The 60,948-nt window shown below is 33.9% G+C and overlaps 2 protein-coding genes across 6 annotated transcripts; both read right to left on the bottom strand.

The window, feature by feature from the left end:
• Positions 1-14,718: 14,718 nt before the first annotated feature.
• On the bottom strand, positions 14,719-19,779 carry LOC128232786 (sulfotransferase 1C4-like). The gene is made up of 5 exons (XM_052946519.1): positions 19,630-19,779; positions 17,444-17,570; positions 16,204-16,307; positions 15,387-15,390; positions 14,719-14,831 (listed from the first exon to the last, which is right to left on the bottom strand). The coding sequence occupies exons 1-5, from the start codon at positions 19,777-19,779 to the stop codon at positions 14,719-14,721; spliced, it is 498 nt and encodes a 165-aa protein (XP_052802479.1).
• A 9,969-nt stretch (positions 19,780-29,748) lies between these two features.
• On the bottom strand, positions 29,749-60,387 carry LOC128231824 (kinesin-like protein KIF17). 5 transcript variants are annotated; one of them, XM_052945039.1, is made up of 20 exons: positions 60,272-60,387; positions 58,885-59,131; positions 56,330-56,445; positions 54,982-55,151; positions 54,228-54,461; positions 53,180-53,557; positions 52,579-52,670; positions 52,169-52,328; positions 46,728-46,760; positions 42,148-42,305; positions 41,647-41,761; positions 41,310-41,341; positions 40,509-40,683; positions 39,406-39,593; positions 38,480-38,588; positions 37,511-37,617; positions 37,013-37,274; positions 36,480-36,568; positions 34,136-34,223; positions 29,749-33,236 (listed from the first exon to the last, which is right to left on the bottom strand). In XM_052945039.1, the coding sequence occupies exons 2-20, from the start codon at positions 59,122-59,124 to the stop codon at positions 32,980-32,982; spliced, it is 3,003 nt and encodes a 1,000-aa protein (XP_052800999.1). In that variant the 5' UTR covers positions 59,125-59,131; positions 60,272-60,387; the 3' UTR covers positions 29,749-32,979. The 5 variants fall into 5 exon arrangements, with proteins under 5 accessions (XP_052800999.1, XP_052801000.1, XP_052800997.1 ...); XM_052945040.1 differs by lacking the exon at positions 46,728-46,760 and adding an exon at positions 48,406-48,417; XM_052945037.1 differs by lacking the exon at positions 46,728-46,760 and adding an exon at positions 50,652-50,771.
• Positions 60,388-60,948: the final 561 nt, after the last annotated feature.

Raw genomic sequence — 60,948 nt, forward strand, 5'->3', positions numbered from 1 at the left:
CGATCCCCCTGACACGCCTCAGGTGTTCGGTAACGAAACTGCCCACAAAACGTTGATCCCTCCTCGAAACGTTGGTCCCTCCGAATCCGGTGAAGCTACTCGTTGGCAATGACATTCCTCACTGGGGGCTCAATTGTAACTTTTGGCTCTACCATCGTTAGAATAACGACAAATGTAGATAAAGTTTCGTTCGATATTTTATTTTGTCATTTACACATCAAAACATGTCCAACCTGTGTAACCACTGGAATGGCAGTAACAGTGAAACGTCCTGCAATTACATAAATAACATTGTCTAACAATACTGGAGACATTACTAAATAACTTATCATTATAAGAATGATAAAGAATGACATGAAGGTTAAAAAGGTTATGGAATGAAATATACATTAAATGTCATTTTAACAATGAGTTCAGGGTGAGTGACTGTTCTTTTTACAATAGCCTATATTCTATACAATAGCATATATTATACATCAAACAACATTGTTTTCATACTTACAAAGTATCTGGTACTTTAGACACGTTACCCCTAGCTATAATAATGAGCGATCAGGGATACTTTTTTATTATTTTGACATTTCATGTGTATCCTGTAACGCTACAACTCTCTACCATTTAACACTGGGCGAAAGAATATATAGTAATATTATGCATCGATGTTGAATAATAATGATATAATTGTTCGAAATGTACCTGACAGTGATCTTAACTGGGTTGGATTTGTCGTTAGAGTCGTTATTTTCACATAAATATACTCTGGGTCACGAAATGAGCGCATTCGGAACTCCTCGGCCATTTTATCGAAAACAACCTCGGATGTATGCCGGTACATCTGTTGAAGTAGTTCGTAAAATTTTGAATTATATCATTAGTTAAATGTAATGTTTTAGAGTTGTATTTATTGATCTAAGTTTAAATTTATTCTCATTGAATTGTATTATAGCAAACATAATGAAGAATCCCAAGAGTTAAGTCACAAAGTTTAACTGCTAAATAAAATTACTACGCGATCTACTTGCAGCGGACTTAAACGTACCACTTTTTGAGGGTGTAAACCATCCAAATACATCCGAGGTTGTTTTCGATAAAATGGCCGAGGAGTTCCGAATGGAAATGAGCGTAGCAGTCCACCATTTTTTATACATGTTGATTTTTATCGAATAAATTTGTACCCATCCGTCAATGATTGTTAACCCTGTGCGCAGTCACAGTTATCCTAGCTTTTCTATGTATTGTGCAGAGCAACGCAACAGTGTTCAAAAATGGTGATACCTAATCATCATCATCATCATCATCATCATCATCATCATCATCATCATCATCATCATCATCATCACGAACATCATCATCATCATCATCATCATCATCATCATCATCATCATCATCATTCTGCAGTAGCATCAACAATATAACCATGTACATGAAAATTTCTCATGCTATATGAACTCTTTCTTTTTAACGTGTCCTAATATATACTTCAACTTATAACAATAACTTGAAAGATGTTTTAATAGTTATAAGATAACTCTCAATGAAAAACGTACATACAAAAAAATAATGGTTATCACATAAATGCATAGTTCAAATGTACGCAAGACTTCATACAAACAAATACACTTAAAACAAACAATCAACCTGCGACAAACAAATAGTGCAAGGTGGCAATCAGCTAGTGTCACTGTTTAATTTTGATTACTGTTTAACAATTATAAAGCTTCGATAAAGGCTTGTTGAAACTGAACAATTTAAATATTAAAGTTTTGAATATGGGATCAAATAGGCAATTATATTTAAAACAAAACATGAACATACAAATTTACGTCGACTAGAATTGATAAACTATTTGATTAACGTATAACCATAAGTTGAAGATAACTTTAATGTAGCTGCTCATGTTCATGCAGTTGCTTGCCGCATCCTAACGTCTCTTGATAGGTCTAGTCTTTTTGACAAAGATGCCATCTTCGATTCAAATTTTACTTTTGAAATGGTTTTGGTGTCAAGCTTGGGAAAGGCCTTGTGGCATCTGATGTCTAATTGTCTGGTAAGTTGTTCTTTCCGAATGAGTTTAACCAATACATCCATGTCATCCTCTCGTTTTGTCTCTCGTCTAGTCTTTATGTAATGTTCTTGGAGTCATAAAGGCCGGAGCCCGGAAAGTAAAAATTTCCGGATAGTACAGTTGGGCGTAGGTTTTTTATGTTATACGTACAAAGTAAATAGTATTATCGTCTGAAACGTAAGTTGAGATTTTACACTTCGTTTGAGCTTTAAATAATAGGATAATCAAGTAAACGTCTATTTTTCATATTTTAAGAATGAAACAAATCAACTTCTTCTGTCTCAGTGAAAATTATAAAGAATTTGACTATTTACCGTAAAAACGGTTTTCGCCATTATCGCTATTACTTCTTTAGGATGATTTCGTATATTTATTAATAATGTTATGGTTTTAGTATTAAATGTCTAAATTTAGCTAGTAAATAATTAATTAACACGAACTAAGTTGTATTCTTAATAGTTTTCTACTTTTTCGTAAGTTTGATAAACTTGACACCCCTACTCTGTAACGTTAATTATATATAATGGTTTCGCCCATCGTGCTTGTTAAAATGGACCATTCCATTTTAGTCACGTGACGTTAGGGTATATAAGAAGCGAAATGCATAGAAATAGTTAGTTCGTGTCTCGACGCCGATGTAAGAACATCAAGTTAATAATATATAGGGAAGCTTTGAAGTATCTTTTTGTACTGTTTAGGGCGGGTTCTGAACTATTGGAGGCTAGGAGAATTAAAGTGAAGCATTGCGCTACAGCTTCTAGTTTCCAGGTTCGGACATCCGTGGGGTTTCTTTTTGGCCTCTTAGTAAGCCTGGATCATTGCGATACAGACGGAACAGGGTCAATGGTTTGATTCCCCATAAAAGCTATACATTTAGGACTGTGGGTTTCGCTGATATATTGTGATTGGTTTATAAGCGTTTTGTATGCTGGTCCTGTTTGAAGTTATAGCATAGTTGTTGTATTGTTTCTGTTTGTTCGTTCTTGCTTTTGAAATAATTGAACGTTGATTCTTGAACCATACCAATTATTTCTAATCATTCGGTTTTGTAAGCAATCATTGTCAATCACGTGTATATAATATTAATTTCATACTTAATTTTTGGGACAATGCAGTCCGAGAATAGGTTTATAGTTTAATTTAAGGTAGCATGTCCGAGCTAGCTAGGGAAGAAACGTTACAAAATTTGGCGCCCAACGTGGGGCAATATAGATTCATAGCAATCTAGCTTACCCTGAATACTAAAGAAGCATGGACAGCCCAAACCAGAACGAGGTTTCGAGGCTGATCGACGAAAATGCTGTCTTGAAACAAGAAATTACAAGCCTTAAGTTGGAGCAGGAAATTTCGTCGTTGCAAAAGGAGCTCGATAAAATTGCAGCACCGAGCATGACGTCTACGCCCAAACCTCAGCTTAAACCACGCATATGGTTTGATATAAAGAGTGGACGATCGGATGATGCTCAAACTGGCTATAGCAATTTTTCGTCTCCAATAGCGGATGAGACCCTGGACAGGAGCATGGACAGACATGTTATCCAGCGTATAAAACGGCCGGTTACAAAACCTAAAAGTAGTACAGGCCAGAATAAGTGCCATGTGAAGCCTGCTACATATGATGGCACGGGAGCATGGACGGACTACAAGGCACATTTTGAGGCATGCGCTCAGCTAAACGGATGGTCTGAAGAACAAAAAGGTCTGTACCTTTCGGTATCATTGAGGGGCCATGCCCAAGGTGTCTTTGGTAACCTGAGCTCAAACACAACTGACTACAAGGAGTTAGCCAGAGCATTAGAAGACCGATTTTCACCTGCTAACCAGACTGAACTATATAGGGTTCAAATTCGGGATAGGCGACAGAAGGCAATGGAGTCCATGGGAGAGCTAGGTCAGGATATTAGACGCCTTACGAACCTTGCGTACCCTAGTGCACCTATAGATGTAAGAGAAACCTTAGCAAAAGAGCAATTTATGGATGCGTTGGTTAATTCAGACATGAGATTAAAAATCAAGCAGTCAAGACCAACCAACCTGAATGATGCTGTGAGGCATGCAATGGAACTAGAAGCTTTTTATCGGGCTGAGAAAAGACAGCATGAGCAGATAAGGACGGCATCCACTGAGACTGAAACACAGGCTAAGGCTATTGAAAATCTGACAAAGTCTGTCTCAAGGCTTGAGACATTGGTTCGGGACATGCAGAGGCAAAACAACCTAAGGGACACCAAGCCGCCTTTTAACTCAAATTATGTACCAGAATCCGGTCGGATACAAACGCAATCTTTTTCCAATAAGACCAGAGAAAATGTAGATAAACCAAGGACCCTGAAAAGAACATGTTATCAATGCGGGTCGGACAGACACTTGAGGAATAACTGTCCACAGCTTAATGAGAGGTCGAGACAAAGTCCAAAGTCAAACGCAGAAGAAAACAGACCTAAGCATACCGTTAAGACAACAAGGAGACTGTCTGCAGGACTGTATGCTTCTGCTCAGATAGGCGAAACAAAAGTAAGCTGTTTAGTTGACACGGGAGCTACCTTATCCCTGATATCCAAACGACTTTGGCAGAGTATCCATACCAAGCATACGATAACAAACTTCGATAAACCAATCGTTTAGGCTACTGGTAACAACTTGGAAGTTGTAGGAAAAACAGAGCTGACGATAGAGTTTGGAGAAATTCAGTGCACGATATTTGTGGTAATAGCAGAATTAGAAGTTGACGTAGTATTGGGTATAGACTTTATGCAAGCTAATGGAGTAATAATTGATACCCAAAACAACACAATGCTCATTCATGGAGATAGGATACAGTTACAATGCAATGGTAATATAGGATGTTATCGGATTGTTTTAGCCGAGCAGGTGGTTATCCCAGCTGGTTCAGAGATTATGACCACAGGAAGATGTGTAGAACCAGGAGTCAAACGTCTTGGACTGGGCGTAGTGGAGCCTACAATGAAGTCTTTGGAGATTGGCAAAGGAATAGCTGCACGCACATTGGTGAAGGCTAATGATATTATTCCAATAAGGCTGGCAAACTTTTCAAAGGAAGCACAAACCTTGTATCCAAACACCAACATAGCTATTAGGACGCAGGTTGACAAGGTTGAAGAACCAAGAATGAAACAATCCGATACCACCTGTCTTCCTGAACACCTGCATGACGTATATAACCGAGCATCGGATGGTATGACAAGAAATGAGAAAAGTGAAGTGCGGAAGCTGCTGACTAAGTTTGCGCAGATATTTTCCGAAAACGATACCGACCTTGGCAGAACTGGCATTATAAAGCATCAGATACCTACGGGAAATGCATCAGCAATTCGACAGCCGATTCGACGTATCCCAGTACATTTGCAAACCGAGGCTGAAACCCAAATTGACAAAATGCTAGATGAAGGCATCATCAAGCCTTCAACTAGTCCATGGGCAAGCGGAATCGTTCTCGTAAAGAAGAAGGATGGAAGTCGTCGTTTTTGTGTTGATTATCGTCGTCTGAATGACGTTACCATTAAAGATGCCTATCCATTACCCAGAGTGGACGAATCATTGGACCAGTTAGCTGGATCAAAATGATTTTCTTGCTTAGATCTTAGTTCGGGATACTGGCAAGTTGAGATGGACGAGAATGATAGGCAAAAGACAGCGTTCATTACCAGAAAAGGTTTATTTGAGTTTACAGTTATGCCATTCGGTTTATGTAACGCTCCAGCCACCTTTGAACGGCTCATGGAAGCCGTTTTGGTTGGTTTGCATTGGACCATATGCCTGATATACCTAGATGACGTTATAGTGGTTGGAAAAACATTTCGAAACATGATGAAAAACTTGGAATGCGTTTTTCAACGGTTCGAAGATGCAGGTTTGAAATTAAAACCTAGCAAATGCCAGCTCTTCAGAAAAGAGATAGAATTCCGCGGTCATATAATCAGCGAGCATGGCGTAAAAACTGATCCAAAGAAGATAGATTGCATAAGGCAATGGCCAACACCCTGCAATGTGACAGAGGTACGCTCTTTCTTAGGGCTATGTGGCTATTATCGACGCTTCATCGCAAACTACTCGCACATTGCCAAGCCACTTCACAGGTTGACAGAAAAAGAAAGAAAGTTTGAATGGGTATCTGATTGCCAAGACGCCTTTGCAAAATTAAAGCATAGTTTAGTTACAGCTCCCTTGCTCGTTCATCCAGACTTCAGTAAGCAATTTGTGTTAGATACAGACGCCAGTGACTTTGCTATAGGCGCAGTATTATCGCAGAAGACTGATGGTAAGGAAAAAGTATTTGCTTATGCTAGTAGGACACTCACTAAGGCTGAACGCCAGTACTGTGTCACAAGAAAAGAGCTATTGGCTTTGGTGTTCTTCACAATGTATTTCAAACACTATCTGTATGGCAAACCATTTAATGTGCGAACAGATCATGGGTCACTTAAGTGGTTAATGAAGTTCAAAAACCCAGAAGGGCAAGTGGCTCGATGGATTGAAGCTTTATCCTCATATCAAATGACAATAGAACACAGACAAGGGCGATCTCATGGAAATGCAGACGGACTTAGCAGGATACCATGTAGACAGTGTGGTATGAGTGATAAAGAAACAGAGAGCGTAAACTGTGTTAAAACAACTAGTAATGACACAGATGATCTGGAGTCATTACAAACCGAAGACAAGGACATAGCCAGGGTAATAACATGGATCCACGACGACAAACAGCCAACCTTTTCTGAAATTGCTGATGAGAGTTATACATTAAAAAGTTTGTGGAGTCAATTTGAACGTCTAGAACTACAAAAAGGAGTTCTGGTACGAAGGTTTGAACACTTTGCGATCAGACAAACAACTTACCAAGTGTTGATACCGACTAACCGACTAAACAGAGAAGGAAAGTCCTTATTCATGCCCATGATATCAAAGCAGCTGGTCATTTAGGTTTTAAGAAAACCCTCAAAAAGATCAGAAAAACCTATTTCTGGCCAGGCCTCCAGAAGGATGTCCGGATCTATGTGAATGGATGTGTAACGTGCATGAAACGAAAAGGACCTAACAAAGCCAAGCAAGCACCAATGCAAATTGTACGGAGTGGTTATCCCATGGAAAGGATTGCGATTGACATTTTAGGTGAGCTGCCTGAGACTGAAAGCGGTAATCGGTATATCCTTGTGATATCTGATTATTTCACAAAGTGGGTTGAATGTTTACCTATGAGAAACATGGAAGCAAGAACAGTTGCAAATATATTAGTCGAAGAAGTCATTACTAGGTTTGGCATACCAAGAAAGATTCATTCGGACCAAGGTAGCCAATTTGAAAGTAAACTTTTCCAAGAAATGTGTAAACTGTTGAACATAGAGAAATCTAGGACGACACCATACCATCCTCAATCTGACGGTATGGTCGAACGATTTAATAGAACACTTACAACTATGCTAAGTGCGTATGTCCAAGACAATCACAGAAACTGGGATAAGCAAATACCCTATGTTCTCATGGCGTACAGAAGTGCTGAGCATGAAACTACAGGAATGACACCAAACATGCTCATGTTGGGGCGGGAGGTTTCAACCCCGTTGGATCTACTGTATGAGTTACCTTCAGGTATTCGTGAAATTCCTGACCATGAATGGGTTTGGGAGCTTAAAGAGAAGATGGAATCAGCTCATGCATTTGTCAGACAAAGCACAGGGAAAGCGATGTTAAGGCAGAAACAGATACATGACAAGAGAACTTCATATGAGCATTTTAGTCCAGGTGACAAGGTGTACGTGTATTTCCCTGTCAAGAAGTCAGGCACGTCATCAAAACTAACATCTTTTTGGCGTGGACCATACACTGTAGTAGCTAAGTTCTCAGACGTTCTTTACAAAATAGACTGTGGAAGAAACAGAACTGAGCAAGTTGTACACTGTGACAGGATGAGAAGGTGTAAAACTCAGTTGTTAATAGGCGAAGAAAGCCAGTGTGAATCAGAGGATAATGATAGTGAAACTCTTTCAAATGATCAGGATAATACACAGTTTAAGACTACTGGTTGTGAGAATGATGATACTCCTGAGATTGATGATTTGCGAGAAACACTGACTGGGGGTAGAAAACGTAAGCCACCTGTATGGTCAAAAGATTATCTTTTCTATTTTCAGGTTGAAATGGCAAACACTAAGCAGACCCCTCGGAAAGACCAATGTCGCCCAATATGTCCGAAGTGTATGAAGGAGGTTCCTTCTGGACAGGTGTTCCATGAGCACATAAAGAAGTGTGTCCCAGAACCGAACGTTATTTGTAGAGTATGTGCAAAACTCTTCAAGAAGCGGGCGTATCTCCAGAACATTTGAAAAAATGTGCATGGGATAAGGGAGAACTCGAAGACAAAACAATCAGCTGAAATTTGCACAACACAAAGTAAGGCAGGGGAAGCGCCGAAAGAGCAATCGGAACTAGCTAAAGGTACAGTTATGGAAGAGGAAGTGTGGGATGTGGATCCGGAGGTGGATCTGGAACTCTCTGATAGTGAGCAGGAGGTTGACGAACAGGAGAGTGATTGTGAGAGTGACGACAATGAACTTTATGTTAATGATGCTGATGGTGGCGTGAAACCAGGTTCTAGTAAGGATGAAAGCCTAAAGGGTTGTGAAATGGAGAAAGTATTAGAAGGTAGGACTGTCCGAAAGCCTACCACACCAATGCTCCCTGGGCCAAGAAAACGGGGGTTCAAAGTGAAAAGCCAAATACCATACCAGAGAAAACAAGGGTGTTTGAGAAGGAGAAAGAACAGCCTCCTCGGGATGATGCGAGTTTTCTAACGACGTCTGGTCGGAACAGACACGTCAATCTTCATTTCTGCCGAGTAGAAGAAGGGATGAAGCTAAAGCAGAAACTAAGCGTTTCGGAAGATGATGACACTATTTACGAAACGTCAATGGTCAGGCAGAAATCTAAGAAGATGAAGCTTGATATAAACTTGGGAGATGTTCTAGATGAAGGCACTATTCGTCCGGAAGACATCACCTTCAAAGTGTCCGAGAATGGTGAAGTTGACTTGGAAATTGACATTCAGTGAAGTTGTATGTTTTTAAAGCGATCACTAGAACGTGCAGGGATAGGGTTTAAAATCATGACTTGATAAAAGTTTAATATACCAAGAAGGTGTTTGTCTGTACATACTTGATATTTATTTTTTGTTTTATTTTTGTGGAAAAGGTATTCCATGCGTATGAGGAATGTTTGGCATTTTTTTATATAACTTTTGAAGCCTTAATTTTACGGGAAAATGTACCTATCTGTGTGTTAACTTAATTTTGAATAGATATTGTTTTGAAAATATTTGGTCTCATGTTCTAGTGACTTAATTCTTTTACTCATGCGGGACGCATGTACCCGGAGGCGTGGGTAATGTAATGTTCTTGGAGTCATAAAGGCCGGAGCCCGGAAAGTAAACATTTCCGGATAGTACAGTTGGGCGTAGGTTTTTATGTTATACGTACAAAGTTGAGATTTTACACTTCGTTTGAGCTTTGAATAATAGGATAATCAAGTAAACGTCTATTTTTCATATTTTAAGAATGAAACAAATCAACTTCTTCTGTCTCAGTGAAAGTTATAAAGAATTTGACTATTTACCGTAAAAACGGTTTTCGCCATTATCGCTATTACTTCTTAAGGATGATTTCGTATATTTATTAATAATGTTATGGTTTTAGTATCTAAATTTAGCTAGTAAATAATTAATTAACACGAACTAAGTTGTATTCTTAATAGTTTTCTACTTTTTCGTAAGTTTGATAAACTTGACACCCCTACTCTGTAACGTTAGTTATATATAATGGTTTCGCCCATCGTGCTTGTTAAAATGGACCATTCCATTTTGGTCACGTGATGTTAGGGTATATAAGAAGCGAAATGCATAGAACTAGTTAGTTCGTGTCTCGACGCCGATGTAAGAACATCAAGTTAATAATATATAGGGAAGCTTTGAAGTATCTTTTTGTACTGTTTAGGGCGGGTTCTGAACTATTGGAGGCTAGGAGAATAAAAGTGAAGCATTGCGCTACAGCTTCTAGTTTCCAGGTTCGGACATCCGTGGGGTTTCTTTTTGGCCTCTTAGTAAGCCTGGATCATTGCGATACAGACGGAACAGGGTCAATGGTTTGATTCCCCATAAAAGCTATACATTTAGGACTGTGGGTTTCGCTGATATATTGTGATTGGTTTATAAGCGTTTTGTATGCTGGTCCTGTTTGAAGTTATAGCATAGTTGTTGTATTGTTTCTGTTTGTTCGTTCTTGCTTTTGGAATAATTGAACGTTGATTCTTGAACCATACCAATTATTTCTAATCATTCGGTTTTGTAAGCAATCATTGTCAATCACGTGTATATAATATTAATTTCATACTTAATTTTTGGGACAATGCAGTCCGAGAATAGGTTTATAGTTTAATTTAAGGTAGCGTGTCCGAGCTAGCTAGGGAAGAAACGTTACATTTATATGTATCTTTGGGTCGTCCACAGACAGCGACGCGTACATTTTTTGCAGCTCCTTGGCAACACCCCCGGCAAGCTTGCCGTGGCGTGAAAGTGTGTCGCTGGTCGCTTTTGACCCTAGTCCACGAATGCTCTCTGAATATAGTCGGTATGCATTTTAAGTATTTTCGGGTGGATTTTAGAGATTTATCATCGTTTTATTGTATAGAAGTGCGACTGATTCTCTTAATAAGCTCTTAAATATATTTTAATTTACAAACTTACCCTTGAATTCTCTGTTCAAGAATTCATTCACTAGGTCCGCCTCGTCATTGCAGGCACTCATGACATGCGACATGAAGAAGGAGGATATTCCACAAAGGATAAATTGCAAAGACAACAATTGCATCATTTGTGAATGCGACCTGTGTCGTTGCTGTTCTGTTTGTTTTAGCAGATGCTCTTGCTCGGGCAAACTTGACGTAATTGCCAAAATGTGTATCTAAAAGAGTTCGGTTTGACAATTATTTCTGGTGTCACACATGTTAAACCATGACATTTCAATCATAATTCTGTAATCACAGTCTAAAAATTACATCATAAATGAATCCCGTGTATCATTAAATATATTAAAAGTATATCATTGATCATCATTTGGGATCTCTTTATTTGATATATATAACAATACAATGACGGAAATGCGCAAACCTCTCTTGTTGTCAAGTTATTATATCTGTACATGTTTTGTACTGTCTCTATGTAGCATTCAATGAATGACTGTGTTGTTGTTGCTGTTGTTGTTTTATGTGCACAGTTTTACGTTTTATCTTTTACCTATATTACGCATACATAAATTTATAAACAATCCGTGTATGTGTCAATTACTTTAGGAAATATATCACTACCTTGTAGTAGTAAACAAATAACACACAAAATCACTGTCTAGACTTCCGGCAAGTCACCGCCAGATTTATCCATATATCGTTACAAAAAATACCTTAAAACTAAAGAAAAGTTATTTTTAAATAATTTCTTGATATGTATTGACTTGATACGTAGTATGTAGCTACAATAATGAGCGATCGGCCATTTAGGTGGACTAACGTAGTATGTAGTTCTAAAGCAATGTTTGGGCTCTAAATGCGCGGTATCACGATGGAACGTGAACTGTGCTCACTCTCTGAAATGTGACTACTTCTCCCTTTATAAGCTTTATTGATACATTCAAATACATATTTCATCAAAAATGTAATGCATAGGCATATCAGCTATGTTCTCCCAACTTGACCCATCAAACACGTTAGCGTTCAGCGCATTGAAATGGTTGCATTTTTAATAGTGTTATTTAACCGAGCCTATTAACGACCAAAATATTCGAAATCCTCTACCCCGTTTCATACATGTACACAACCTGTCAGATTTGTCCTAGATTTACAGATTAATGGATACAATCGATGCATGTAAGTGCATTATGGTATCTGAACATGTTTTTTCGGCATAATGCCATAAATAAATATGTGTTAGATAGTAGGCAATGATATTTTCGTAGAAATTTGAATTTATAACAAAGATAATTTAAAAATTGTGGCCGCGAGGATCCTCTGCGCAAGGCCCGTTTGCTACTTTTTGCTGGGATGGTGGACGTCACCAGTCTGCTATACTCTAAAAATCGTCAAAAGACTGGTTGACGGCCATTTAGGTGGACTAACGTTACCCCAATCAAACTCTGGCTTTCGCTCTCAAACCGGGACTGGAGGACCTGGTGAAATATGAGCTGTAACAAACCATGCAGTTGTTAAAGTGACTTGTAGAGATGAAATCGTGAGGTTTATTATAAATTAATGTTAAATTACGTTCTAACAGCCCGCAAAAATATCAAAGACAAAACCCGGTCCGACATCACCAACAAAGACGAAAATACACAAATAGACAAAGCCTACGCTCTACTTACATTTGTCTAATAGAATATGGATATCTAATGAAGCTGTTATGACACTAAATTAATATGCCATTCTATTACACGTGTCGATATCTCCCGATACGATCTACTACAAAACTGCCAGTATCTCTGGCTTCCTTTCGTAGAGAAAACTTACTTAACCCAAAGAAAATATACATAAAGGTTACACTACACTATTGATTTTATCACCCTGTCACACGAACATGCCCTGTTTATGCTCAGAAGGCACATACATAAAACAAATAGCAAAGGGATTTAGCCAGATTTAAACAGGACAATGTGCTGCAGAGGAGGGACATGGTGCTTAGAAAGAAAAAGGCACATTATAACATTGTAGCGGACCGTCAAAGCTTGAAGATAATGAATTTGACATAACAAATGACTGAGGAATTGGGTTTTATAAAAGTAATAATTTATTTCAATCGCCAAATATGTATATTTCTATGCTTTTATAATAGCATTTGGTGTATTGAAATTAAAGAAAAGAAATATTAGTTTTGAACGTACAGTGTCGGCAACAGGATGCCCTTGCTGGAATGCATGTTGGCAGAATGGTCATTCCAAAATGGGTATGGTGCAGCAACCTTCCATGGCTCTTTAGGTTAAACCCTATCTTGTTATTAAACCGGTGGGTCATGTTTAATTGATCACAGAAAAAGGACGAATACACATCATTTATCTGTTTTACATTTTAAAAATAACGAAATGGCAGCTGCAGTGAAGATTCAAATATTCTGTCGGTGCAAAACATACAACCAAAGCGACTAGGCTTATTGACATTTGTTCCGATAAGTGTCAACGTTTGATAATCTTAGGATAACTCAGATCATTTCGTTGTATTCGTGTTATAAACCTTTTTCCCTGGTACAGATGTATTTTACATTCCGGCCTTTATTTCACAACTTCAGCCGTCTCCTTCTTTGGCAATGTTAACGTGATGTTTGAGTTTTAAGCTGTTGACCAGGGACATTAAAATGTGATTCTTAAATCAATCAGTATTGCCTAATGTAACTTAGGGACACAAATCTTGACATACTACCGTAAAGTTCCACATTGAAGTTATCCATACTCAATAATATGTTTCATATATAGCTCTGTCTGTTTTGTTGTATTTTACTTGATACTCGGGTATGAATGATTTACCATGTAACTTCATTTTGCGTGTTCATGTGAGCGCTACATAAACAACGATATAAATATACCTCGGAAATTATATACAATTAAAAAAAAAAACAATTACTAATATCTAAAACATAAAACATGTCCCCTCGAATTTCAAAATGCTGGTAGGGCCTTCGCGATCCCGCCTTCTGAAAGTGTTTAAGAAAAATAAAACGATATTTGTTTCCTAGAATGTTGCTTTTTTTCAATGAGTACAGTACTTCAAATAGTAATATACTTACGTAGTTAATAAAAATCGATGCGCCGATGCAACACTAAATATCGCGTCTTTTTCGATACAGTCTTATCAAAAAGATCCACTGATATCAATATCAAATCTCCCGTCATTCAGAAGCGAATTTTGAATAAAAAATACTTTTCTTTCTTTTACATAGTGCTACATATATATGTAAAATAAAGATGCGAAAATGAAACAAACAAGGTTAGTATTTTATTGGGCAATTAAAAAGGCGTGGTGTGGGATGGCGTTTGCCCTAGTTGGATTCCAAACCGTTAAAACATTGCAAAGAATGGTAGAAAGTTTAACATTTAAGTTCACCAGAGTGCAATGATTAGATTACACCGGGTTCATGTTTAAACCTTTTACTACTGAGCTTGTTTCTGTAGTTTTTCTCATAAATATACACTCATTTTTCATCATTTTAAATAAACACTCGTCTTCTACACATCTAATATCAAAATTAAGATACCAATATATACATATACGATTTTATCTTTGAATTCCCAAGCGGCGACCATTATCAATAAACAAAGAACAAGGGCTGTTGATCTTTGCCTTTACACAAAGGACACTGTCAGGTACGTTCATGTGTTGTTGGTCATTGGCTCTTATCTGTAACAACGAATGGTTAATTTATTTAAAGATATTATGTTAAGTAAAACAAAACCAGTTTTTTTGCATAATATGTTGAAATATGAATAAAACAATTCTGCAAAACTAAACAAATCCAATTGCATAGGGTGTTGTTATTATTGTATTCGAACTTTACCAAGTCACAATTTGGGCAAATGATGAAATGAGAAGGAATTTCTACCTTTAATTATCTACGCATAAGTAAATGAAAACATGTCCAGGTCTTTAGCCTGTTCAGCCCACCACGCATCAAACATCTCATTCTGGGCGACCGTGAACCAGTTTTTCCAGTCTCCAATCTCTCCTGAATTGTGACACGTTACAGTGCTGTTTTGTTCAATGCGTAAACGTCATTTTGATGAAAAGCTGGATAAAGTTTTAATTACAATTTTTTATAGCTCGAAATGTGAAAAATAACCGAAGGCTGACATGAAGTGTTTCTTAATTGCGTTTCGGTACGGGTGTCCATTTTGAGAGGGCTTGAGAAAGTAATATCAATTGGGATCAGACCAGAACCTCTTGGTGGACACATATACATAACAATCCCACCCCCTTAATCCCCTGATGAAGTCCGGTTTACAATGTGGCTACATATTTTATGTATAGGTAATCTTCCGTTTTGATTTTATCTCGTAGAGGATACGGTTCATTTCTAGCTACTGGGCCTGTCTCTGTTGTTTTCAATGTAGTATTTATAGTTTGTTGATATATACTAGTATTGTGCTACAAGTGCATATTTGAAGACAGACAAAAAATCAATTCGACTTTTGCAGTAAAAAGCCTTAAAGAATACGACGAAATAAAGAGTTTTGTCTTTGATTTACGAATACTTATATCTAATATCTAACAAACCGAATACTGTTCTGCACGACAAACAAAACATGAGTCTCTTAATAGATTATGATATTAGCTTCTGCGGAAGTTGTGTTGAACAATAGAGTATATGTTTGGGTGGTCGAAATGGAATTAAAATGAAAACCAAGAAAAATGATGGTAAGTATGCCTTGCAGTGAATGTTTGTACAAAACGAAAGTAAAATATGTGTTCAGTAAAGAGGAACTATGACATTCCCTACTACCTAAAAACGTCTACCTTTACTGTAAATCCCGTTTAGTAAATCTTTTTAAATTTCTCTTGTTCCATTGGAGTAAAGAGGATCCCTTTTGTCTGTTTCATTCGCTTGAAGTCACACTTCTTGACAACATCAGCTATATAATCGTCACTGACATCTTCTTCAAGAAACTGGCAAACCATCTTGACTTCTCTCAATCAGTCCTGAGATAGAAAAATAAAATAATTCATATGAGATATCAAATAAAAATCACACATTTCATATACAATTTCATTACTCAATTGAAATGGTTTTCTACACCCCGTATATCCCATATCGGGTCACCTATTAACCACGTAACGTATATATCACGTCGACATCCTGTTAACATGTTACAAATAGACGCCATTTTTTGTACGATTTAAATTTGGTGACCCAATATGGAAAAATATAAGGTCACCGCGTGACCAGTCCTCGACCAATGGCGTTGCGTCATTAATGCTGGAGTCATGATATACGCGGCTATGGTGCACAAAATCATAATGAAAATAAATAAACGTCTGCACTGGATAAAAGATGATCGATTTCAATGCATAATATTCGAAGAATGGAAATATTGCAATACCGTTTTCATGTTTTCATAATACACAATATGGACTGGACAGTCGGGGTTTTCTTTTATAAACTGTTGCCACTCGAGAAGATATTTGGGATACGATCCCCAGTCCGCTGAAACAAAAGAAAAGTATGATAAATATAATATTTAGTTTTAAATCTATTTATTTTTTATAACAAATGTTTGTTGGATAGTCCTTTATAAAAAAATAACAATTTATAACATATACAATTTTGCGTATAAACACTGAACAGAGGTTCCAAACATTTTTAAGAGACGACCAGCTTTTTCCGAAAGTATTTTCTGTCATTTTCGTTATATGAATTATGAAGAGTATTTTTATTATGTATTTTAAAATTGAAAATAGTCTGCATTTATTAAAAACACACATACTGAACTGTATTTTAAACGATTGTATTCGGTTTATGTTTGAACCGTAACGCAAACAACTACATTTGAAATCGTGAAAAAGTTGTTACACTTAGAATCATTAAAGTCTTATAGTTGTATTCATATAAATATTCCAGACTGCCATTAATCTTGAGGTTTTTTAAAGGCTAGCACAAAAAATGTATAAGTAATGAGCTGTCCATACAAAAAGTTGGCAGAAAATACCAAAGGCCTCATTTGTTTTAGAAATAGATATGAAATAATGCGATTGCATTAATTTGGTTCGATTACGGATCAAACAACTTGATGCCTTTACTATGTGTTTTTGTGAAAACGTACGTGTCAGTGGGCGCCAAAATATACATATAGGCATCATTGATGACACGTGACCGACAATTATGTTGACTTTCTATGGCTTTCGATAAAATGTGTTTTGGGGAAGAAAACGATAAACTGTACTGTATGTTGAAGAAAGACATTGACCTTATATCGTTGTCTACAATTTTCTTTTTCCAAAAACAAAAATTAAAGATAACGATATAAATTAAAATGGGAATTTTGCTATTGTTTTCTTATTATTTTGTTTCTAAATCGTTTTATCGAGAATATTAAGTTTATTTTACTGACAAAAGTTTCAGGGCCCGTATTCACATAGTCCTGAGTCTGGGTATGCCCAGGTCAGGCGAATGTCTGAGGACGGTGTATGCTAAATTCACTGTTACATATTCAAATCATCTAAAACCTGATATACCGATGACCAATTAGTATAAATTATTTAGTAATATATATTACCCTTAAATTTGAAATAATAAATAAAACGTTAAATATATATTAAACTGTTAATAATGCTCGAAATTACTTTCGCCTCTCATAAACATCTGCAGATAGTTCTCGAACTTTCCGTTATATTCGTACCTGAGCAGATTGATAGTATGGTTGTAGAAAGAAACTGCAAAAATGCACTTAAGCTGTTTTCGTTTGGCGTCCTGCAAAAGACAGAATACTCAAGCAGCGTCAAGAAAAACCTTGTACAGTATGTACAGTAAGCGTTTATTTCTGCTCAACTTAAATTGCTTACGCATTGTTCAAGGAGTATTCGCAAATGTTTGTGTGTTTACAGTGAATGAACCCAGTAAGGTTGAAGAGCTACAAGGAATTTGCTTGTGGCCCTAAGGCATGTATACACCATGAATACACGAATTAATGCGACCAACGCATTTATTTATACTGTAAATACTTCTTTACTAATATAATAAATCATTCTAATCTTCTGTAACTGTGTATTAATTTTTAGCAACATATAAATGTCTTAACAAAATTGTATCGTCTTATGTCATTTGTTTAATGACGCAAAGCTCATACAATCAGGGCACGATTTTGATAAACAACGACTTATCAAAAAGCCTTGTGTTCTATAAAATAGTATATCTATCCAAATGCACAAAATGTAGGTCAACACACGTGCTACTGAACGAATTATTTTTAAACACTTGTACATGTATATGCATCAAAACAACCTTATTTACAAGCACCAGTCGAGATTTATTCCTGGTCACTCGATGGTTTACCTGCTAATAGATATATATTATAAAATTTGTAAATACTTTAATACAAATAATCAACCAGTATTGTATTTCGTGATATTTTGACAGATTTTGGCACCGTTGCCCCAAACTCCAAAAATACGGAATTTCAGGAAATGTGCTAAGTGGGTCATATCATTTTCTTCTCAATAGTTCTAAACGGGTGTTTGTTGGTACTTCTTCTTTTAATTTTAAGCAAATCACATCTGGAGCCCAACAAGGTTTCGTTTTAGGTCCACTGCTTTTCCTACGTTTTTACGTTAACGATATTGCTGAAACCCTAGCATCTTCAACTAGGCTTTTTGCAGATGATAGCTCGCTTGCAGTTTCATCAAGAAGCACAAATTACATAGAGAATAACATTGAATTAGATTTATAGAAAATCTCGGAATGGTCTAAGCAATGGCTGGTACAATTCAACCCTTCAACAACAGAGTCTATTTTCTTCTCACTTAAAACCAGCAACAACCATCATTTTTGTTTGATAATACTCCCATAGTACTGTGCGCCCATCATAAACATTTAGGCGTTACACTGAGTGCTGATGGCACTTGGCATCACCATATAGACACTATTATTAGTTCTGCTAGAAAAAAAAATATTGGTTCTTTGCATGAATTCTTAGAAATATAAATTGCATCGTTAAAATACTTATGTGAAAAACTACAGAAACAAGCTCAGTAGCAACAAGTTTAAACATTTACCCGGTTTAATGGCATTGGGAAAACGCCAAAGACATAGAACACAAAAACAAAAAATCACAAACAAGAAACATGAAAGAACAGCACAAAACTCCACAAACAGCACAGTGCATACATATTATTTATAAAAAATCTATGTTTATCAAGGATTGTTAGGTACCGCCTTGGAACGGTCAGTAAATATAACCTTTAATCAAATATATGTATCCTACCTAAGACCAACTCTTGAATACGACTCAATAGTCTGGGATAATTGTTTAATTTATGAAAAGGAAACATTAGTAAAACTCCATATCATTTGTTTAAGCATTCTGAACAATATCTATATTTGTAAAAAAATGTTGTTTCTTTATGTTACATTTTAAGAGTAACATAATTTACACCAATCCATGCGGTTTAAATTATAAGAAAAATCTTCACAGAACTTAAGAAAGATTAATTACCAACTTTCTATCGCATAAACGATTATTAAAGATGGAAGAAATAATAAATAGTAAACAAATCTCATTTTGAGTCGTTTTTTGCTTAAGCTTTGGGAAAACCATAACCTTTAGAATTGCTCCTGGGGGTAGCAGGGTCAATTGGGAGCTTAAGGTCTAGTAGTTATAGAACGACTACGTCAATTCTCCTTCTTACCGTTCAGGTATAAGAGAATATGTAAATGAAAACAAAGAAAGCAATCTAAAACATGGTACAAGTGCATTTATACTCTTCTCGGAATAGGATATAATGTGACAAACTATTGAGTGATACATAAATACCTTTGGCATTAATCGTATTGCTAGATGCGTGTTGATGATTCTTGGAGAAGGAATTGCATCCATGCTTGCTTCGGAGTTACCTTCCGGCATACAAGGAACCTTCACTTCCGCTGTGACGTCATCACGCCTATGTATAATAACGTTCAACATCTCCCATAGCCAATTTGTTAATAAACAAATTATTCAAAACATAGATAGTATAATGAAAGATGCCTAATATTCATATGCCGTAGTACTTTTGGTCATCCCACTTGTATGCAGAAATTCAGAAAATACATATGCCGGCAAACTTGACGTGTGAATTCAGTATGCACTGTAAACATGGTTTGTATATTTCAACATTAAAGGCCTTTTAAGTATTATCAAGAATAGTATTACGTGTCATCTAAATGATCAACAAGAACAGCTAACAATATCTAATGGGTAAACAAGAAGGTGCAAATGCAGTGTTAACGCGTATGAATGAATACGTATGTCAATAATATAAAACTAGTGTGGAAACAAAACACCTGTTTTGGTGTAAAAGTTTAGGAAAACGTCATTATCTCGTAGATTGATGTCTTGCAAATGACTGTAAATTAGGTTCTGTTCTTCAAACGTATTCCCAAATGTTGGCAGACGATAGTTTGTGATGTCATCAACGTCATATAACACCGTATCACCGCCTGGAACATCCTCTTGACGTCGTCGTTCAGTGAAGCTATATATGGCTGTTTTTTGTGTTCATCACGCCTGAGAATGTTTGGAGTCACACAATTTGTTATGCGCAGATCATACCCTTTTGCGTCTACCGATCTAAATCAAAGCATTGATAGTGCTGAACGGCTTGAGCGATTATTCTTTCTATTTCATATTCAAAATAACATGAATGATGCCACCACAACTACCACCACCACCACCACCACCACCACCACTACTTATAATACCAAATACAGTTTAACACACGCACACGCACACGCACACGCACACGCACACACACACACACATTTATTCCCTGTCAATAACATCTTAACAAATCAATCATTGTATAATATTTCAGACAAACGGCTTAAAGTGTTTTTATTTGTTTCATGACATTATCAATACAAATTGATTCGGTGTTACAAATTATGTAATATTGCAAACTTACAGAAGAGAAATGCAAAAAGCATAGCAAAATTCAACCATACATGTGTACTAATGTGTTAAAATATTATGGCTATCAACTTTAATTTCAAGCGAATGTTGACACAATTGTTATGAAGAAAATATTGTTTCTATTCCGAACACAGCTTGAACAAAGTGATATTCACAATTTATATATAGATTTAGACCATTTATCCGTAGCAATGTCATTTGAAAATAAGAATCTTTTAAATATTATAAATAATGAATAATTTTTAACTTTAAAAATGCATAGCAATGAAATATGAAAATGATAAATATGTATATGAAAAACTAAGATATTGTGTCTTCAAACTTACCAAGAAGTTGGACTAAAAACGATTAGATAGGATATATGATTTTCCATCTAACAAACACGCTACTGAGAATATTTCAACATTTTTCCTAATTTCACTGCTAGAGCAGGGCAGAAGGGAGAAAACCGGATTGAAATAACTATATATTGTCTTTTACCCCGTGTAGTATCTTATTTATAAAATTATAAGGCAATATAGTTACCATTGAGTTCAAAATGAAAACTGCCAGGAGTTTTTCCCGTTGACGGTTCATATACTTGTTTGATAAATATGTTTACTGTTAATATACACAAATTATTATGTATTCCTACTTCTGAATAAACATGAACATTATTGTAAATGAAACATGAATCCAGGTTTGATAAACAAACTGATTTCTTATAGAGATCTGGTCCTTTTTAGTATGATTTTTAAATCCACATTGACTCAATTAAATGTTGTGGTCTATTACAAAAAACCTGGAGTAAAAGCTGAAGCCTAACAATGACGGTAAACAGAATGGTTTTTGATGGGATTTTTTGGTTGAAATATAGAATTGATCTTAACATTTAAATACAGAGTAAATTTTGAAATTCAACATAAAGTAGCTTAACAAACTGAAACAAACGGCCAGTAATCGATTAGCGAATACAATCAAGAGCTAAAAACAATGCATCACAATCTATGCATTGGCATCACAGCATATACATTAGCTACATAGTGTTCACAAAAGAGAACCTAATTATTAATGTATTAAGCATAGCCAAGCATGTTCTGAAGCATGCAAAGATGCAATCTATTGTCAACAAAAAGCTACTAATAGTCAAGTCAATACGCGACAACATTTTACCAAATTATACATTTTTTTATTCTTATTTAAATCACACAAATTTCTTCTTTTTTCCTGAAATTACTGAAACATTATATCGCTTAGCTGAACGATATCAGGTTGACCATTTGCCATTTTTTATGTTAAAAACTAAGCCGATAAGGTGGATTACTCTTATTTGAAAAAGATTTATAAAATAGATGACAGGTCGGTTTTGTGGATTCTGTTTTATAGACATCATTGAAAAGAATTTACGTGTTTTATTTTATTTCAATGCACAAGGAATTAATGGCTCTTCAATGGTTTACCGCTTTTGATTTGACGGAAATGTCTATTTTTGCTTTTTATGAAAATACCACATGGGTTTGTGCTAATACTTGTACCATCCTGCATCAAACTAAAGGAGTTTTTTAAACTCATTTTGCCAAACTGTAACTCAAATGGGCTTAAGACCACAGTCATTTGCCCCCGTTGTTAACACAATAAAAAGAGTGCTTGTGTTCAAGTATCAATATTTTACCAGCGTTGAATAGAAGAGAAGAAATCGGTGCTCTATTTGCATAGAACTGAACATAATTCGACACTTTAAAGTTTCCAATGTCTATATCAAGTGTCTGTTTAAGTATTTCAATTGGCTGTCTGAAGCCATTTTTCTTCCTGTTGTGAGTGTCATGTATTTATGCTCGATTTTGTTCAACTTTATGTTTTCTTATGGTAAGATTTTGTGTCTTGGACAGCCAGTTGCTTGTTTATCTATTGGGCCTGTTTTAAAGTGATCAACCAGGTTAGTGTCTATATGAAACATATAATTAAATGTGATCTTAGGTCTGCTTTACAGGTTTTTTTGAACAGGTGACTTACTTCTAACTGTTATAATTATTAGTTTATACTGAAATCTGGTTGTAATTTGGTCAGTTGATAATGCACAACCATAGAATATTGGTGTTGAAGGATATAGTTTATAATATAATATTACATAATATCAGTGAATTATATATAATGTGGTGACATTTTAAAACAGAATTGTTTTCACTTTCAAATAAATGATTTAAAAAAAGTTGCATAGACTGGTAAATAATAAATAAAGCATCACTTAGAGTAGAAAAATGGAATATAGGGATTACAATAAAAACAACATCTTAAATTGATCGATGAAAAAGCACAGCGTAACGCCAACAGGCAAATGGCAGCCGCATACGGTAAGGTTTTCTCTCGCCCGGTCCAAAAAGGTAGAAGACTGTCAATACCAGGTTCTCTGACACCAAGTGGTATAACGTACATGTTTTCAGATGGCGATACTTGATTTATCTCAAGTAATGATTTATTGTTCACTTTTCTGACTCATGTTATCACAGAAGTGAGTGTATTCATATACAAGTAGTTTGTTCTCTGAGACCGAAAATGCACTAAATACTGATAGGGTGCAGGTGGAAACTTACCATTTCAGGGCAGGCGGAACCCAACATCAGGTTTATTATTCATTTAATCATTGTGTTACAACCCAACCTAATCCACTCTGCTCATTATGTTAGCGTATTGACCATATATTTTACAAGAAATGTATAGACTATAACTCGGTTTTGCTTTAAACTACGTTACTATTCAAATCATTATTATTTTTCTTTCCATATTGAATGCATTATATTACCATAAAAATACTATTTAAAAAGCTATTCTTAAAGGTAATTAGCTGAATGGAGCCGTCTTTTTCAAAAAGGCCTAAAGAGACTTGCTTATGGTTTTTAAAATTCAATATTTATGACAAATTTAAGTGTGGCTAAACATTAGGAATGTAATGGCGGGTGAACGGCTGGAACCCTTCAACAAACGTTATAATATGTTCAGGTATTACCTTTGAAGTCCAAAATTTTGAAAAGCGTTAATAATGCGATTCAACAAAAGGCTTAAATGTTAAATTTTCCCTCGGCTTAGATGAGTCTTTGTGGACGAGCGGTTTCGGTGTTGTTTTTTCTTGACTGCACCGGTTCACTCCCCACTACAACCAGATGATTTATACTTATATTGTTTTATTTTTGGCAATTTTGATATAAAAGCGATCAATAATTATAATTTAAGTGTTTTCTTCAAGTCCGATTAAGAAGCCACCCGATAAATTTACAGTGGTCACTGGTTCTATTCTGGGACAAATTGGATGTTAATCCTATAGGATCAGTCGATCTCTTTCGGTTATCCTAATCCATACTTCGTCAACGGTGATGAGTTTTAAACGGCTGTTTTGATGAAAATCTAATGTTGAAATGTGGTCGAGGTCAAATTTCAATGGTGTCAAAATTTCATTGTTATATGTGTTATGGCATACCAGAAACGTATGCAAATATTAATTACAATTATTCCAAAATAAATATATTATTGTTCTACTCCAACACTCACTGCCTACATGTGTAAACTAAGACAGAGCCGAGATAAAGTGTACAGTGCACGCAGTCGGCAGTAAATGTGACACACTGACTTAAGATAGGGTGAATGACATGTTAAAGGGAGACACTGTAGGTTATTGCAAAAAATGTTCTTTTTTAATGCATTGTTATGTTTAACTCATTTGACTTAAATGATCAAAACAAATAAATCGTGGGAATTTTGAATATATAACAATTATTAACCTTTTTAAATGGGATTTCAAGCAATATCTATGTTGCCACGATTTCTTAAGTTAAAAACGCGCTGACATATCACTAAAACTGTTTTATATGTACACACACCATACTGTTTATTTGTATTGATCATTAAAGTCAAAGGAGTCAAACACGCTATTGCACTGAAATCATTTTGTTAGCCTTGTATATATTGCCCTTTGACATCCACACAATTACACATGAGAGGTGAACTATGAGTAGACTTTTATTATCCTGTCACTTGCATACATATCGATCCAATAACAAGGTGCCGTGTAAATTTTAGTTTATTAGGATAGTAGACCACGTGATGTTTATCTACAGTCAGGTGGTCATGTGACCGCGAAAACGAACTTCTTTTCTATATCCTGCAATGTCAGAGGAACAGCACAAATACTCAATACTTTCAGTATCTTATCAATGGACCACCAACAGCCGACCTCAACAATCACTCGCCCATAACGTCCCATCATTATGTAAAATAATGACACTGGCAAAACAATCGACCTGAAAATCTACATGTGATGTGAAAATCTTACCCCACCCGCTATAAATGCTGGAAACTGTGAAACAGCATTCAACGATACTCGTCGATAGTTTATTCCATTTCTGTGGTGAATGACAAAATCTCACTTACAACAGAAATGTATGATCTCTTTGCCGGTGCAGTTCTGAACATCCAACACTATGTATATTTGTCGATTGTTTGTAAACACTCGTGATCTTGAATCTTGACCTGTGTACTGTACTCTGTGACTTGTGGAATAATTGTTACATCATCAGATAAAGTTTGGAGACTGATCCATGCTTATGCACGTTTAAAAGCTTTTTATGTTTTGAATTGATATTTACGTATTAAAATGCGATGACTGAATATAAACGTATTGAAAAAAGTTGAACAGTTTTGAGAACTATTTTGGGGGCGATTTAAACATGGATACCGGGTGTGATGACGTCAACAGGGAAAAAAAACAGTTGCCCCCCCCCTTACTTTTAAAGATACTTAATAATTTTAAGGTTTTTATAGTGTTTAATTAACAAAGTAACAGGATAAATAGAATACTAGGTTAGTGCCGTGGATGGAGGAAGTTTATCTGGCAAGGCGGAGGAATTTATCGGGTGAGCCGCAGCCGAGCCAGATAAACTTTCTCCTTCACGGCACTAACCTAGTATTCTCTATATATCCACACAATTACACACGAGGAGTGAATCATGAGTAGATTTTAAACATCCACACAGTTATACGTGAGGAATGAAACATTAAAATTGAAACTGTCTTTTATTTAATTTGAACAAAGCTATGTTATAATGTTGGGAATAAATGAATATAATTGAATTAAAAAGTACTTCAAATACTTCCTTTAGTTTATTAACAACAATGGTAGGTGCATATAGAAATAAACAAAAACGTTAGCTACATTTCATCAAGGGTTGGTGTGTGGTGTAAGGTCTGCGCATATTTGTTTAACTCAACAATCGTTCCAACTATACCACATAACAAGGCCTTTTATTTAATAGCTAAATAACCTGGCATCAAGATGTTATCAATATAAATATGAACCATTCCACCAAAATGAAATCAATCAAAAATTTAAATAAAACTAATTTTGTGAAATTCAGCACAAAACAACATTATTGAAGCTGAAAAACTATCAGCTTACGGAATGAAACGAACGCATACAGCATGCACTTCCTGTAATACCAATCCAGTAAAGTGTGCCCATTCACGGTTAAAATCGCCGTGTGTATCTAGAATACCAGGTATGATTTTTGTGCTGCATCATCCCCATCTAAGTGTCAGGTCTGGTTTGAAGTTGTGTTTTTTATTTAATTTATACATAAAATACAGACACAAAATGTAGCTTGATGGAAGTACATTTAAACTCAATAGTTATGGTAAGATACTTTAAAACGATAACACATTTATAAACTGAACATTCCAAAGAATGTTATCCGGACATTATATTCTTTAGACATATCGCAGTATTTTAAACTGCACTCAAAACGACCATACGTCAACATGAATCTCGAGGTCATGTTTTTCATTGATCATTGTTTGCAATGATAAATCGCTGGTGGGTTAATGAACACGAATTATATTTACTTTTAAAGTGACACTCTTATTCAAAATCAATACATAAACATGTTTAACAAACATAAATTTTGACTGAAAACCCTTAAAGTACTTACTGAATAATGCATTTATGGAAAATACTAACTACTGATAACAAGATTGTAACCATGTATTTAATAGCAGAAAATGCAAAAATATTAAATGATTGGTGAATGCTAAAAGATTTACTGTGGTCTTCTATAGACGAATAAGGAAGAAATACTGTGTTTAATGCTCATTTCTTTCAAATTTAACTCGATATTCTTAATAAGAACCATTTTTTTTACATGTATTCATCCTATTTGGAATATTAAAAAAAATATTATTAATTGTGATAAATCTTATTTGGGAGTAAGAGTGCATCTTTAATGTGTGTAAGCATGTTAAAGAACAATCCATTACATACTGAGTTTGAGTGTACTCTCGTTAGGGTATATTTTCAATCGTTCTCCTTGAAATCTATGTAGCTCTTTCTACAACCTAAGCGCTGATTAGCATACCTAAATTATTCATTTATGCTAAATCTTGTCGGTGCCATAGTTTTTATTGTCAGTGTTGACAAGCCTTGCCTTGTTTCTGCTCAGTAGGTACGTACTACATAAACAAATATCATAGGGTTTTAGACAGGTTTTAAAAGGACAGTGTGCCGCAGAAGAGGGGCATGGTGCTTTGGGAGAAAATGACACATTATAACATTGTAGCGAGCCGTGAAAAACTTATACATAATGATTTTGACAGGGAAAATGTCTGAATCTTGTATTTCATAAAGTTGATATTGGGTTTCAACTGACAAATGTGGTTTTATTGTAAGAATTATAATCAAAGCAATACAATTTTTAAATTGAATGTTCTAAGACAGAATGGTGCCTATGCTGGTCTGCATGGTGGCAGAAGGGGCATTCCAAAATGGAAAAGGTGCAACAACCTTCAATTACTCTTAGCTTAAACCCTATCACGTTCTTAAAACCCTTAAGTCATGTTGATTGATCCCAAGAAAAGAGAGCACAAAAAACTTAATGGCGGCTGCAATGAAAGATTGATAAATTCTAGCAGAGCAAAACATACATCCAATTTGACTCGGCTTGTTCATATTCGTTTTGATAAATGTTAAATTTTGACAATTTTGGGATATTTCATTTTGTTGTATTCGTTTTGAAAAGCGTTATTCCCTGGCGTATATGTATTTGACAGTACGGGCTTCATCTCACAACTTCAGCCATCTCCTTATTTGGCGATGTTAAAGTCGTGATCGTATTTTTAGCTATTTACCAACGACATTAAAAAGTGGTTTTTAATCAATCAGTATTGCTAAATGTAACTAAGGGCACATATCTTGCTAAATCACAGTATACTTCCACATTGTGGTTATTCATACTAGTGAATGATATGTTTCATATATAGCCCTGTCTGTTTAATTGTATTTTTTGATGCTTGAATCAGAATGATTTACCATGTAACCTTATTTCGCATGATGTAAGCATTTAACCATCAAACGTAACACATATAACTGGATAATATAAACAAAACCAATGAAAAATGTTGGTAACTCATACATATGATCACTACCATAGTACAATATAATACCGACACAGTTTGTGTGAAAAAAATCATCCACAGTGTCGAAACATTTTTAATGTATATCCGACCCATTTTGCAAGGAAGAAGCATATCACCACATATCAATTAACTTTATATATATATATATTAAAATATCATTAACATAAAACAAAATGCTCCACAGAGTTACGGATGCCGTATTACACCTGTTGAAAGTGCCTAAGAAAAAATGATATATTTGTTTCGTAAACTGCCGCATCTTTTTCAGTTTGTACAGTACTTTATATAGTACAACCTCTTGTAGTCAATGAAAAACGATCCGACAATGTGTCACAAACAATAAATATCTTATTTGTTTTCCAACAGAGACTTATCACAAAGACACACCGAAGTAAATTTGAAATTTTACGTCTTTTCATATCGATTTAAAAACGAATTACAATAGTTTCCGTATACAAAGTACTACAAAAGTAAACGAACAAGATGCGAAAATATAACAAATAGAGTTCCATTTTTTGGCAATTGAAAAGGCCAGTTGTTGGATCGCGAAGACCCTAATAGGATTCCAAACCGTGCATAGAACGGTAGAAAATTCGACATTCATGTCCATTAGTGTGCCATGAACAGATAAACACTTGTCTTTCTTTAGTTACAATGAACATAATATTTCTCTTCTACACAACAAATATCAAAATTAGCAAATTATACACATATTCGATTCCCTCTTGGAATTCCCAAGTGGCGTCCATTTTCAATAAAAACAGAACAAGTGTTAATGATGGTCTCTGCCTTTACAACACAATGGACACAGTGAGTACTGTTCATATGCTGTTGGTTCATTGGCTCTCACCTGTAATAACGCATGGTTATTATATTCAAGGATAGTCTGTTTAGTAAAACAAAACAAGTTTGTTGCATAACCTGTATTTATATGAATACAAAGTATGATAACAAAGGCTTCTTGCAAAAGCAAACAAAACAAATGCATAGTGAATTTGTGTTTATTGTATTCGAACATTACTTACCAAGTCACAAGTTGGGAAAATGATGAAGTGAGAAGAAACAATCTACCTTTAATTATCTACTCATACGTAAATGAAAACATGTCAAGGTCTTTAGCCTGCTCAGCCCACCACTCATCAAATATCTTTCTGGGCGACCGTGAACCAGTTCTTCCAGTCTCCAATCTCTCCTGAATTGTGACACGTTAGAGTGCTAGATTTTTGAATGTGTGTCCGGGATTTTGATAAAAACCTGGATAAGGTTTAAATTTATTGAGCCGGAGACACGGACGGACGGACGGTGCGATATTTATAATTCATTATTTGAATTTATTCTTTTGTTTTATATTGTGTTAGGCATATTTTGAAAGGGTTAGTGAAATAAACATAAATGTTAATTTCATACCAATATTTAGTACTTTTGATAATTACCGATTTGATGATCGATTATGCAGGCGGGATGGGAAGCTAGACCAACATACATTACATGGGTAAATAACTGGGACTATAAGAATTTCTTCCAAGATTTGTCAACAAAACACAAAGGTGGAGAAAACAAACGATTTTATTTCCTTTTATCAACAACACATGGATACTTAATACATGCATATAAATACTCAAATATTTCACACAAAAATACATGTATAATACTGATGGACGGATTGAAAAATGGACAGAATAGAGGAGTCAACGTCTTGGAGGGTTTTCTATTGTACAAAAGCGGAAACAAATTATATGCTTCATTATGTAGCTACATTTGGATTAATATTTTCCTTTTTTTGTTAAATCCAAATCAATACATAATAATAGAACTCATATTTATTTTGTGCTGAGTTCTGACTGATTTATATATTGTGAATAGAAATACAATTTAATCTATGATGATTTCATAGATAACATTAACATACCATCTACAATTTACCACTTCCAACAGATAAAATCATCTGGTTATATCATACTTAAACATTTTCGCTGTTATTAAATGTATATGACACCAACAAATTCAAACTTTACTTAAAATTATTCATGTTTGACACCAAATGCCTACATCGCACAATAAGTTTATACATTTTGCATACAAACATTTTTCACAAATAATTAAATAAATGTTGAAATTAAATGTTTTATGTGGTAAATATAATAAAACAACAGTCAAACAAAAATTAGTGCTCGAAATTTTATTTCATCCCATGGAATAGCAGTATTTTATTCTATTCATTTTGGTCAAGCAGAAGTCAGCCATTATTGACTTTAATCAGATGAATGGGAAGACTTCAAACAGAGGCTTGGACAAGAGACAAAACACAATTTCGAACATTAAGCATTGGCAAAGGTTTTTGGTATGAATTTACCAAAGTAAAATGGTTATGAGCCACAGTCGCAGTTAACCATTAAAGTACACACTAATAACCTTCAACCATTACATAATGGCTTCATTCATTCACCAAACATCTGCCTTTAGAAGACAAGTTTTAACCAACATAGTAAAACTGCACAAAGAAAATGTATTTTTCATTAAATTTGCACACAAAATTTGAAAATAAAGCACTTGAAGCTGACAATACCAAATTATTCATATGAAAAAAATATTGATGAAAAATAAATATATGAATTTTTTTATGAAAATGAAACAAATATAAAGATACATGTTTCACTATATTTGTACATTAGTGAATCCATTTTGACAAACCTAACAAAAATACAATTAGACAAAAAACGATTGTTCCCATGCTATTCAGATGTTGAATATTGCAACCAGTTGACATGAATGCATATGATAATAAATTAGTTCCATATTGTTTGAAGATTCATTCTGATAGTTTCAAGAATTAAATTCCCTTTAATTCAAATGAAAAAAACTACTCCATCAGTATTTGATCTACAATGCATAGAAGACATACAATAAAAATATATATATATATAAAGTGAAACAAATATTATGCTTTATTCTTTGTTTAAGGTAATCCACACATACAGGCTATATTAGCAAATTGTTTTTCAAACAATATTATTTAAGGACTGGTTTTGTTTTATTCTATGTAAGCATTCCCACTTGGCTCGATATTTGCATTTCGACCGGTCCCTGGGATATCGAACCAACAAGTTTCGACTGTATAAATACTTTTCCCCGTATATCCCATATCTGGTCACCTACTTATCCAATAACTTATAACATACATGTACATTATTAAAAGATAGTTGTAACAATATCACAGTTTAAAAGTGTTCTCCTGATGTAAAAATATTCTCATAACAATGCATCATTTGTTTAATTTTTTTCACAGGATTTAAAAATATATATATATATTATAAATATAAAACCAACCTATGACTGTATATCACAGTATTAACTCAATAGTATTTAACAAGTAAAAAGAAATATAGATCATATATTTAAAGAACACACCAAATAAATGTAATTTAGATCATGCACTTCATCATTTGGAACAGCTGGGCCTTTTTCCATCGAAAATAACCTCGGATGTATATGGACTGTTTACAATGTCAGAAATCTTTACATTAAACTACGCTGCAAGAAGATCGGGTAGTAATTCCAATTTAGGAGTTAAACTTATTGACTTTACTCTTGTGAATCAAAATTATTAATGCAGTAATACACTTACTGGCAATCAATTTAAACTTAGTAATACAAAAAACACGATAAAACAGTACTATTGATTAATACTATTATTCAAGTATACATAATGGAAAATGGCAGAGGAATTCCCAATGGCACTTCATACCTTTAAGTTTCAACATCAATACTTCACATAATACTTGGTTGCAACCAAATGTACGCTTATTTTCTCACTTACCAAGGACATACAGTTGACATATTTAATGTAATTTCATGCGTCATGCTTTTTAGTTCCCAATTATACTTTTAATTACAATAAAATATTTAGTGACAGTCTTTTACTCTTTGTCTCCTGCTAAAAACAAGATAAACCAAATACAATGATAACTAATGGTATAAAATAACCTTTATTTGAGCTTTAACTTCAGTAAGTGATCAAAAATATATTTTGTCCAATAAAATGGTAATTTTTTCAAATCTGCCTTACATTTATTTTGGTAATTCACCAGTCACCTGTTATTGATTTTTTTTACATGGTACATTAATTGATTAAAACACTGGCTAGGCCGGTAAATAATTGCAAACACATTTAATCAGTCAATGATTAACAATACAAGAAAATAAAATAAATCATTAATTAAAAACAATACTGCAGATTGTTCAAATTTTGCGAGGGTTTAAATTTCATTTAAATTTCATCAAACATCATCTTGTAAAATTAAAAGATGTAGTCAAATATTCAATTAGCTGTTTAATTCAAATGACTAAGTAATGAATTTGCAAATCTTAATCCTCAAACAAAATTTGCCCCCCCCCCCCCAAAAAAACAACAACATGTTACCTCACAAAATTTAAGCTATTTACAGTTTTTGAGACAGATTGGCAGATACAAGCATACATGTTCACACTTTCAAACACTTGAAAAATCCACCTTTTCTTCAATCCAATGTCATGCACATGTTAAAATCATACCAGGCAAAATCTAAGTAAAGATTGTGCAAAAAAGATTGTGCAAAAAAGATTGTGCAGGAGAGTTTCTGACAAATACACATCGCAGAAAAAAACACCTGGGAATGAACAATTGCAGAAAGTCATTGTCACGTTTTTTACCCGTTTCTGAATCTATAAATAGAAACAGAAACAAACATGTTCCTACACCTACATAACACCTAATAACAAGATAAACTTCCGGGTCCGTCGTTAATAGTCATAATTGTTACTTCTTTTCTTCTTTTTCTCCTTCTTCATTTCTTTTGGACCGAGCGCTTGAAGCCTCATTGGTTTCCGGAGTAACCCCCCCTCGTCATTCATGATTTGTCCATGAACCTTGGCCGCCTTAAGCCCATTACTGACGGGTTCTTCACTCCCAGAAAGGCTGTTACGGGCTCCGTAACCATTTGTCACACCAGGTATGGGTTGTGACGCGATGTTGTAGCTCTTCTTAACTTCAGTTATATCTGATAAAATCAAAACACTCAGATAAGTTACTTTTGAAAGTTGTTTTTTTCTGCCTTTGACCTTTAATTATACAGTCGAAACCTGTTGGCTCGATTTCCTTATTATCTAAATTTGGGTGTTAAGGACCGATTTTGTTTTGCACTTGGCTCGATATTCCCGAGGCTCGAACTATTCTGGAATATTGAGCTAACAGGTTTCGACTGTATATACTTCTTTACTTTTAAACATGAAATATTTAAGTTTAAACAACCTTCTCAAATCTTATTAGAAATACAGCTGATCACACGTTTATCCATTAAGCTTCCAGAGCAGTAATGATTTAAAAGTTCATTTTTTAATAATTGGAAAATCATTAAATCAATCAATGAATTAGTAAGCAATAAATGAATGGCAGTCTCTGAGACCTCCTCCAGTAGGGTGTAATTTGGTTTAGCAAAATTTCTTACTTTAATCTGATTTTGATATATAAAATATACATTTTTATGTGATACTCAGACAGATAACTTCCAAAGTAGTAAATATTTCTCAAATTATAGAAGAACAAAACTATTGAGATTAGCTTAAGCTTGTTAAAACAGACTTTAAATCCTTTTGACAATCGAGAAATTGGCCCAGTTAACAAACAAATATCTTTTGGTATTATCAGAGGAACTGATGAAATAAGACAAGAGTTTGTAAAAGGCAAACATTTTTTTGTAAAGCATGAAATTAATAGCAGAAGAAAAAAAAATGCCAGATTTTCCAAAAAAAAAATAAAATCTAAAAATAGCAAAGATAAGGCACGTTATGTTAAAACAATTTTTAAGTGTCATAACACTTGAATGACTTCTATATAAGTTTTAAAACAATCGGACCATTGTCTTCCTAACATTTGCGTGCATAATTTACATGTACGTACCAACTTTCTGCAGTGGTTCAGACACCAATTGATTGGGTCGTCTTGTCTGAAAATACTGATTGGTCCTGTCCTGGCTCCGCATGATTTTCTGAAATGTGGTCAAAAAGTGGTTATTGCAGATGTAGAGATCTATTTGACCAAGCTCAAATAGATCTTGAAAGTAATATGTAGGGACATCATCTTGTAGAAGACGGTCAGGTATGGAATGTAACGTCATTTATACAACTACCGTAACTATATATAAAAATTAAATTTGACTGTTTCATATAATGAAAACATTTTCTTTCTTATTTTTCTGTTTGAAATTATAGCCCAATCTTGCTTTTGAAATGCACAACGCTGGGACACAATTTCAGCAATGTTGTTTTAGCATATAATTTAGCTGCTTTTTCTGGAAAACTACAGTCAACTTTTATTTTATTTCATTTTTAGGCATATAACAAAAATAAAGAAGTGTTTGTTTCAGTGTATAAGAACAATATATAGATAACCTCATGAAAACCAAATTTTAAGTAAATATTTCACTCGTGACTACGCTACTTGTCAAATATAGCTTTTGTTACTGGTACTCACTCGGTGACATAATTATATTGTAATCTTTCACTGAAACAAACAATTGCCCTCTATGCACATCTAAATTTTGAAGGAATTGCAGAGTTGATATTAAGAAAAACAAAAACCAGACACTTGGCTGAACCGGAAAGGAATTGAAGAAAAGTTCCAATTTTAGGTGAGACATGAACCATTCAAATACATTTATCACGCCTCCAACATGAATGACGCAACACCATTGGTCCAGGACTGGTCATCTGGTTACCCCATATATTTCCATATTGGGTCACCAATTTTTATAATTTTGGTACCAAAATGGCGTCTATTTCCCGATTCCATTTAATAAATAAATCATTTCCCCAAAATTGATGTTAATACATTAGGTTGTCAACGTGCTATATTCATGGCGTTAAGTAGGTGGCCCCATATGGGATATACTGGGCATAGGAAACCATATTCATGTTCGAGCTTTGCTCTCACCCGATATGGTTTCCTTTGCCCTGTAAATCCCATATTGGTTCACCTCCTTACCCAGTAACTTATCATATGTTATTTGTGAACTGATCACTTTATAATTTTTTATAATTATGTACCTGTTTGTATTGTCTCTGGCATCAGGTATACCAAATTTCTTTGGAATAGTTCTAACAGATTTTTAGTTTATTGGCCAAGATTAAAGTTTTTGAACAACAACGCCAGCAACAAAACCATGACTATGACAATACCTCAACTTCTGTTTTTGAATAACAGATGAACTGAAAATTGATGAACACTTTAATTTTTTTACATTGAAATTAGGCTGAGTAACAAATTAAAGACAATTGGGTAAAAACCATTGCTTTTTGTATTTCTGTATATAATTAATAAAGGTGTAGCCCTATGATACAAATGTATGCCATTTCTTGATGGGCTGAACATTTTTAATAAAACACAGTATATACTATAAGCACATTTACTTATGCATTATATAAATTAAAAGATACAAAATAATGTGCAATAATAATAATGTGTACTTCTATATGATATAAACACTTATAACATTGAATATCAATATTCAATATAGTAATGTATAAAAATTGTATATATGAAGTGATCTTATTCAGAAAATTAACAGTATAATGTATTTGTGATAACTGTTAAAGAGAACAAAGTTCTAGAAAATATAACAAATGAACACAAGAAAAATTGTTGCCATAGTAACACAAATATCATATACCACATCCAAAAGGGATTGTTCAGGACTGCCCTAGTAAACAAGACAAACTTTTTACACAAAGGTCAAGGTATAATTTATTTAAGGTCACACGATAAACAAGTTACAATAGCTCTGAAAAGCTTTTAATTGTGAAAAATATATAAATAGTTCTAAAACAAAATATACATATTAATATATAAGATTAACAAGAATTCTGCTAATCAAATTGTTGCCTGTCAAGAGCACCCATCATTTTCACAATTTCAAGGGTGATAAATTTAGAGTGACAATGGTGATCTTTCTGGTAAACAAACTAGTGCAGAACTTTAAGATATTATACCAATAAGCATGGCTGCCAAGTTTTTTAAGAGCAGAAATAAAAGTGTAATACTGTGGACATGGACGACGACAGGTAAGACAATGGCATCAAACAAAGTAGTCCCTATGTGTGTGCTTAGTAATGCTACGTAATGACACAAAAACAATTTACCGTTCCTAGGTGGTTACTAAGCTCTTAGCGGAAATTGGAACCAGGGCTATTATAGGCATACATTATTCAACTCAAACTTTGAAGACAGTCAAGGGGAGGCTACTTACATCTCTATATCTGTCGTCAAAGTCGTCATGTTCTCCGTTCATTGTTCGTGGGCTGCGACCGGCTCCTAACCCTCCTGGTAGAGTTGTTCCTAGAAAGGTAAATGAGCATACATGTAGGGTCTAAAAATTAACAGTTTAACTACCATAAATGAGTTTCGCATCTTCGTTACCCATGTCTATATTTACACGCAACAAGACTGTAATGCAACACAGTTCTATTAGCTTTAGTTAATACACTTTATTGTAAGTTCAGTCATAAAGAAAGCTGATATGAATCAATCACTCCTGAATTCCTTTTCAAGGAAGAAAATAAGTATTTGTGTCATTCTTGAGAGGTAAATAGAGCGTTTCCCTGGTGACAATCTAACACACAACCTCCTGGGTGGAAGGTGGACACCTGAACTATTAGACCACTCACACCCTGGTGGGGCTCGAACCCACACGCTCTTGGGCCAGAGGTGGACACAATAAAAAGGCTTACTTTATTTGACCAATTTAAGATAAGACATTGGTATATTGTAAAAATGCCCTACCAGTAACAGGGAGTGCTGTTTTCTCGATCTTCATCTGAGGAAGAATCCATTTTAATTCATCCTCATCCCATTTGCTAAGCATTCGCACTCTGTCCAGATTAGAGTAGTTACAATCTCGCCGCAATGTTGGATGGATTCGATCGATTATTTCTTGAAGGTATTTCATCTCTTTTTCCTGTTTTCGTATAGTGTCTAGATAATCGATCCGGTCAAACTCAAATTCTGATTGGACATCCAGAATGTCACGCTCCAATGAAGCCACCTGAAAACAAATATAAAATTTGCCTTTTTTCACACAAAACATGAAATAATGTGGGCATTTTCATAAATAACTGTAGCACATTAACCTTATTGATTTGTGCGACTGTTTTCAAGTTACAGCAAACATTAAACATCCCACACAACGCCATTCACATTCACACAAAGGCAAATATTTCCAGAAGAAGAAAAAAACAACGAATAATGATAAAAGAGTGCCATATCCTAACTTAGTCACACCTTTTCTTTTTCCTTTTCCAGCAGTTTGTTTTTCACCTTCAGCTCGTCGCCGATGCTGTTGTAGATTTCCACCATGATACCGTCATCATCCATGTCCGCATTCGCCTCTGCAATATTTGACAATATTTAAATATAAGTAGTGTTCAATGCCTAGTAATTTCAGTATTCATACGAACGAAAAAGTAGTTCTATAACTTAAGATGAGGTTCAAAATATTTTTATTTAAAGTTCAACACCTATTAAACCCCATCAATTTCAATCCAACATTATATCAATTATTAAATGTTTAAACAAATATAAGAAGTTGAAAAAAATAATTGGCAAAATATATTTTACTTTAACATTTTATTACAAGTAAATATATAATGCTATAAAAGATTTATTTTTATCATTCAGGTCAGCTAAGGGTCAATTACATGGGGCTGTATTCAATATCATTATTATCCTTGTCATTCGACACACCTCAGTGATTCCATTTAGTCTATTTTGACTAGGTTTTACAGACCAATTAAAACACTTGGATTCTAATCTTAAAATTAAGTGAAAACTAAGGTTGTTATTGCATACAGACCCTGCCAAGACAAAATGACAACACTTTTTTTAAAGGTTTTTGGGCTTGGATTAAAGATGCACTCTCACAGATTGTACGTTTTGACAACTTTTTTTATTATTTGTCTTGGAACGAGCCGAATTTTTGACAACAAATAAAATCACAGGTTATCATATATATTTATGTTCAAAAATTGATGTTTTGTGCATTTTTCTTGAAGCATAAGTTTCGCTTTAGCCATAAAACATTAATTTTCGAACGAAAATATAAAAACTGCGATCTGATCTTTTGTCTGCAGTCTTATATCACTGCTTTTCAGATATTTAAATAGAAAAATTGACTCATTCCAGGACAAAAAATATAAAAAAAAGTTGTCAAAATCTGTGAGAGTGCAGCTATTAAGTAGACCCCAGACTTACCAATTAGTTTCTTTTTGCGTTCATCAGCGATCCTCTGTCTCTTGGTTCGTTTTGCCTTCCATTCCTTGTCATCCTTGTGTTCTCCACCCACCATCTGCTGCTCAAGCTCCTATTAGCACAATAATGCATCAAGATGTGTTATCGAATTATATCAGTGCCAATGTTCATCTACTTATGATTTCAAAACAATCCATATATATCATATTACTTTTATTAAAAAGTCATCTTTGCATTATTTCATGTTCATATTGGCATAAAAAATGGGTTATTTTATGTCAATTTCCACAAAATGTACGAGAACTTTATTTTAAGTCTATCTATGTTACCAAAGAAACTGTACAATTACCGTATACCCTATAAATTTCTAAGTATAAATGAAATAATAATACAATCACATAAACAAGTTGTATTCTTTTTTTAAAACCTTTTTCTCTAAACGCTTTTCGTATAACCATATTATGCCTTCATCAGTGTTTAAAAACAATCATACAAAGGTAGTGACACCAATGTCGTCCATTGTTATAATGAAGTTAAAAGAAAAAGATATATGATACTGGGTCGATTTTTCAAAACCTTGTCAAAGTCATTGTTGTTAACTTTCAAATCGTTGTTAACTTTTAAATCGTTGTTAACTTCCAAATCGTTGTTAACTTTCAAATCGTTGTTAACTTTCAAATTGTTGTTAACTTTCAAATCGTTACTGCTCTAGAAGTTTTATGGATACACTTGTGATCTGCAGTATTTGTAATAAGACTATGGACAGCAGTTTCAGCTGTACTTGTTTACATTTAAATATATAAGCATATCATCAAAGAGTTCACTTTTAAAAGTTAACAACAGTGTCGTTAATGAAGTTAACTTTTTCAACGATCTGAACAATCTGCCCACTAACACAATCTAAAACAATTTAAGTAAAAATTGCACACCTGAAGTCGTTTAAGTGCCTCATTCTGCTGGAACTTGATCTGGTCCTGCATGCTGGTGTGTGTGGGAGATGACCTGGGAGCCAGGGACCCTGGGGGGTAGGTCTCTTCTCCTTGGGCAGGGTCCTGGGCGAGGGCCTGTGACTTGCTCCGCCCCGCTGTTGTGGGCCTTATCAAAATACCCTCATCCCCTGGAGAACATACAAAAAATATATATGCTTAGTTGAAAGCAAACCTGATTTTCTGCTTTAATACATGTATTGGACATCCCATAGAGAAGCAGAAATGCCAAACCTTCAGAAATTGTGATTTTCTGCTTTAATACATGTATTGGACATCCCACAGAGAAGCAGAAATGCCAAACCTTCAGAAATTGCAACTACAAAAAGTGTTACTTTGGCATTTTGTAAAAGAAAAAAACTGTGATCAAATTACTAAGATTAAATACTTAAAACGTTACTACTGAAAACATGGAATTTTGTAGCTTCCACATTTGGAAGTGAGGCCATCAATATTTAAGCTTTGAAGTTGTTTGTATCGTTATTGAATGGTTTAATAATTGATTGTACCGGTATGCAAAACCTGTTACGATTTGCAAAACATAAGTGTGATTACTGTTCCAGGGAACCTGTGTACCTTTTTATGCTTTATAAAACTGTTTAGTGTGGTTGTAAAAATTGTTATATTCTTTACCATTATAGGGACTAAACACCAGATGGTCGATTAATCGGAAAATACAGTATTTCCTCAAAACAAGCCTAGAATAGTCAACGCGAGCTAGTAAGAGATCATTTTGCATGGTTAAAATAATAAACACAACAATCATGTTGCTGTCTCATCTGTTTTCCTTTTAAAATAGTGCATATTTACCAGTTTAAATCATAACTGTATATGATAACAGACAAACATACCAATGCTTACTGGAATCTACGTGGTAGACAACCCTAGTGAATTTTCAATTGGATAAATGCGCAAGATGCATGTGTCTTGCGATGTGATCCATCAGTAAGTTTTTGACAATTTTCTTTTTTTCTTGTAATTGTGGTGTCTAGTTATCAATTCTTATCATTCCACAAATGTACAATATCTACATTAACATTCCTCACCAGACGCCTGTGTTTGCCGCAGCACCATCTGTCCATTGACGATGCTGACCTTCTTGTCCTGGTCGGGTATCATCACAGGCTGTTGACCTTGGGCCTTTGTCGGGATCTGGGCTTTTGGTGCAAGTACAGAGCCCGTACTGTCCATAGACTGCCCCAGGTCTTCGCCTGTGTCACTCTGCGAGTATGTAATACAGTGATAAGGGAATGAAGATGCTTATATGGACTAAACGGTGAAAGGTAAGATCTATTTTATGTCCCTTTAATGAACATAACAAAGTTTATTTCTATGTAAGCATATCCAGCTTATTATCAAATTCCAAGATATTAACAAACAAACATGTATATGGCATATAAAATACATCATATTTAAACAAAAATATACTTTTGCATTAGAGTTTATATTTAACAATTGTATAATGTTACATGAGAATGATTATAACAGAAGTTATTTTATTTTGCTATATTTATATAAGACTTGAGGGGCTGTTATAATGAAAACATCATTTTTATTTTCAGTCATAAAATATATGATTTGAACTTGGATTTAAAAAAAAAATTACTATTACATTGTTACCAATATTTACTCATTGACGATGCTGAGGATTAAACACAGGACCGTCTGATCCAGGGCTCCAATATGCTTACCACTTGGCCTTCACCATCACACAGAAATTTGAATGTGGAGAGATTTTTAACCTATTATATCATATTAGAAGAAAATATTTATTTTTTTAATAAAAAAATGTACATACTGACAATTTTTCAGACAATTTAATTTTATTGATACTTAAGAACACTCACAGCAACACTCTGAAGACGCATATCATCGATATCTGAAATACAAAAAACAACAACTGAATATTGACACCATTTTAGACTTGCATTTTCATAACAGTGAGAACCTATTTGACAAAAAAGAAAAAAAAAGAAAAAAGAGTGTTATATATACATAACAACATGTGCACCAAGTTTCATTTGAATATATCGATTTTTTTTTTTTATTATGGTCAAGGTTTATGAGTTTGCACTCTGCAGGCAACAATGAAGCTCAAGTCTATGACAATACTTTAATGGTTTTACAAAATTAGGTGCAATCTACAAAGTAGGCAGAAATAAGGTCATTACAAAAATACTCTACCTGGGCCAGCCGGCAATGATTCCCCGGCAACAGACACTGGGCGGTCAAAAACCTCCCCCTGTTTTTCCCGTTCTATGTACTCCGTCCTGGTTATCACTTCCTTCTGAACAATCACCTACAGTATTTCATTAACCATTTAAGCATTAAATTTGTACTTATCTTGAAGTTATCATCAACCATAATTATGCTGGAAAATGATATTCACCTGAATACATTCTGAGCAATCTAAAAGACAACAGATATCTTTAGTCATTAGATGTTATTTCAAAAATAAATAAAATTTGTCTCAAGTTGAAGGTCATATTCAAACAAAAAAAATCAAAAACATAGTAAGGAGGCCTGCAGCTAAAAATTGTCATCTTTTTTTCAGTCACCGTGAAATGACCATGGAGTTCATACAAATTAAACCAATAAACTTAAAACCTCATCCAGTAGCCTGGCAAAGTTGTTATACAAAAGTGTAAACAATATTTTCTAAAATGTAGACGAAAAAAAATCAACCTGTCCATTTTCATCTGTTTTGGGTGTTCCATCAGGATTTTTTACAATCACCATAGTAACGACCTTGTCGGATTGTTGTTCTCCATTTTGAACTGGCTCTTGTTGCCCAGCAACCGTTGCCTTGGTTACTCCTGGTTGGGCTACTTGTGTTTCCTCACCTTTAAATGCAAAAAAAATATTAACCTTATAAGAATTTAACAGTGCTAGCAATTTTTTTTATTTAGGCCATCATTTAATTGCTAGTTTGCAGTGACCCATTTTTTTAAGCTAGACTTCAGTTGGTAGGAAGGTAGAGAATATTTAAGGTTTCCCATGAGCAATTAAGAAAATTTTGGATGCTTGGTTGGATGCTTGGTTACAAAATCTTCTTTTCGTATCAATCAAGTCTATATTTGGCTATTGACAGATATCATATGATTTATAAACATAAGCTATTATAGTTTCTTTTATTTAATTACCAACAGTGTATATTTAAAGCTTCACTCACACAGATGGACCGTTTCGAGAACTTTTTTTTATGTTTTTGTCCTAGAATAAGCCAATTTTTGTATAAATGTCTGTAAACCAGTGATATAAGACTGATCGCAAAAGATCAGATCATTTTTTTTAAGCGTTAGTAACACTTTTAGCCATAAAATAGCAATTTCGAACGTGACACAAATTCAAGGCGGGCAATCATTGGAGCCATAACATTTTGTTATCTGTTGAAAATGCTCCAATGCATCTTCCGTTATAGTGCCAATGAGTGGAATATGGATGTAAACAGTGATTATGGTTTCATATTTTTCATTTGTACGAGTAAATTAAAAAATAAAATAATTTTTTTTTTGGAGAATGTAGTTGGATTGGCTATGAGTAGTTCTAAATGTAAAAGTTCTGAATAAAATTTAAAATCAGATCATCTAGAACTTGCATAACTTGCTAGAGGTTAGTGTTGACCATGTAATTTTCGTGCCTTAGGTTTAAACAATTTCTTTACATGTGTGTGGCTTTTTATTGACAAATAGGTTGCCTCGTTACAAATTTTAGAACTTTATTTGTTATATTTGGTGCACAGTACCATGCCAAAAACAAGTGCAGCTTCCTGAAAAGCACAGCTTTAGCTTAGCTAAAGCTATGCTTTTCAAAAAGCTGAGCTACTTTAGCTATGCTTTTTTTTTTAAAGACGGGTTGGAGCATTTTCAACATATAACAAAATGTTATGGCTCCAATGACTGCCCGCTGTGAAATTTGAATATGAACATTCAAATTAAACCAATCAGGCCACTGCATACAAATAATTTTGATAAATGACCTAAATATTCATGTATAGCTGTTAAGCAATCAAATCTAGAATGACATTAATATGGTCATAAATATGCTGTACTAAATAGATAAATAGCAAGTTATATTCAAAAATTGTTTTGTAATTTATTTATTTTTCAAAGATGCCGAGTATGCTATTTGTTATAAGTATTAGTATACAAGTTTTAAACTAACTTTTCAACATAAACTGTTTAGTTCTATGTCCTTCAAATACCTTTCTTCCATTTCATTCACTAATATTAGTGTGTGAATATACTAGTTATCTCAGAAAGTAAAACAACATCATAATAATTGTAGTAACAGTGACTGATTCAAGGTATACAACCCTACATAAATGTAGCAATTCCATAAACAATCCAATTCAATTCTAATGCTTGGTGACCCTATGTAATAATATGTTTATTACTGGTTTTCCCCAAATTTATTATTTATAAGACCAAAAATAAATGCTAATTTTCTTAGTGTTCAGCGCAAATGGGCCTATCGAATGACTCTGTACAAGCTAGTGGGCAATTGTGCAAGCTCCTTAGTAATTCACTGTAATTAATGACTAAATTGAAATTTGGCCATAATTTTTGTTACCAAATGGGAATATGGTGGTTGTCATTTGCTTAATAGGTTTTTGCTATTCAGGTTTTTGCTCTTTTAGATGATTAAATGAGAGGATTTTTGCAATGAGAATTACATAATTTATTCTCTACAAACCCTTTCAAAAGATACCAAAATTATATGGGGTCACCTGTTATTAGGCATCCAAAATCATTTGTGTGTGGGAAACCTTAAATGTATGCTTCCAACTAACAGCTTTGAACATTTCATATTTAAGCACATTTTGATTTTGAAAATTAAATTGACACCAGACAATGTATTAATTCATACTTAAATCTCAATGACCAATAAAATATCAAATTAATTACTAAAAAGAAAGACTTAAAAATGAGTATCATGTTGAATGCAATTTGCATCAATTCTACTTATTGACCCTTTATATATATTTTACTTTAAAATTAAAGACAAATACAAATAATCATACAATCTTCTACCTGGTAGATATTACACATGCAATTATAAATCAATGATAATTTCACAAGAAATATCAGAAACTATTATTAAAATGTAAAAGGATTATATGTGTAAATATTGTATAATATACAAAATAATAAGATCTAAATAAATTCCTGAAATACAAATTTTTGGTTATTTAACAAACTATTTTATGCAAACTAATAAATGGGACTTCTTAATCTTATTAAAACAGTAATAGAATATTCTCTATTAAAGCCTAATTAAATTAAGGAAAAATACCATATTATATACTTATATTATACCCTATGGGTAAACTGACTAATAAATTCACTTATGAATTCCCAATGCCATTTTGAGGATCAATTTAAAAGCTGCACTCTCACAGATTGACCGTTTTGACAATTTTTTAATTTTTTGTCATGGAATTAGGCAAATGTTGCATAAATGTCTGGAAATCAGTAATATAAGACTGCAGAAGAGATCAGATCGCAGTTTACATATTTACGTTACAAAAGATGATGTATTATGTCGAATAACTCATTTTTCACATATCATTAGTAACGCTTTTAGCCATTAAACAATAATTTTCGAATGTAAATATGAAAAACTGCAACCTGATCTTAAGTCAGCAGTCTTATATCACTGGTTTCTAGATATGTATGAAAAAATGGCTCATTCCAAGACAATTTTTTTTGTCAAAACGGTCAATCTGTGAGAGTGCAGCAGTAAGAGAAAAATCCTGGAAGCAAAAACGTTCTAAGCAACATTACATTGGGAGCTCTGAGAACTGTTCAGCAACTGTTTAAAAAGCGAGTTTGGGACAACAAGGTGATACAATCAGGTTGTGGTGGTACTGGTGAATAACAACAACAACAGTAGCAGCAACAAACAGTAATCTGAAAACAACATATCAGGGGAGAGAAATGCTGGTGCCAGTGAGTGCTGGGAACATAAAGTTGTGGTTGTCTCCCTTTGCCAAAACATCACGGGATTGAATATAATGCTACTGTCGAGGGTCTTTCTATACATCTCAATAATTTTAATGAATATGTTTCTTTAAAATGACTAAAATTAAGACATTGTACTACATAAAATACAACAAAATAAATCTGATACAGAAAGACCCTGTGAAGTAGCATTTTCAAGTTATTTTTCAGTCAAATAAAAAAAAAGTTAAAAAGCTTATACATTTTTTACTTCAATACTTAACATAACATAATTTTTTATGCATTCAGAAAATCAGAATTTAAAATAAATCAATATATGCAATCGGAACTTAAATGGAACATTTACATTGTTCGCTTTAGCAGTTTCAAACATTGGTTATTGAATATCATGATGACATGACTTATTATTTATGACATGCAATTATAATGAGCAGGCGGCTTGAACGATAAGCATAAATTGTACTGTTAAATATCATTCATAATTTATTTTGTTGGAATATTACCTAAAAGTATGGTGGCTGATTTCTGCCATTTCATTTTTATGTGGTGAAAATGTGAAACAATAATGAGGCTCAATTTCGAAATGGCAAAATTGGCCACCATACTGTTGAATAATAATTATTCATGAATATATATTACATTGCTAGAATTTAACAGAGTATCAAATAGGTAAGCCAAACAGAAGCAAATCACTCTCTGCATGATAAAAGTAATCATAATATATGCAAAAAGGATATAAGAAAGCTTGAAAAATCCATAACATAGAAATAAAGTCAGATTACATATGAAATAAAAAAAGCAAGTTTACATACGTAAATTGAGGCATTTTACTTTTAGTATACATTATTTAAGTATCAAATTTAAAGAGATCTTAGATAAAGGATTTAAGAAAAATGGAAAAACTAAATATTGAAAATTGACACAGTCAGCCCAAATTGTCCTCAAAATTTTCATTTTTTTTTATTTTCAAATATTTGTGTTCAAGACTTTAATACCATTTTTGCAGTGTCTGATCATCTCTGAATCCAGATAGAGGCTTGAATGGGTTTTTGCCATTGTAGTTTAGAAATAAGTATTTCAGAAACCAGCAAACGTCCTCATGTGCATTCACAACAGATTTTTTAAATACAAACTTTAAACTGAATGATTTCATTCTTGTTATATTTTTCCCTTTAAATAATCTGATTCAGTGTATACCCTTTTTCACAAAATAAAAACACAAGCACATGCATACGAGTATTAGGCAATGGAAGAGTAACAAAATTGACATTGGAGGGGATTGTATCAACCAGGGGAACTCACTTTCTCCATCCCAATCAGCCATTTCACCTAAAACTATTCACAGAGACATAGGGAGGTCAATAATTGTGTTACACAATATGAAACATGCATCTTGAACACCAAGCATGAGAATAACTGATAGTTAATACATCTATCTATGTTTTGCCCCATTTGTTGTATGATCCTACGGAAAAATAGACAAAAACTGCCTTGGATATTGACAAAACTGCCTGGGATATTGACAAAACTCCCAGGGATACTGACAAAACTCCCAGGGATATTGACAAAAACTCCCTGGGATATTGATAAAACTCCCAGGGATTTTGAAAAAATTCCCTGAGATATTTGGAAAAAACTCTTTCAAGTTCTGAGGAGGAACATTATGAGTCTTAATCTCATTATTGTCTCTCTGTGGTAAAACATAGATTTATGCAGATAATTAGTAAATATGGTGCAAATGACAATAACAATGGAGGGATGAAACCATAGCCTTTTTGCATGTTTTGAGATTATTTTTTTCAAATAAGTTTTGTGTACATAAAATTTTAGAGTAAACATCTCACATAATTTGGTAGAATCTTAATAACTTCTAAATGATGTATTAAAAATCTTTCTCAACTCAACATGTACATTACAAAATACAATACACAATAGGTATGATTTCTTTCCTAAGATTATTCTCGCTTAAAATTCTTGGAAGAATACTCTTCCCTTCAAAATTCACAACAATTAGTGGCCATACAAAATATATTTTAACTCAGCCCACAAATCCTAAAATAAAATGGCGCTTCCCTAAACATTTTTTAGGTGTGTTTAGAAAGATAGATTTTCTTTTTACTTCCTAGTTCCTAGCCCCTTGATTTTGTAAAGAAAAAATACATTTTTTTCAGGACAGGCTAAAAAAAACTTTCAGAATGCGTAAAAAATTGGCGAGTCGGTCATGAAACATCAAACAAAATATCTATTAATTATGGCCTTAGTAGCTGTGAATGTCACACTAATGTATAATACAAGTACAGCAGGAAACATATGAACAATTCAGTAAATAGTTTGACATCATAAGGTGTACAAACGAATGTCAAAAGGAGCTCTTATGTATGCATTAATCTGACAGTTCCCCATAGACACCTTATCGATAAACTTTGTATGGCCTTAAACATCAACACATTTTACATGTTATAACAAATGACAGAATGACGGAATGACAGAATGAACAGGCATGCAAAGCATAGGCAAGAATGATAAAAAAATGTTAGGTATGAACAACATCATTGTGATAAATTTACCATTAATAAAACATAGTTATTATGCAACAACAAGGATAAACAACCATAAAACAATAAGTGGATAAACTGGTGTCGCTGCATTTTAGAAATACACACCTGCTAGACACACACCTCCAGCACATATCTGCGTTGACAGTGCTTCAGTTGAATTCAAGATTTGTAAATTTAAGGTGTGTGTCAAGCAGGTGTGAAATAGGTTTAAGAATACACACCTGCTAAATGCACACCTTCAGCACACCTACAGCGCTGACAGTGCTTTGGTTAAATTCAAGGTTTGTATATTGGAGGTGCGAGTTTAGCAGGTATGGAATAGGTTTCAAACAAGATCCAGACCATGCTAAGGAGATGCTTAGTTTGCAAGAGGAGATGGTATTGACAGGCATCAAACCTGAATAACTGGGTGACCTACTTACCCGACTCTAAAACTATTCATTTTAATAAAGTAAAGTCAAAATTTATATGTGAAGTCTACATGGCAATGCAGGACTTTACTAATGAAATATACAGTCTCAGATATTACTGGCATAACCTGTGATCAGAACATATATAATGGTAATACACAAGCATTTATACTATCGAAATAATACTGATAAATAATGATGATTTTACATGGCTTGTGGAGCAGAAAAATGTACATCAATTGCATCCTCTAAGATCACTAAATATCTTAGATCAATTAAATGAGATTTTTTCAAAATGTGTAATATCATCTTGTGAAAGTCTTTGTAAATTTCACAAAAACTCTAAATTATTACGGTATATTTTAAAACTACAGCTTTTTTTTTTGGTGGGTGGGTAGTGGGGGGGGGATCAGATTTATTTTTGTGGGATACATTTATTTGTGTGAGATTGACATTACTTTTAAATATATTACTTTCACTGTAAAACAGCAACTAAAATTATATGAAACAAGTTTTCCAAATACCAAAAAATGCTATTTCTAAAACATGTATAACAGCCTATGCTATTGACATAAAAATATGCAACTATTTCTACAAGCTAATAAATGTCTTTGTGTGAAGTTGATAAAGAGAACTCTCTTTTTATCTAAATAAATGTGAAAAGTATAATATAAGAATTCATATATATATATATATATATATACTGATCTAAATTGCTAGCTCTCTTTATAATAATAAAGATTCTTGCATAACAGACATGGGTTTTTGTATTTATACCAGGCTTGCGAATCCCTTTTTTACCCCACCCAAGGAAAGACAACTCAAGTGCCACAAATCATGATTTCAGAAAAATATTTAAATGAATAATGAAACATGATTTAAGTTTTAGGAGGGCAATGTCAAAAGAAGATTGAATTATAAAACATATTACAACAAGAATATTTTGAAACCTTAAAATATTTTTCGAAAAACTAATTGACCTAATGACTTCAAAATATTCCAAGTAATGAAGTAGACATCAGCTAACAACTACGCATGCACAATTTGGTGAAATATATGAAAACAGTATTTACAGCATCAACATTTACCCAAGTTTATTATTTCAGCTATGCAAGAAAAAGTATCATTCACATGTGTGTGGGGAGAGACAAAATTTCTGACCGTGAGGGATGCGGTGTAGCCGGTTACTCAGCAAGCCTCGTTACCAGCTATCGCACATGCCCTGGAGCCAGATATTTTATTCCACTCCAAATACACGTGATTGATACTTTGAGTTATATTCTTTATAATGCATTCAGTAAGTTATAATTATTACTAGCAGAAAATTGATTAGATAGTTAACCTTTAGCAGCAGTTCTAATTCTCTAGTTAATGACCCACTTTTAATAAACTACCAAAATCATGTGACATTTTATAAACTTAATTTTAAAATTAATTTTCAAAAATTTGAATTAAATATGTTCAGATGTTTATCCTTTACAAGGGATGATCTAAAATTATGTGGACTTCATATATATTTATTTCAAGACAGTATTCATGCAATTTAAATATCTTGTTTACACAGAACAAATTTCAACAGGAACATGTATGCCAAGTTTCATCATAACAGGTTGTTTTTAACAAGTCCATATATTTTAAGAACGCCATTTATCTACCATAAAAACTGGTATTATATAAGGGTGCTGAAAAAATAAATATAAAAATATATTCAATGGTGTGAATAATTTACCCTTTTTAAATTAGGTCACTTCTCTGTTAAAAAAATCTGTTATTTTAGATCATTAATAAAAAAACAACATTTTTAGCCCAAGATATGAACAATTAAAAACTGTTAATTGTGTTAAAATCATTCTCTTTTATCACTGCAAATAGACTAAAGCTATGGATAAACCATAATATATATTCTTATAATTCTAAAATAGTTCAAAATTATGAAATTGTTTTTATCAGACTTTTCTTTGATACCGTTTTTTCCTTTTCACGTTGGATAATCACATCATTCTAATAGATGGTATCATTTATAGTATGCGTTCTAATGTTATTATATCATAAGTTTTTATTTTTCAGTGATGCTCATCGAAACAAAAAAGTCAAAGCTTCTGTATGCTTATGAAGCAGACTGGTTTATAAAGTTCAAAAATGTTGTACGTTTACATCAACGATTAGACTAAGTCAAAGATTTGTATCAATGCTAAATGTCACAGATTTTGGGTAACTACAAGTAGTCTAGATGGGCCTCGTCAGTAATCAGAAATCACCTTTACTTGGCCCTTGAATGAGGCCCCTATTGGGGTCAGTGGCCTGCTTGAAAGCTTCCATGAAGTTTTGTAAGGCCATCATACGCATTTGCTGCGGATCTTTTGGGGGATTTACCCTTTCTGTTGATACAGATACAATATATTGAGTACCATATACATGTATTGAGGACTTGCAAATTTCTAAAGAATGAAAATTAATTGAATGATCAATAGTTTTCATCATTCAATATCTTGGCTCATCTTAAGAGCAGAATACTCTGAACATAATCTTAGCAGTTAAAAATAATACCCAGCTTTTTGGAAAAACTCTACTAAACCTTACTTGAAATAGATAAATAGATTTAAAATCAATACAATTTTAAATCTAAATCATGTGAAAACAAAATAAGTAAAAAAAATATTCTGCAAAATAATATGCATTATGGGGAGAAAGCTTAAAAAAACATGAAAGAATATGTGACTTTTCTACTATGCCAAGGAAGGGATCTATATGACTTTACACTCAAGCAATTCAAAAAGGTTCTATTTAAGTAAAAATAAGTTTTCAGACACATAACTTGTCTTAACAATGATTATTGATTAAAGTAGATCTAAGTTTGACAAGGACGTGAGGGTTGAACTTGATATATATTCATACCAGTATTATTTGAACAAAATTATGCAAAGCATTTCCTCAACGAATAGCCGAACTCTCCATTAATATATCTTAAATATTAATAGGTTGTTTTTTACTAGTAATTCATCATTTAAAATTTATAATGTAGAGTTATGTGTACTGTCATTAAATTAGCTTTGCATATGAATTCAAAAAAACAACCATTAAACTGAATGATGGGTAAAATGAATAATACAACATCATTTAATTTCATAGAATATAGAATATACATGTACTAAGGTCACATAACACTAAATTTGTATATGCATTATGGAGGGGAAAGCCACTAAACGAATAAATATGGACCAAGTTAGTGATATTTCAAACCAGCATTAAAAAAGCTTCACAATTAAAGGTCAGCCTACTAAAACATAGTCAACATTTCAACTCTCAAAATAATCAATGCCACCTTTGATTTTTTTTTGCCAAGCTATGAACTGAATTTGTTTGGACAAGCTCCATTGAACCAGCCCTATTAAACCAACCCTGCATTCAGCAAAGGCTTTTGCAGCTACATTTGCCATTTGGGTCCCCGCTTGCAGTGTATCTGCTGTGATGCAACGGGTATACCAAACAGTTAGCTAACATAAGCTAACATGAGTGACATGTAGCCAACTGGACTCAGGGCAGAATTATCCCATAGTTATGTTCTGATTACACTTTTTAAAGTTATAAAAAAAAACAAAAAACAATTATTGTCCAAAAATCGGGGCAAAAACATCATCAATAAATTTTGATCTCATCTTAATATCATTATACCCCCTCCCACAACAAAAATAACAATATGCGGCCACAAAACAAATAATTTTTCAAAAACAGCTCAAACATTATAATTCTTAAAACCTCGCTCAAGAATACTTACTCTCTGCCGTTGTGGGGAGTTTTTCTATCTGGACATTCAGATTAAGCAGCTTATGGTCGTAGAACGCCTTAAGTTTGTTCATATCTTGTTCCAGTTTGGCGTTGCTGACCTTCTCTTGTTCGTACTGCTCCTGCATCTCGGCCAGTTTACGGTCATACTCCTGTAAAAAACAACTCAATATTACACACAAACAAAGAATTATGGATGAAAGGAAATAGCTCGAGTTGTAGTAAACTCAGTCTATGCAAAATGCACTAGCCAATAGGACTCAGAGGCCTTTTGAAATATTCTTGGCCATAGAAATTCCAATACAGCACAGCAGGACTCAGGGCTTGTACTTCTATTGATATTTTACATAACTTAAGGGATTTTTTTATTTCTTTTAAATCAATCGTCCAATCAAACTGTACCTCTTTGATTTTTTCCTTCTCGTCTTCCAGTTCAACTCTGGCAGAATCATCGCTGCTCTTTCCTGCTGCCGGGGCTGCAACCTCACCTGACACTGAACAGAGAGAGGGCCGTTAAAATTTACCCACAATTCCCACACAACTGAGACCAATATTACAAAAAATATTCTAAAAAAAGTATTCTATTCTAAAAAGACATTCCAATTACTATTACTGCTACATTATATTACATTGGCCCAAGATTGTCAGATGACAATCCTTAAGTGTTTTTCACTGATCAAAAATGGTATTTATGCACACAAATGTAGATGACAACTAACATTGCTCTGCTCAATGCAGGTCATGTAAAAAATTGTCCTGTTTTACTGCATAAGAAAATATAAAAAAGCAACATTCATCCCACCATGATATCAACTTTTAGCCTGATTTACTATGAGTCCACAAAACTTTAACTCTACATCATACAATACAGGAATTATAACTTCATAATCAATATGTTTCATTGAATGGTTAATCTATTCAAATGCCCCAGCCCCCAAATTATATAAATTGGCTCAAATCAGAAACTAAAGACCCCCATAATATCATCAGATATTTATTTTACCTTGAAATCCCCCTTCTGGCATAGGGATTTGCCCCATCAACATGGCTTTTAGGCGTTCAATCTCCTCCTGGTATTGTCGTAAGAGGGCATCTTTCGGGTCTTCATTGATCTTGGGCTTGTTTTTAATATTCTTCGCTCGGTTCGCGTAACGCAGCGTGCTCAAAGTCTCGTCATAGTTGTTGTCAGCGGGGGACAGACATGCAACCATCAGCGTCTTTGTGTTTCCACCGAGGGAGTCTTGAAGTAGACGCGTCAGTTTTGAGTCACGATATGGGATGTGTTTTGACTTGCCGTCAACAAGGGAAGAGATTACATTACCAAGGGCTGACAGGGACAAGTTGATCTTGGTCGCCTCTTTTAGTCGACCACCAGTGGCACCTGTAAATTTAAAATTGGATATTCAGAACATTATCATGTCATTTCTTTATGTTGTATGTTTTTTTTAATCTTTCAACGTATTCTCTTTTATATATAAATCAGTAACATTGTGTAACATAATTACATTTGGTGTCTCAAGTCTGTTTTGGGGGTTAGTTGCACTCTCACAGATTGACTGTTTTGACAACTTTTTTATTTTTGGTCATGGAATGAGCCAACTGTTGCGTAAATGTCTCAAAACCAGTGATACAAGACTGGTGACAAAAGATCAGATTACATAGTTATGTTCAAAAAGTGATAGTTTATGGTTAAAATGCGTTACTGACACTTTAAGAAAAATAAATTTTTCGGCAGTTTCCCTAACAATTGAGATCTGTTCTATTTTGAGTTTTCTTATATGACTGTATGGAAGGCATTGATACCTAAATCAGCTGATTCTGAGACAAAAACTAAAAAAAGTCAAAACTGTCAATCTGTGAGAGTGCCACTTTAAGTTAAGTTTATCAGTTTTACTTTATACAAACAGGTACAAACTTCACCAGACATACTGCATCACTTTAATGAATAAATACTGTGACAGAATACAATAATTTGTTAATACACACGCTGTTTTCCGACAGTAGCATAATGTTCTTAAACTAATCAACTTCTGCATTTCATATCAACTGACCTGTTTTTGCCTGTCTTTCGCTCCCAGCAAGATCCACGAGGTTGAGTTTTCCCGCTCGTATGTGTTCCTCCCCCTCCTCGTCCGGGGTCATCATCTCAAGATTAATCGTGAAAATCGAGTGACTGCGGGAAGATTCGGCATTCATCAACGTGGCCCCAGTTGATCGATTTCTCCAACCTCGTTCCATTATTTTGTTACATTCTACTACATTGTGAACGGGAACTGACGAGAGACCTAGAAATCAAGAATGTTTCATTTGTTTTGTTTTTATATAACTTAAAAAAAAAATGAACACTGCTTATGGATGCCAACAATAAATAATTTGTAGATTAATACAGGATGATGGTTTGTTTCAGAGTAATATCACAATATATTTCACTGAGTGAGTAACTGAGCACCATAAGTTATATTTCACATAACAAGTGAAATATTTACTTATGGTTTTCATGAGGTGAAATATTTTGAGCTCATACACTGAAACAAACTATTTTTGTATTTATCTTATGCCTAAAAAGGATACAAAATGACAGATAATTGAATGCGAATGTATTGTCATTCCAGAATTAATGTCACTGAAATTTTGTAATGAACAAGCCCGAATTTTTACACTAGTGTTTGGCATCAAAACTGGTCAACAAGCCCAAGCTTTATTAAGTCCAGAATTTGAGCAAGTCCAAAAAGCATTTTACCAGACTATAGGGCTTGCAGGGTTGGGCATATTTCTTTCACTGTAGATATTGATATTATCTCTTACCATTGACATAGACGCCTTTCTCAGGATGCTCGTGAAGATCAAGTTTTGCTTTGACATCTTTTCCGAGCAAGTCCCGAATTTCTTCGTTGTAAATCTCACAGTATGACGCATGAATGAGAAACTTGGTGGTGTCCGCACAAGACACGGTCTCAAAAACATGATCAAAGGCCCTGAAAAATATTGTCATTTTAAAATTTCCTTTTAAATCATTACCAGGACAAAATAATATGTATGAAAAAAACTGACTAAATAGCCCATTCTTGGTATGACATTTATTTTTATACTTCTTTTTCTGGTTGCACAGGAGGTCAAACAGCTAATGCCAACCCTAAACAACGAATAGCTTGGGTTCTATTGAAGTATGGGGGATTCATGCCCAAAAAAGGGTTAGCTGCACTCTCACAGATTTACCATTTTTACAACTTTTTTATTTTTTGTCTTGGAAAGGGCAAATTTTTGCGCAAATATCTGCAAACCAATGATATAAGACTGTTGACAAAAGATCAGATCGCAGATTTGCATATTTCCGTTCGAAAATTAATGTTTTATGGCTTAAACTGTTACTAACGGTTTAAGAACAATTTAGAGCTGTCACAGAGACATCATTAAATCATTAAATTCCTATGATTTTGATGAAAATGTTCGAGCAAAAAAACAACAATCTTTACATTACTGTACAATAGTCTAAACGTAAAAACTGTCAATCCAATTCACAGTAAATGCTGAACTTTAGAACCCCTATTTACAATATTATTATGAGGCATGATTTTCACTCTTTTCCAGCTATAAATGATTCAGGTTGAAATGGTGCAATTTTCAGTTTTGAGCTTACTTGAATGACTTACTATGAAATTATTTTAGCTTAATCCTAAAATGTGATTGATTTGCAAGTTGTTTTGTTAAGGAATGAAAAATATGTTTCTGAAACACTGTATCAACATTCATTTAATGCTGCACTCCCACAGATTGACAGTTTTGACAACTTATCATTTTTTGGTTTGGAATTAGCCGATTTTTGCAAAAATGCATGGAAACCAGTGATATAAGACTGCTGACAAAAGATCAGATCGCAGGTTTTTCACATTTATGTTCAAAAATTGATGTTTTATGCATTTTTCTTAAAGTCCTAGTAATGCTTTAAGCCATAAAATATTAATTTTCAAACGGTTATATGAAAAACTGTGATCTGATCTTTTGTCAGTAGTCTTTCATCACTGATTTTCAGATATTTATGCAAAATTGGCTCATTCAAAGACAACTGAAAAATTAAAAAGTTGTCAAAACGTTAAATCTGTGAGAGTGTAGCTTTAAAACATTTCTGGAGATCTCTGATAATTTAAGGTCTTACCTAGGAATGATGCCTCGTTGTGTGGGCGGGTCAGGGATACCCTGCATAGTGAATGACTTTCCACATCCTGTCTGACCATAGGCAAATATAGTGCCATTGTAGCCCTCAGTTACTCCCTGAAACATTTCATGATAAAAATAAATATCTATTTTCTTTTTAAGAATTCAGATTGAATATACTAGTGATTTGGGGGCCAATGTTTGGATGTATATAAAGACAGTCCTCCAGCTAAACCTAAACAGTAGGGTGGGGCACCCCTGCTGCCCTTTTCCAGCACCCTGATGCCTTTTACTACACCCTGCTGTGCCCTTTTGTTTGACAGAGCCAGTTTTCAGAAATAAAAATAATAAATACCTGGTATACTTAATTTTGACACTCAAGTAAAGATAACAATTAACAGCTAAGGTAAGGCACATTTAATGCCCATCAAAAGTGCCCTTTTAGGCTTTTTGACCGTAGCACCCTGCCCTTTTGGAGCACTGTGAAGATAAATTTATAATTTATAAATTTCCCCCAATTTTGGTGTCAATATACCCCATTAGGTTTTCCTGTATCAATATAATTTTATTTTTTACATCTGATAAAGATTAGAGATAAAAAAAAGCTTAAAAGCTTTCTGATGTTTTTTAAACCCATAGCAAAAAAAGTTTTTATCATTTTGTACTACACTTAATCAAAATTTGCTGGTTGGTGCACAGGTGTATAGAGAATGGCTGTTGATTGGCTCACGATGCTTTATAGAAATGTCAATCATACCCCTTATCTGAATGTGAATCGACAGTGCATGAGTTATGATCAACATCCTATTAGGAGTATTAAAACCTTATCAATGGTTATGAATACTACCTTACATCAAAGGCTGTTGGAATATTTATGAGCAATTAGGACTTCAAAATGAAATCAATTGGATGATATTGTACATATCATACAGAGTATGTGTTATTGATTTAGGAAGTTGAGACAGCTTTTGTTGACAGTTATGCCATGTGCATTTGTTAACAGGTTATTTCCAATGGCTATATGACTTTAAAGAATCCAGTTATTGGGTTCACTAACATATATCTGACACATCCCCAAATTTATATGACACACACTAGTGGAACTAGAGGGGGGATGGGGGGCTAAAATCGTTCAAGGTTACTCTTTTTTTAATATAGGACAAAAAAAGGTAATAAAATACGCCCAAAATGTACCATTTCAAACTAGAAGATGTTAATTTTGTTAGGGAAATACTCCAAAAAACCCTGGCAACACTTCTTAGGGAGGATTCTGCCCCCTTTGAAGTCAAATCCTGGATCAGCCCTGAATCATATGATCTGGATTAAGCGTTGTTTACGTAATAAAAATTATCCTTTTGACAGGCCATGGCCCAATTCCCCTATGCAAGAAAGACTAGTTTGAGAAAAGGTCTAGGGCCAACACACTATCTTTTAAATACTGAATGAGGGAAGGTGGATTTTTTTATTCTATCCTTTATATTACCTTTATTTTATTTAATCTAGACTAAGCCTTTGTAACAGAGATATGATGTGGTTTCACACAACTTATGATACAATTGAGCAAATTAATGTAAGTTTAATTCTAAACATTTTGTAAGAAAAGAAAATGGGGAAGAGGAAGGATAAAAAATGAATGTGACTTAAAGGCTGTGTAACTCAACATTAGTACTCTATGAATCCCACTCTACACAGTACACATGTCAGGGTTTATCTTCACTATCATGAGAAATGCATCATTTTGACTAGCATTCCAATGTTATCTCAAAAAAAAATGTTAAAGAAGAAGAAAAAAGAATGTGATAAAGTTTGTTTTTTTAAATATCATACATCAACTCTTCCATACAAAAATGGTTTGGGACTCCAAATAATATTATTTTCAAAAAAGAAATTTGGAATTTTATTTTCACATTTGGGAAAATAACATAACTGTTCTTATTCTGGCGTTAAGATACAAAATGTAAAGAAATCTGATATATTTAGAATGCCATCTAGAATGCAAGATCTACACTGACCCTATAGCAGGTATATATAAAAAAAAAAAAAAAAAAAAAAACAGCATAAACATATTTCTAAAATGAGCAGTCTAAAGAAGTTACTATTAACTTATTAAGAATTATTGATTTTAACATGCAACTTATTTCTTAATAGATTATTTCATAGACAAATACATAAAAACAAGTTTTAATGCAAACTAAAATGCTAAACTAAGTAAAATTAGGGTTTTAAAGCTCAAGAGTTAAGGATGGGTGCTGCATCTTGTCCTTATAATACATGAAAACAAGTTTTAATGCAAACTAAAATGTTAAACTGAGTAAAATTAGGGTTTTAAAGCTCAAGAGTTAAGGATGGGTGCTGCATCTGCCCTCATATAAAACATCTTTGGCCATTTGACTAAATATTACCTCATTTAAACAAAATGTGACCATTTCTCAAAAGTTCATAATGTTCAAAAAGCTTTACTAAAATGTTCCCTTTTCTCCCTTAAAGCACCTTGTTCCCTCTTGCAGCACTATGACCTTTTTAAAACCTGTCTAAAACCCTACTAAAAGTATATACCTCTACAAGTGGATATGCAATTTCATTGTAAATGTTTTCTGTGGTTGAGTCTGTGAAGTAGGATCCGTCAAAAGTAAAGCTTTTTGGGGGAGCTTTTTTATCATTTGGGTTGGTTATTGCACATATCCCTCGATCACTGTCCATATTTAACACACAGTTACAGCTTAAATCCTTTTCACGCGTGTTCATTGGCCTGCAACGAACAATCACCTTTACGCACTCGCCACCTGGTGCCGCCATCTTTCTGCTAATATACAAAACATGAAGCATGTTAAAAATAATACATATGTAATATATACAATGTTTACTTAGTAATTAATGTTATGCATTTATAATAAACATAATAATATTATCCTTTTATTAAAGAAGCAACATTGAAACTGTCAAGATGACAAAGGACCATCCCCATTATCAAAGAAATACTTAAGTTACAATCTCAGTCTAAAATCTTTTTGGTCAATATTCTAAAGAAATATCACTGAAGTCAGAGCAAAAAATGTTCTTGAGTAATAGCCCAAACTAAACATTTGTATTCAATTGATTTATCCATTACATATTACATTATATATTGATCTTGTTTAAATGTCACACAACAATTTTTATTGTAGAATAAACAAATAATCATCCAGATTTTTTTTCTTTCCTTTTTCGTTATTTGCGAGTATTGAAATTTGAAATAATGCTCTCTGTTAAGTCAGAACTTAAGTAATTTTGTAATGGGCCAGGGTTTACTTTAGATGGGGTTTACTTTAATTTTAACTGTTTTAACCATAAAAGCAATTTTCAAAGATGGGATTCCACATTTATACCCATTAAAATGAATTCCTTTGTGTAATGTTTCAGACTAAAAAAATATATGGCCAGTCCTGGGATTGAACAAAGTTAGGTACACTACCAGGTTACAGATTTAACCGGCCTGAATAACTCACATACACTCTGAGTCAATGTAAAAATCAGTAATGTGACACGGCCGCATATTGATACATCCAATCTACAAACCCATATTGATACATCCAATCTACAAACCCACAAAATTAATAAGTTTTCAGCAAGCCTGCGGATCAAACAAGGGACCACTCTAGACTACTGCTTGAAGTTGAAGCAGGAAGTCAGGTGCTCTACCAACTGTGAACTGGGCAAACAAGCCGGGATAGTTCACAAAACTACATACGTTTTCCCTTTATCAACTTGTGTAATATAACATTTTCACTGGAGGACAAACTGCAAACTCCAGCAGCTTGTTTTTTCTTTAGCAACTCCATCAGCTGTTGTAGTGTGCCAAATTGATAAAAGAATACAATAAAGCAACAAATAATTGGTTGGAAATTGCAAGTGTTTTGCTTATGAGAGTATTCAATTGTATGATAATTGAATAACCTATACTTACATACAAGCAGTACACTGACGGACACTCTTAACAGTTTTTACAGAAACGTCAGCTCTTACTGGAACAAAATATTTTGCTAAGGATCATGGGTAATTTATATTGACAACACAGACTAGTATAAAACATATTTTCTACAAAAAGATGTACAATCAGTACAGAAAAGAAAACCAGTCTATATTTTATTTCGGAAAGCTTTTGCTTTTTCCGCTTCGTACATGTTAAGGTTAGATTCTATTAATTCTTGTATCGCGTCCTTAGTCACCAGAAACATCTTGTGAGTCTGATTAGACCAGGAACCTCTATTCGAAAAAATGTCTATGATTTGCGATTGTTTAAAATATAACATTAATTAGTAATTCTCTTGCAATAACGATTTTTGCGATTTCACGAATCAAAAGTGATCTGTGACAGACTGAATGGGGTACTTTTTGTTAAAAAGGCCATTATAGCTGCTATCATCAAATATAATACATTTCTGAACAACTTGAAAAAAAAACAAGGTAAGAAGTTAAAACATGAATTTGTTGACTATGAAAAGGCAGATGTCAAATACAGTGAACACAGCAGAGAGTGGGGCTTTAAGCAATAAATGGATCAGTGGATCAAATTATACCGGTTTAAGCCATTCCCCGAAAAAACCTGAACAAAATATATCGAATGACATATGAGGCCCAAAC

This window comes from Mya arenaria, chromosome 4 (assembly GCF_026914265.1).
Source record: "Mya arenaria isolate MELC-2E11 chromosome 4, ASM2691426v1".
Lineage (NCBI taxonomy): Eukaryota > Metazoa > Mollusca > Bivalvia > Myida > Myidae > Mya > Mya arenaria.

What these genes read in the sequence shown, in the direction of transcription:
- LOC128232786 (XM_052946519.1), bottom strand. Translation starts at nt 19,779, where the DNA reads ATGTTGAACGTTATTATACATAGGCGTGATGACGTCACAGCGGAAGTG. An exon ending in CAATACGATTAATGCCAAAG is followed by an intron (nt 17,571 to 19,629) that starts GTATTTATGTAT and finishes TGTCTTTTGCAG; the next exon opens with GACGCCAAACGAAAACAGCT. An exon ending in GATGTTTATGAGAGGCGAAA is followed by an intron (nt 16,308 to 17,443) that starts GTAATTTCGAGC and finishes CTTTTGTTTCAG; the next exon opens with CGGACTGGGGATCGTATCCC.
- LOC128231824 (XM_052945037.1), bottom strand. Translation starts at nt 59,124, where the DNA reads ATGGCGGCACCAGGTGGCGAGTGCGTAAAGGTGATTGTTCGTTGCAGG. An exon ending in ATCATTGCCGGCTGGCCCAG is followed by an intron (nt 41,342 to 41,646) that starts GTAGAGTATTTT and finishes TTTGTATTTCAG; the next exon opens with ATATCGATGATATGCGTCTT. An exon ending in TGAACCACTGCAGAAAGTTG is followed by an intron (nt 33,237 to 34,135) that starts GTACGTACATGT and finishes TGATTTTATCAG; the next exon opens with ATATAACTGAAGTTAAGAAG.